We start from the raw sequence: 72,089 nt of genomic DNA on the forward strand, positions 1-72,089 counted from the left end.
ATACAAAATAACACGTGGCTAAACCCTCAATTCCTGTATAAAATTTGGGGGAAAAAATTCTTTAGACCTCCTAAATTGTAAAAGCTCACAAAAATTTTATGATTTCAGAGCTGGCAAGCCAATTTCATTGTAAACGATATGTACATAATTGCACACAGATTTCTTTTACGTAAATGCAAACTTTTATGTGAACTACCTACCCACAGTCTTTCTTCTGTAGCCAGTAATCATATTTTGTTTTTATGTGCATCAGAATTGTGCAGGAAATATTTATGCTATTTTCATTCATTTTTACCAAACTTTAATTTTTTCCTTATATATAACATGCTGTATATTATTAATCAAGTAATGGAACTAGTGTTAGTGCAGGAATATGCCAAAATCAGTAACGATGGGAGAATGTCAAATATGATAAAAGACCGTGAAGGAGGCCAATCAATTGTCATGACACCCTGTACTGGTAAAAACAGCTAGACTTATTCAGGCTTATCGAAAATTTAGTCCATAAGAGTTTTGAATTATGGGTGGCCTTCAGAAAACATTCCTTGCATAAAATGTAAATGCTAGTTCTTGAACTACTTATAACTGTGGCAATAAGTACTTCAGAGTTGGGAATTATTCTAATGACTGTTATTTTCCTCAAACTACTATCAAAATAATTCAAATCAGCACATCTTTTGCTCCATTCTTTTCAAAATTTTTTCCTGCCAACATGATTTATCAGGAGTTGGGAAAGTGATTGCAGCTATTTAATATGTCTATACATTGTTTTTTGAGATGCCTGTGATCTTTTTCTGGTACCATTTAGAAAGAGGATGCCTAAGAGCTTTGTGAAGTTGCTTTTCCCACTTGAAAATGTGTTAGGCACCTGTCAGTCACTGCCTTATTTTCTTTACAAATACTTACTGTTAGAGAATCTTTACCAGAACTTTATAAGTTAGACATTTCTATCAATCAAGGTCCAACTAGGAAAACAGAAACCTTTCTAAGCATTTAAAACAAAGATAATTTAATATGGGGATAAGGATCAGGAAGAGGAATTAGGGAAGCAGCCCAGAGGTTAGAAAGAACAGGTATGATAATCACTCTAGAGCTAGCAGGAACAGGCTGAGGAGTGGATTATGGAAGCCAAGGGTCTACGCTGGCAGAGCAGAACTCAGGACATGGTTGCCAAATGGTTATGGTGTCATAGAGAAGAAGCAAGCAGTGCCAGACATGCCGCCAAAGCAGAAAAGGAGGGGGAGAAATAGCCTGACATCTCCCTTCCTCCAGCGCACCAATCTCCCGCCAAGGTTTCCCATTGGCCTAGTCCAAGACAGAAGCCAGAAAGCACATCCTGTAGGGGTAGCTCCCCTGCCAAACCAAGCAGAGCAGGAGAAGGAAGGGCAGGGATCAAATCTTAGAGTAAGTCCAGGACAGCTCTACCTACCCCTTCTCTTCTGATGAGGAAACCATCCCTATTCTAGTCAAAAGCTTAGCTTTATGCTTGTGAGATAAAAAAATAAATCTGTGTTCTGTCCCTTCCATGACAATCATTACATATAATCTCAGAAGACAGCACTCTCAAAAAACTTAGAGTTGGAATCTCACCTATACCAATACCAGAAAATCACTCAAAAGATAAATGAAACAGATTTTAAATCTCTTTTACAGATATGTAAAGTTATTTTACCCTAAAGGACTCAGACCTAAAATGCTCTACAATGTAGTTTAAGATATCTAATATAGAAATATAATAAATTCACTATAATTGCTTCCTTTAAAAAAAAACCATCTACCACTTGGTCCTAAACTGCAGCAGGGACAATGAGCATAATAAATCTCAATCACATTAACCTTAGTCAGTTACACATAGGTGACTTTGGTCTCAAAATCTCTGAGTTGATTTCTGTGAGGTTTATAGATGTAATTCTAAAAGAACATACGATAATAGAAACACAGTCCCTGCTTTCAAATTATCAATATTTTAATTAAATATATTTTTCTTACTTTTCCTCTATGCCATTAATATAACCATACCTGCTGGAATTCAAGGAGCATGTAAATGACTTTCCCTAACTGACAATCTCAGCAAATGTACAAATCCAATTTGATGTACAAAATCCATTTCCCTAATCTTCAGCAACCTATAAGAAATGAGGCTGTGACAAGCTTATTGATTCCTTGCCAACAATTTTCTCTAATATGCTGCTTCTATTCCATAAATTAAGATGGTACTACTGAGCCCTCTAAAACTCACGTGAATTATTAACAGGCTACCCCACAACTTCAACTTCTTTACTAAATGTTGTCTGTCTCCTTTAGAGAAAACTAGCTCTTCTCTGAGGACTCTGCTTTCCTGCGGGTCTCTCAAGGGAAAGCCATTGATTTTCCAGCACCCCATGCACTTCGAGGTCCGAATCAGGGAACCCCTTGCTTTCACTGCTGCTCCAGGACCATTCAACTCCTCCTCTTTCTATTATCCTCTCTTCGTTTGTACCTCACTTATGCCATTGGCTAATTATCCTACTCTCCTCTTATCAATGAAGAAGACCAATCTCCTAGTTATTCTCCCTCATTCACAGAAGACTTTGACACAGAGCTCACTGCCACCACCTTAACTTCTTCCAACCATTCTAGCTATTAACATTTTCAACATTCATGGGAAGAACAATACCCTAAAATCTCAGTACCTTGACTCCTCATCTCTATGACCTTCTCTTTCACTTCAATAACCTGCTCTCATGGCCACCCTGGAATTCATCATTACCTGAAACTGACTTCATAAGCTTAAGATGTTTATTCTCTAACTAAAATATCTTACTGTTCTAGTTTGTCCCCAAAACATCAGTTTTTCTAATGTATTAGTATCTCTAGCTTTCAACCTTTTCTTTTTCAGGGTATTCCTTTCTTCTCCTTCATCCAGCTTACATTCAAGGCTTAATATTTCAGGGACTACCTCATCTCCTGTGGCTGACCAACAAGAAAAACACCAACACTGGGTGAACACAAATGTCTGCCTTCTTAGGACATACACTTGGGCAACTGAATTTACTAAAACGGATAGGTTTGTGTCACAATACATTTAAGAACGTCAACCTCATCTGAAAACCAGCAACATCCCCACATGCTGTTGTGCTTTCTTAATCAAATCTCTGCCCTGTTTAACACCGTCACTACTTAAATATACTTCATCTTCAGACATGTTGCTTTGTTGTCTCCACACCTCCTCTCAATAGATGACCTTTCCTTCAATTACATGAAACAAAGCAAAGCTAGATAGGATGAAGCCGCTCAGTGGCTGTTCTTCTCTCCTACCTCTCCTTACTGCAGGTTTTAGGCCAATGATTCTCAGATTAGTTTCCAACTCAGCCACATCAAGGAACTTGTCAGAAATTGAAATCCTCCAGCTCCACCTCAGGCCTACCAAATCAGATACTCTGGAAGTGGGATCCAGCGATCAGTGGTTTCAAACACCCTCTGGGTGATTCTGATGCATACTCAAATTTGAGAACAGTGATCTTAAGCTAATCCTTCTGTCTGTGCTGCAGATCCTGCCCAAGACCACATTCTCAGGGCTTTAGAGCAATGGCACCAACAGTAATACTGCGGCCACCACCTTATCTAACACCTATGTCAACACCTTCCCTAACTCATCCTTCTATGTCAGACTTGTTCTACAAACAGTTCTCCACACTGTGGCCAGTATGATTCTTTTGGAGCATAAATTTGTTAGTGTCATTTTATTTCCTAAAACCTGTCAAAGTCTCCCCTTTGCTGTTAGTCCACTATCCAATCTCTCAGTTGTCTTATAATACTTTTCAGGATATAGTGTCTCTCTCCCCAGCTTCATCCTGCATGGTCCATAGACTTGGATTTTAATATTTCAGGCATCCTGAAATTCTTTCATCCTGTAAGACCAGGCCCTTCCTAGACTCTGATGCTTTGTAGATGTTGATACCTCATTTTGGGACACTCTTCCTCCCTAGAGTTTCTTCTGGATAAGTCTATTTGTCCCTTGTGTCTCAGGCCAGAACATACTTCATCAAGGAACCTTGGCTTGGCCTTTAGACTAGATAGAATTTCACTTTTATATGCTTTTTTAGCTTCATGTTCATCTCCTATCGTAATTTTCACTTTTTTCTTATGCCTATTGTCTATGTTAGACTGAAAGCTATTTGGGGGCAGCAACCACGTCCACATCATTCACCACTGTATACTCTATCCCTAGCATAACACCTATGTCAGACATAAGACAGATGTTCAATAAATATCTTCTGAATGAATTAATAAATGAATTTCAAAATGTATGTTGTGGTTTTGGTCTTCATTTTCACTTCTCTTAAAAATATTCTTCCTATTAAATCCTTCTTTTTCCTCCACAACACCTTCCATTATTCTGTTATTATAAAAAGGCCTAGTAGACCTGAGGTTCTCAGTCCATGTGCCCAGAGGCCCCAGGGTACCTCAGCACACTCACAAGGATACCATGAGATATTTAATATTTTCAAGAGAAGCACAGCAATATCTGTCAGATATCATGCAAACTACTAGTTGGAAGGAGTTCAGAGTTTCAACATTAGATAATTACATTTCTTTTTAAAAATGTCATCTCTTTCTCAAGCTGGGTTTTCAGCAGTGGCTATGATAAAAAGGAAGTATCATTTGGAAATCAATATGGCACAGAAAGGTTTAGAAGCAGGGAAGAGGTGTCCAATTTGATTTAAAATTTGAAAAGATGTGCAGCACCGAATAAGCACTAAGTTATGTTAAATAACAAATACTTATATTATTTGGACCTAATGACTTAATAAGCAAAACTGTTAATTTTTTCTTTGGGCCTAGAGGCAGGAAAAATTACTGAGACACTAAAGAAACCGAGAAAGTTTGAGAAACTCTGTCTTTGCCAATTGTTCATTTTTCTTTTTTTATTTGATGACCCTTACAAGGTTTGAACTCATAACAAGATTTATTTATTTATCTATTTATTTTTATCTCCCTTATATTTTCAAATTTTTTAATAATTTCAACTTTTAGTTTCAGGGGTACATGTGGAGGTTTGTTACATGGGTGTATTGCATGATGCTGAGGTGTGACGTATGAATGATTCCATTACCCAGGTACTAAGCATAGTACCCAATAGGTAGTTCTTCAGTCTTTTCCCACTCTAGCTCTAGTAGTCTTTTCCCACTTTCTCCTTGCTCTAGTAGTTTTCAGTGTCTATTGTTCCCATCTTCATGTCCACGTGTACTCAATGTTAGTTTCTACTTATGTGAGAGCATGTAGTATTTGGTTTTCTGTTCCTGTGTGAAACTGCTTGTAAGTTTCCCGAGGATAATGGTCTTTAGCTGCATCCATGTTGCCAAAAAGGACATAATTTCATTCTTTTTTATAGCTGAATACTATTCCATGGTGTATATGTGCCATATTTTCTTAACACAATCCACCATTGATGGGAACCTAGGCTGATTTTTTAGAAGTGTCTGTTATGTCCTTTGCTCACTTTTTAATGGGGTTATTTATTCTTTGCTTGTTAAGTTCCTTATAGAGTATGAATATTAGACCTTTGTCAGATGCATCATTTGTGAGTATTTTCTCCCATTCTATAGTTTGTAAATTTACTCTGTTAGTTTATTTCATTGTGCAGAAACTCTTTTGTTTAATTAGATCCAATTTGTCCATTGCTTTTTTGTTGCAATTGCTTTTGAAGACTTAGTCATAAATTCTTTGCCAGGACCAGTCTCTAGAATGATGTTTCCTAGTTTTTCTTGTAGGATTCTTATAGTTTGAGGTCTTACATTTAAATCTTTAATTCATCTTGAGTTAATTTATATATATATGACAAAAGTTATGGGTCTAGTTTCATTCTTCTGCAAATGGCTAGCCAGCTATCCCAGAACCATTTATTAAATGGGGAGTCATTTTCTCATTGTTTATTTTTGTCAACTTTGTTGAAGCTCAGATGGCCATAGGTGTGAGGCTTTATTTCTGGGTTCTGTAAACTGTTCCATCTGTCTATGTGTCTGTTTGTGTACCAGTACCATGCTGTTTTGGTTACTGTAGCATTAGTTTTTATTTTAATGCCTCCCCCACAACCATCTGTTTTATTTTTGTTTATATTCCCACCCTGTTGTTGCTTATTAGGGTTTCTTTCAGTTTGTTTGGGTAATCATGATATATATCTTTACTTTCATTGGTTCTGATTCTTTTTGCCATAATTTACTTCTTCCTCTGTAATGATTTCTAAATCCCCCATTATTAATTATTATACTGAAATGCTATATTGTAAAGAAAAGAAAATTGGTTTCATGAAGGTCTGTGAACAAACATATAAATATTTATTTTACATGTTTGGGGTGTGTGTGTATGGGTGTGTCTGTGTGTGTGTGTGTGTGTGTAAAGCTAATTATGTGCCTCGTCTTCTCTCTAAATGGGAAGTGTTGCAATGAACTTGACCTTACACAATTGTGGAGGCTGGTTGAGCAGTCCCTGTGAGGCTGCTTCTTCACATCTGATGCTAGAGCTTGAAGGTGAATGTATGGTGGGAAAGAGCAAGATAAAGATGGAACTCCCAAGTACAAAATATAGTAAAACCTGTGTCAATCCTCTTGCTTCTGGCATCAGTGATACAGATGTTCTTCAAAAGTTAGGTCTCTTCACTATTTACCTGTACACACGCAACCCTGAAGAAGGATATGGGACATCGTAGCCCAGTCAGTGCCTCACAGCAACAAGATGAGTTAGCCAGTCATTCAGCCACAGACTGCATGAGCTACAAAACAACTGCTGCTTCCCTTCCTCCCTCCAAATCTCACACAAGCCTCTATCCTATGGCCCACTCTAACTGGAAACATGCAGGAGAGAGAATTATGGGAAATGTAGTTTGGCTGAGTCAAGTGGACATATTACAAAGCATCCAGAAGCACAGTACCTAGATCCTTTATCAAAGTAGCTTACAATTATAGTTACAGGCAAAATACGTGTTCATTGAAAGACAAGTATCAGAAGTTCAACATGTTATGAATATTAAATGAGTGGTTTCAAAAGAAGTAGGGAAAAGTGCAGGCAGTGTGGCTAATAAGGTTGACATATGGAAAGATTTCAAGTAGATAAATAAGTGCTGGAGTTTCTTAGCTCCTCTCCTGAGAAGCTTCTGGTACTAGGATAACCAGGTCCTTTTGTAGGCAATATCTTCCTCAATATCCCTGGGCAGCACTCCATTGAAGGAAAATGGCAGTCCCAGAGGCAGGAACAACCAGGCATTCCAAGACAATGGCAGGATCGATCTAACCAGACCAAAGGTCCTGTGAAGTGAGGAGTGGGTGGATGAGCCTGGAAACAAAGGCTGGGGACAGACAACAGTCTCTGATGCCAAACCCCAGCACCTGGCTTTATTCTACAGGCAGACAAAATGTCCTCATAATTTCTCTGACTCACTCCTATTGGTTTTGATTCTTATAGCCTGGTTTTAGATTAACATCATCTGTCAATTGTGCTGAATGTTATGTAGCAATGAAAGTTGGTTTAGGACTTAGAAAGCCCTAAAGCAAAGAGATAAAAGTGTGTGTACTTGGAAGTCCCATCAAGATACACTGAGAAAGTCAAGGCCAAGGGGGAGATATATACATACATACATACATACATACATACATATATATGTGTGTGTGTGTGCGTGAGTGTGCGTGCGCATATATACACATTAATATGTTAATACATTAATGTAATATAGTAAAATAATAAATATAATATAATATTACATATAATGTAAGGCAAATGGGGCATGGGATGTAAGAAAGGCTTTAAGACACTGAACCTGCAAAATACAATGACAGGGTGCAAAAGAGTCAGGCAAGAGGAAATTGAAGACAGCCTTTTCCCCACAGCATTCCTCACAAAGTAAAATTAGGGTCAGATTATAATTTGGGGTCTTTGGCTATATATACCTCAACCTTCTTCCCACATTTTATAGGACTCCAGCCAGCCCAATAAACTGATAAGCCATTTTTATTCTCTCTACCCAGCAGATAAACACCTTCTATTCCCATCTCCAGATATACTAACCATAAGGGATAACCCCAATAAGATTCAAGCTGGAACAGCAGGAAGCTTAATGGTCTCCAAGTAAGTGTTTCTTAGCTCCTCTCCTGAGAAGCTTCTGGTATTAGGATAACCAGGTCCTTTTGTAGGCAATATCTTCCTCAATATCCCTCGGCAGAAGCATCTCCAGGAAGCTGGGTTCACTAACTGCTTCTGCAGGGTTCAATCAGTAACTTAATTGTTTTTCAACTGACAAAATTGTACTCGCTTCCCACAATCTTGTGCTGATTCTTCCAGCTGGAGAATTGCAGCAGGGACCCCTACTAAGTCTGTTTCCATGGAAAGAGCCCTGGGATAAGATCCAGGAGAACTGGATCACAATCCCCGTTCTGCAGCTCACTAACTGTGCCATGGGCTTTGGAAAATGAGTTGGTTAAATTAGGTATCTCTAGGATTTCTTCCAAATTTAATTTTTTTTCAAATTTCAAGACATGCTCATTAAAATGAGATCCAAAACTTTACTTATCAAATTGGCAGAAATGAAAATAATACCACTGTTTGCTGTTGGCAAGTCCTCTTACCCTGCAGGTGAGAGATCATTTTAGTAAGAAAAACATGGTTAGCATCTGCCACTATACAGAATAGCTTTTAAAACGTACATGCTCCCAGGAACTCCTGTCCTCCACTACCAGAATTATCAGTTTCAAGGACCCATCCAGCATGTGTATATAGACATAACTATATCTCACAACATTGTTTACAATGATTAAAAACCTATAAATAATACAAATATTCACAAACAAGCAACTGATTAAAGAAATTACAGTAAATCCATGCAATACTAAGGCATAAAGCAACTTAAAATGATGGTTTAGAAAAATATGTAACAAAAATGAAATATTCTCTATATTAATACATAAAAGGAAATAATTCTCTTAATGTTTCATTAATAACCATCCAGTATAATATCAATTTGGTTATATATAGTAACCATATTTTTCCAGATCTGACTGGCCTATGACTGCTAAATAAAGCTACACTGTTTTAAACAGTCAGTTGATAACATATGTGATCCCTCATTCTGCAGAAGTCCATGCTTCCATCAGGTTCTCCATTCAGAAAAATCTAGGACTCTCCAAGGAATCCTTACTTCCTCCTCAAATCCTCTACTGGTCCAGTGTGCTAAAGGTGGATCTGCACCTCAGTTTGACTGATTTACAGGCCCCTCCACTCTCCCAATGCAATTGAACCCAAATGCAAAATCTATAAAAATCTGAAAAGAATTTTTGAAAACTCAAACCTAATCATCCCATCCCTCTTCTCCTTCTTAAAATTATGGCAAATCTACAACCAGCAGATCTTCAAAAAATCTGACAGAAACAAGCAACAGGGAAAAGATTTCCTATTCAATAAATGGTGCTGGGAAAACTGGCTAGCCATATGCAGAAAACTGAAACTGAACCCCTTCCTTACACCTTATACAAAAATTAACTCACAATGGATTAAAGACTTAAATATAAAACCTAAAACCATAAAAACTCTAGAAGAAAACCTAGGCAATACCATTCAGGACATAGGCATGGGCAAAAACTTCATGATGAAAATGCCAAAAGCAATGGCAACAAAAGCCAAAATAGACAAATGGGATCTAATTAAAGAGTTTCTGCACAGCAAAAGAAACTATCATCAGAGTGAACAGGCAACCTACAGAATGGCAGAAAATTTTTGCAATCTACCCATATGACAAAGATCTAACATCCAGAATCTACAAGGAACTTAAAAAATTTTACACAAGAAAAAAACAACCCCATCAAAAGTGGGCATAGCATATGAACAGATACTTCTCAAAAGTAGACATATACGCAGCCAACAAACATGAAAAAAGCCCAACATCACTAATCATTAGACATGCAAATCAAAACCACAATGAGATACCATCTCACACCAGTCAGAATGATATTATCAAAAGTCAGGAAACAATAGATGCTGGCGAGGTTGTGGAGAAACAGGAACATTTTTACACTGTTGGTGGGAGTGTAAATTAGTTCAACCACTGTGGAAGACAGTGTGGCAATTCCTCAAGTATTTAGAACCAGAAATACCATTTGACCCAGCAATTCCATTACTGGGTATATACCCCAAGGAATATAAATCATTCTAATATAAAGACACATGCACACATATATTTATTGTAGCACTATTTACAATAGCAAAGACATGAAACCAACCCAAATACCCCTCAATGGTAGACTGGATAAATAAAATGTGGTACATATAAACCATGGAATACTATGCTGCCATAAAAAGGAATGAGGTCATGTCCTTTGCAGGAACATGGATGAAGCTGGAAGCCATCATCCTCAGCAAACTAACACAGAAAAAAAAACCAAACACCACATGTTCTCACTCATAGATGGGAGTTGAACAATGAGAACATATGTGCACAGGGAGGGGCACAACACACACTTGGGCCTGTTGGGAGGTTGGGGGCAAGAGGAGAGAACCTAAACGACGGGTCGATAGGTGCAGCAAACTACCATGGCACACGTATATCTAAGAAACAAACCTGCACGTTATGCACATGTATCCCAGAACTTAAAAAACAAACAAGCAAAAAGAAACTATGGCTTGTAATTACTCTACTGGTAAAGATAAAACTCCTTAAGAAGCCTACAAACTCATAAAGAATTACCAGGTATGGCTCCCATACGCCTCACCAGCCTGAACACATACCATCCTCTCTCTCCATGCCAACCACATTAATCTTCTCTCAGTCTTTCATGTTCTTTATGCTCCCTCCTACCACAGGGATTTTGTACTTACTGTCTATTTCTCTCTTCCAGTAATGTTCTTGTGTCACTGCTTCATCTAGCTAATTATTTCTCATGCATTGGTTTTCAGCTTAATTCTCAGAAAAGGGTCCTTGAGGCTACCTGACTTGGCAAATTATCCAAATTCACATAGTGTCGTGTGGTAGCATGTGATCACATTAGAAAATTTACATTTTAATTATGCAATTTGATTAATAAAAAGGAGCTGTGTCCACTTCCTTGTCGTCTTTCTCCTCCTTCTCCTTCTTATTCTTCTTCATCAACATTTTACCTATACCTAGCATACTGTCTGGCACATATTTTTGGAATGAGTAAACAAGATTTTTCAGACTTCATCCTGGTGAATATGAGGGGTCAGAATGGCTCCCATAAATGAGAATCTCCAAGTATACCCCTATCTTGAGCCCAAACCCTTCTCCTTTAATCCTAAGAGGAAAAAAAAAAAGCTCTTCCTTTCACCAAGATCAAGGTTTGTTTGTACAGATGTTCAATTATTTGAAGAAAATCCTCACCCCTACCCACAACATGTAGCCTGCACTCTAGTTCTGCTAAAAATAATCTGAATTGATATTACTAAATAGATGATTTACCATTTCAAATTCAAGCATCAGTATGTGGACCAGTTCTCTAGGCTTACCTGAGAATATATCTAATATCTAGATGTATGGAATTGACCCAACTCATAGAAAAGTTTTCCATAAATACAAAGTTTCTATCATAGTTGGGAGAACTTGCTTATAACTCTCCAAAATGGTACTTTCCAACCTCCACAATTTAAGATTCATTCTCCCAAGGCATTCGTCTATGTACACAAATACATGCATGGACACATACTATCTTCATTTTCTGTTGCTGTAACAGAATACCACAGACTGGGTAATTTGTAAAGAAAAGAAATTTATTTAGCTCATGTTGCTGAAAAGTCCAAGAGCATGGCATTGACATCTGGTGAGGGTTTTCTTGCTATGTTACCACATGATGGAGGGCATCACATGATGAGGGGGTGTGTATGCTCAGGTCTTTCTTCCTTTTGTTTTTTGTTTATTTGTTTGTCTTGAGACAAAGTTTCACTCTTTTTGCCCAGGGTGGAGTGCAATGGCAAAATCTCAGCTCACTGCAATCTCCGCCTCCCGGGTTTTTCTCCTTCCTCAGCCTCCAAGTAGCTGGAATTACAGGTGCACACCACCACACCCAGCTAATTTTGTATTTTTAGTAGGGAAGGGGTTTCACCAATGTTGACCAGGCTGGTCTTCAACTCCTGACCTCCTGTGATCCGCCCACCTAGGCCTCCAAAAGTGCTGGGATTACAGGCATGAGCAACTGTGCCCATTCTCTTCCTCTTCTTATAAAACTACCAGTTCCATCATAGGGGCCCCAATCTTATGGCTTTATTTAATCCTAATTACCTCTCAAAGCTCCACCTCCAAATACCATCAAAATATGAATTTGGAGATCAAGTTTCCAAAACAAGAAATTTGGGGGACACATCCAAACCATAACATATACTCACAGAAAGTTGTTCCAAGGATGGCTTCTGCTCATAGTGGGTAGTTCCTAAGTGTTGTCTTAATCATAGCCCAAAAAACCAAACAGAATGGAGTGACAGTGAGGAGAACTTGGAGGGGTATCCTTCTTAACTGGTTTTCTCCAGTTTTCAGAGATCAGTACAGCATGCCTTCATTCCAGTTTGGCCACACAGTTGCATGAGTTTCCCAGACTCTTGGAGAGAGAAAATGACCGAGGCACCTGCTTCCCTGGCACATTCCACCAGATTGACTCAATAATGGTAACGTTTAGCTTCTCTAGGGTATCTATTTCAGTCCATTGTAGAAAAACTACCTTAAAAACTTTAGGGTTAGTTGTAGAAACCACATTCTTAATTTTTAAAGTTTTTAAGCAAAAGATAACATTTTCTTAAAGATAGGAGAGCAAGTGCATAACCCAAGGGGCTGTACTCTGGATGAGTAATTAAAAATCTCTCTTTTTAACTTTGATAGTTGTAATAGGTTAGTAGAATGTTGATAGATTTAAGTTATATTTTTAAAGAAAGGATCTTGATAAAAACTTAAATCTGTGCAATAAGTTTGCATTTCAATAACAACTTTAACTGTCATATTTCAAACGTAATAATAATACCATAATATTACAACTACAAGGATGTGGTGAAGAACTAGATACAATTATAAAGGATTACCTTTTACCTTGAAAGTCCACAGTTGGAAGAGGCTTCTTTTTCCAAGTCTAAAATTTTTCCTTTTTTCAGTATAAGACAAATTGTTTAATATGTTTCTAGAAAAACCTTTATTCACAAGACAAACTATGGCCACCGTGACCCTTACAAGGCAGTCTATCCAGAAATGTAACAGATATTCTTACTCACACAAAAACATCCCAAATGCATAGGTCACTATTGATTCTAGAGGTATTTGAAAATTTATATTAAAAATGTAAGCCTCTATTCTCAGAACGCGACTACTTTTCTCTAAGCAGAAATATTTCTAATTTTAATAGAAATGCTAAATAGTGAGAATAACAAAATTCAAACAGGTAATTGCCTAATGCAAATATAACCAAGAGAGACATTGCATAGAAAAATAACAATTGCCTAATAGAGATTCACTAAGAAAGAATGATGAAAATGAATGCTTACATCAACTTCAAAATGCAAAGCAGTAAATGCCTCTCACTGAAAATTCCTATCAGAATAATATATTACCAATATGGCATTAATATATAAAATGTATCCCAGTAGAAATACAGAATTTAATTGGTATTTTATACATTATATATACATATATTCTTCTCCATTAAAAACATTGGCAATTGCTTTAAACAATTGTATTCTCTCTCAAAAGTTTTTCAGAAACAAAATTATATGCTACCATAGTCTTAAGACTATCTTAGAAACTCATGCAGCAGCAACTATTTAGTACTTAGATATATGGGTGTCAAATCTATATATAGTTTCAACTATTCCCACCTCCATAGAATGTTCTCCTTTGCCATGTGGAATAGAGACTCAAATATATTCTTAGATTAAAAACTTGACAAACCCTTAGCTAGACTAAGAAAAAAAAAGAGAAAGAAGGCTCAAATAACTAAAATTAGAAATGACAGAAGGAACATTACAACTGATGTCCCAGAAATAAACAAGATTATAAGAGAGTACTATAAACTTATAACCTACCAAGACTGACTCATGAGAAAATAAAAAATAAAAAAATCTGAACAGATTTCTAACTGGTATGGAGATTTAAACTAAAATTAAAAGCCTCCTGACCAAAAAAAAAAAAAAAAAAAGCTAAGATAGCTTTACTAAAACCTTCCACCACACATTTAAAGAAGAATTAACATCAATTCTCATTAAACCTTCCCAAAGAATTGAAGAGGAGGAAACACTTCTAAACTTATTCTATGAAGCCAGCATTACTCTGATACCGAGACCAGACAAAAACAGTACATGAAAAGAAAAACACGGATGAATATCCCTTATAAATATTGATACACATCAATGACTGCTCAATGCAGTTCCAAAGGCCTGGCTTCCTTGAAAAAAATATATACATATATTGATACAAAAATTGTCAACAAAATACTAAAATACTGAGACAAAAATTCTCAACAAAATACTTTTCATATGCTGCCTAAACAGCCTATTAAAAAGATGACACACCAAAATCAAGTGAAATTTATGCCTAAAATACAAGGATGGTTCAACACAGTACAATCAGTTAGTTTAACACATCACATTAACAAAATGGAGTACAAAAAATAGATAATCATCTCAACTGATGCAGAAAAAGCATTTGACAAAATTCAATACACTTTGCTGATAAAAACACTCACCAAACTAGGAATAAAGGGAAACTACCTCAACACAATAAAAGATGTGCACAAAAGCCCACAGCTAACATCATACTTAATGGTGAAAGACTAAAAACCTTTCCTCTAAGATCAGGAACAAGAAAAGGATGCCCATTCTTATCTATTCAACATAGTACTAGAAGTTCTAGCTAGAACAATTAGGCAAGAAAAAGAAGTAAAAGGCATTCAAATTAGGAAAGAAAAAGTAAAATTATCCCTGTTTTCAGATAACATGATCTTATACAGTTGGCTCTCCATATCCATGAGGAATTGGTTTTAGGACCCCCCATGGATACCAAAATTCATAGGTACTCAAGTGCCTTATGTAAAATGGCATGGTACAATTGGCCCTCTGTATCCACAGGTTTCAATCTGTGTTTGGTTGAATTTGTGTATGCAAAGCCCACAATACAGAAGGCTAACATTTAGAAACCCCTAAAGATTATACATATACACACATACGCAAACTGTCATAACTAATAAATAATTTTATAAAAGTCCCAGGGTATGAAATAAATACATAAAAATCAGTTGCATATCCATACACTAATAGTAATTGTTCAAAAAGGAAACTATGAAAATGATTTTATTTATTATAGCATCAAGAATACAAATCTTAAGAATAAATTTGACCTAGGAAGTGAAAAACTTGTGCACTAAACACCACAAAACATCGCTAAAAGAAATCAAAGACGACAGAAATAAATGGAAAGATATCCCATGCTGTTCAATTGGAAGACATTACTTTTTAAATGTCCATACTACCCAAAGTGATCTATAGATTCAATTCATCCTTACCAACATCCCAATGGCATTTTTGCAAAAGTAGAAAAAAATCTAAAATTCACATAAATTTTGAAGGGACCTCAAATAGCCAAAACAAGAAAGAAGAATAAAGTTGGAAGCTTTCCAGTTTTTTAAACACACTGCAAGCAACAGCAATCAAAACAGTTGCTACTGACATAGATATATATAATAATGGATCAGAAATAAACTTTTGGGTAGATGGCCAAATGATTTTCAACAAAGAAGCCAGAGCTGCACAATGAGGAAAGGACACTCTCTTCAAAACGTTGTGAAAGGTGTTGGGAAAACCAGATATCCTTTTTTTATTTTATTTTTTATTTTTAATCTAAGTTACAAGCAGCAAAAGAATAAAGTTGGACCTCTAACTTTTAACTTACACAAAAATTAACTCAAAATGGATTAAATACCTACAGATAAGACCTAAAACTATAAACCTCCTAGAAGAAAACCCAGGGGGAAATAATCAGAACATTTGAATTTGGCAATGATTTCTTGAATATGACACCAAAAGCACAGGCAACAAAAGAAAACAACAGACAAACAGGACTGTATCAAACTGAAAACGTCAGTGCATCAAAGGAAACAGTCAACTGAGTGAAAAGGCAACCTATAAAATAGAAGAAGATACTTGCAAATTATTTATCTAGTAAGGGGTTAATACACATATAAAAATTGTTACAATTCAACCTTTACAGAACATACAGAAAACTTTTTCAAAGCAACAAGAACAAAATAAACATAATTTTTAAAAGGACAAAGGACTTGAATAGCCAATTCTTCAAATAAGATATACAAATGGCCAAGAAACATAAGAAAAGGTGTTTGACATCACTACTAATAGAAGAAATGCAAATCAAAACCACAATGAGATACAGCCTCACACTCATTAGGATGGCCACTGTTGAACAAAACACAAGTGTTGGCAAGAAAGTGGAGATATTGGGAGCCTTATGCTCTGTTGCTGAGATTGTAAAATAATATAACCATTGTGGGAAACAGTACGAGAGTTCCTCAAAAGAATTAAAAATAGAATTACTATATAATCCAGCAATCTCACTTCTGTACATACATTTAAAAGTATTCAGAGAAGGACCTCAAAGATATATTTGCACATCCATGTTCATCACAGCATTATTCATAATAGACAAAAGGTGGAAACAACCAGAATGTCCATGGACAGATGAACGAATTAAGAAAAAGTGACATATATACACAATGAAATATCATGCAACCTTAAACAATGAAATTCTGTTACATACTATAACATGGAAGAATCTCGAGGCCATTATGCTAAGCAAAATAAGCCAGTCACAAAATAAAAAATACTGTATAATTCCACAGATGTGAAATACCTAAATTAATCAAAATCATAGAAACAGAAAGTAGAAAGTTGGTTGCTAAGCTCTGGGGGAAGTAGGAGGGGAACTGCAGTTTAGTGAAGAAAGTTTCAGTGTTACAGGATTAAAAGGTTCTAGAGCTCAATTGCATAACACTGAATATGCTTGAGTTCTGACTTGTTCACTTGGTGGGGCGCAGTGGCTCATTCCTGTAACCCAGCACTTTCGGAGGCAAAAGCAGACAGATCACCTGAGTTTGGGAGTTTGAAACCAGCCTGACCAACATGGAGAAACCCTGTCTCTACTAAAAATACAAAATTAGCCAGATGTGGTTGTACATGCCTGCAATCTCAGCTACTCGGGAGGCTGAGGCAGGAGAACAGCTTGAACCAGGGAGGCGGAGGATGTGGTGAGCCAAGATTGTGCTATTGCACTCCAGCCTGGGTAACAAGAGCGAGACTCCGTCTCAAAAAAAAAAAAAAAAAATTGTTAATGGGGTAAATTTTATTTTACATGTTTGTTTACCACAATAAAAAAAAAATTCCCAAGTATTCTCTTATGGTTTTCAGGTATTCAAAGTAACTACATAGTTAGTAGGTTATAATGGTGATTCTGTATCTATCCTGTTTGAAGTAATTTTGAAAACTATTATGTTCAAGGCATCATTCCAAGAATATTGAGAAACAGGGCATAAATAAAAATCATTTATTGTCATACTTTCAATAAATACCCCTAACAGAGGAAAGATGTATAGGACAGTTCTCCGGATCATCTTGTACCAACCTAGATCTCCCAATTTCTTGCTTGTAGTTCAAAAATAACCATAGAATGTGCTGGAAATATAACATCCTGAAATCGGGAGGAACTGCCTCAAACAGCCTGTACATTTTCCTGTCCCTCCCAGAGAAGGTAACATCTTGAGTTAGGGAGTAAGTGCCAGGGACAGCCCAGACTTCAGTCCTCTCTCATATGGAACAGGATGTCCTTCAAAGCTTTGCCCAATGTGTCATGTGCCCCTGAGGAATATAACCAAGGCAAGGTGGTTTTCGGGATGCCTTAGCTGTGGTGCAAAGTCCAGCATATGCAGTTGAGATGTCATCTACCATGGCAGCTCACGATGAATAGGAGATTTTTTTTTTTTTTTTTTTTTTTTGGCCCTTGCTGCTGACCTCTAAGTAATTAACTTGCTTCACATAACCTGTGTGTGAGTATCTTCTGTCTCACTGGACTCAGACAAACTGATCATTAATGCCTGGTGGACTTAAACACTAGCACAGGACGCAGTGGGCATAAGTTATGCCTACTGGCGGTAGGCATAATAACCTTTGCTATTAGCAAACCTGCTTGGCACTAATAGCACAGAGCAGAGGAGGCACAAAGGAAGGACAAATTAATTCCTTTTGGCAAGTGGGAAAGGAGTAGATCAGGAAAAATGCCATAAGGAAGTTGCCCTTTGAATCAGATTTGGAAAGATAGAGTTTATACAGAGAGGAGGGAAAGGGCACTCCAGTCTGCGGGAATAATATGAAGATAAATGGCAGAAAGGCAGGAAGATACAGAACATACGAGGTGAAGGTAATTTCTTTGATTTGGTAGAAAATGAAAATGTGGAAGAAAAATAGAAAATAAGATTTTATTTTCCTTTCCTTTGAATAAATAACCAGGAGCAGGGTTGCTGGATTGTATGGTAGTCCCATTTTTAGTTTTTTGAGAAATCTTCATATGCTTTCCATAATGGCTCTACTAATTCACATTCCCACCAACAGTGTATGAAAGTCTCTTTTCTCTGTATCCTTGCCAACATGTTATTTTTTTGGTTTTTTTTTTTTCATTTTTTTTTCTTTATAATACCCATCCTAACTGGGGTGAGATGATTGTGCCTTTGATCTGCATTTTACTCATGGTTAGTAATAGTGAGCATTTTTTTCATGTAGCTCTTGATCATTTGTATGTACTCTTTTTTTTTTTTTTTTTTTTTTTTAGGGGGTAGGGGTGCTTTGAGGGAAGTTACGCTTATTTTTTTTTTTTGTCTTTTTGTTTTTTTCCTTTTTGTGGAGAATGGGGTCTCACTATATTGCCCAGGCAGGTCTTGAACTCCTAGGCTCAAGCTATCCTCCCGCCTCTGCCTCCCTAAGAGCTGGGATTACAGGCGTGAGCCACAGCGCCCGGCCTGTATGTACTCTTTTAAGAAAATATCTTCACATCCTTTGTCGACTGTTTTAGATAACTTTTATTTTACGTTCAGGAGTACATGTACATTGCTGCCTTTTGCTGTGGAGTTGAGTTCCTTGTGTATTGTGAATGTCAGTGACTTGTCAGATGGATAATTTGTAAATATTTTCTGTCATTCTACAGACTGCCTCTTCATTGTGTTGCTTATTTCCTTTGCTGTGCAGAAGCTTTTTAGTTTAATATAGCCCCATTAGGATATTTTTCTTTTCTCACTATACTTGTGAAGTCTTAGCCATAAAATCTTTGCCTAGATTAATGACCTAGGAGCATTTTCTCTATGTTTTCTTCTAGTAGTCTTATGTTTTGGGTCTTATGTGTAAATCTTTAATCCATTTTGATTTGATTTTTATATGATAATAAATAGGGGTCTAGTTGCATTTTTCTTCATGTAGATATCCAGTTTCTCTAGCACCATTTATTGAAATGGCTGTCTTTTCCTCAATGTGTATCTTTGGCACCTTGTCAAAAATCAGTTGGCTGCAAATATGCGAATTTCTTTCTGGGTTTTCTGTCCTGTTCCACTGGTCTATATGTAACTGTTTTTATACCAATATCATGTTTTTAGGGTTACTACAACTTTGCAGTGTATTTTGAAGTCAGGTAGTGTGGTATCTTCGGCTTTGGTTTGTTTTTTATTTTTTCCTCAGGATTGCTTTGGCTATTTGGGGTATTTTGTGGTTCCATACAAAATTTAAGGTTGTTCTTTTTACTTCTGTGAAAAATGTCATTGGTGTTTTGATGGGGATTGCATTTAATCTGTAGATTACTCTGGTAGTATTGTAATTTTAACAGTATTAATTCTTCGAATCCATAAGCATGGGATTTCTTTCCACTTGTTTGGGTCCTCTTTAATTTCTTCCATCATCGTTTTGCAGTTTATATTATAGAAGTGTTTCACCTCTTTGGTTAATTTTATTTTGCAATCTTTTATTATTTTTGTAGCTACTGCAAATGAAGTTGCTTTCTTGATTTCTTTTTCTGCTAGTTTATTATTGGTGTGTTAAATGCCACTAATTTTTGTATGCTGATTTTATCTGACAACTTTACTAAATTTATCAGTTTGAAAAGTTTTTTGGTGGAGGCTTTAAGCTTTTCTCAATATAATATCACATCATGTACGGAGACAATTTGACTTCTTTCTAATTTGTATGCCTTTTATTTCTAGCTCTTGTCTGACCGCTTTAACTAGGAGCTCCAATAATAATACGTTGAGTAAGAGTGGTAAAAGTGGTCATCTTTGTCTTATCCTAGTTTATAAAGGAAAGGTCTTTAGCTTTTCTCCATTCAGCATGATGTTAGCTGTGGATTTGTTTCACACGAACTTTATTAAGTTGCAGCATATTCCTTCAATGCATAAATTATTGAGTTTTCAACATGAAGAGATGTTATATTTTGTCAAATGCTTTTTTTCTGCATCTATTGAAATGATCGTATGTATTTCATCCTTCGTTCTGTTGATGTGATGTATCACATTTATTAGTTTGCATCTGTTGTACCATCCTTGCATTCCTAGGATAAATGTCACTTGATCACAGTGTATTATATTTCTGATGTGTTGTTGTATTTGGTTTGCTAATATTTTGTTGAGACTTTTGCTTCTATGTTCATCAGAAATATTGCCTATAGTTTTCTTTTCATCTTATGGCATTGTCTGGTTTTGCTACCACTGTAATGTTGGCCTCCTAGTATGAATTAGAAAGATTATCTCCTCTTCAATTTTTTGCCAGCAGGGCAGGCATTCTGATCTTTGGGCCTCCAGGGGGCATATAGGGATGCCAATAGCGGTGGATCTGAGCATGCTGGTCCTTGTGCCTTCAGGCAGCTTACTAGGGTGCCAATAATGACATTCCTAGGCCAGGCAAATGGGTCCTTGGGCCCCTGCTCAGCATATGTGGCATCACCAATGGCAATAGTGGCAACAGGCCAACCCTCAGGCCTCAAGTCTCATGCTAAGGCTGACAGCGGAGGCAGCAACGGGCTGGGCAGCTAGTCCCCTGACAAGCTGGGGAACACAAGTGGGTGTCAGTGGTGTCAGCAGCTGAAGGCTGGGCAAACCAGTTCCTGGGTCCCTTGGAGATACATGCAGGTGCCAGTGGCAGGTTGGGTGGCCCTGTCCTCAGGCCCCCAGAAAGCATATGTGGGCACCAGCAGTGGCAGGCAGTGTGGGCCTGTCCTGAGGCCCCAAGACTGTTCCAGTTCCCAGACCCCTTGAAGTTGTGTGCAGATGCACAGTGGTCCTGCTGCTAAATGGGGTGGGGTTTCTGTCAGTGGCAGCAGCTCCAGGCAGGCAGCTCTCTGGCTCTGAGCAGCACACACTTCAGCTCCCTCTGTCCCAGAGGCAGCCTCCCGGGTGCACTGCAATGCTTATTCCCTGAAATGTAGAACACTGAGTGGGCTAGAATGCTGGGGCCCTGCCCCCACTGCTGGGTCCAACTGGTGTCACAATACTGCAGCCTTCTGGGTCAGGGATGTCATCAGGGCTTCAGAAATGTGGATATTTAGGGATATTTCATCATTTTGAGAGCCCAGTCCCACCAGAGTAGCACAAAATTATACTGTGCTGTAGCTGCTTGAGTCTCAGGGGCTATTTGAGACCCAATACAAACTTCCTCTCTGGAACAATGCTGTCATGTGGACACCAGGCAGCTCCCTTATACTAACTCAGGGCCCTCAAGAGCCAAGGGGCTTACCAGTGGCCAGAATTGCAGGAGTGTGTGCTGGGAATGCAGATCACTGAGAATCTCTCACTTACATTTTCCTCATAATGGAGAATTTCTCCTGGCTCCAAGCCAATCCTGGTCAGTATAGCTGCCTCGCTTTCCTCTCCTTCTGCACCTCAGGGTTCCCTGTCACTTTCTTGCTGGATGCTAGTGTTTTCTCTTAGAAGCTTTGTTCAACATGTGGTTATCTACTTGCTGTTTTGGTCCTTGTTTGTGGAGGAGGTGAGGGCCCAGTGCCAAGTGCCTCTAGTCAGCCATCTTGGAGCGCCCCCTCCCCACCTGTATTCTGAGTTCATTCTTCCAGCACCATTGTTCACGATGTGTCATAAAAGATAAATAAAATATTTATTTCCTGTGCATCTGTAATGAGGGAAGTACAACTACATCAACTGGAAAAGAGGAAAGAAAATCAATGATGAAAACCATGTCAAAAGCTGTTACTGGTAAATGTCAAATTTCATGTGTCTTGATATTATAGCTCATGTTTTCAAAAAGAAGATAATTACATTCCACAAAGCCACCTGAGAAAAAGTAAGCTGTATCATAAACCTTCACAAATTCAGAATAAATATGCAAGACAGCTAAAAATCAGAAGAGCAAATTTACATTATATTCAAATTTGAAAGAAATTCAAAATATAAAATGCTATTTTCTTGAACTTGTCAGATTATAAATTAAGTTCATTTCCAACAAAACTCAATTGAGAAATAAATCCCCAACAAAAGAAATAATATGGTGGAAAGAGTGCTTAAAAGAAGTTTAGAACCAAGTTACACTGTTAGATGATCACCCTTTTTTCCAATTAATTTATTGTGGCAAAATACATTTGAATAAAATTTACCTTATCTATTTTAAGTGTAAAGTGCAGATAAGGTAAATGAACTTTACCTTATCCATTTTAAATATAGCATTATTGTGTAACCATCACTATGGTCTATCTCCAGAATTCTTCATTTTGTAAAACTCAAACTAAATAGCCTTTAAACAATATATTCTCTTTACCTTACCCTCTCCCCACTCCCCAGCAACCACTATTCAACTTTCTGTTTCTAAGATTTCTGACTCTATGATTTATACCCCATATAAATAGAATCATATAATATGTGTCTTTTTGTGACTGGCTTATTTTACTTAACATAATATTCTCAAGGTCCATCCATGTTACAGCACATGACAGAATGTCCTTCCTTTTTAAGGTTAAAATAATATTGCATTGCATATGTATACACTTTGCTTATCCATTCATTTCTTGATGGACACTTTTTGGGTTGCTTCCACAATTTAGCTATTATGAATAATGCTGCTATTAACATGGATGTACAAATACCTCAAAACCCTATTTTAATAATTTGGGGTATACTCTTATAAGTGGAATTGCTGGATCATATAATAAATCTATTTTTAGTTTTTTAAAAAAACTGACATACTGTTCTCTACAGTGACTGTAACATTGTAACATTTCATATGCCAATTAACAGTGCCCAAGGGCTCCAATTCTCCACATCCTCACTAATAATTATTTTCTCAGCTTTTGTTTGTTTGTTTGTTTGTTTGTTTTATTAATGGATGTGACGTGAAATCTTGGGTTTTTTTTTTTTTGAGACAGGATTTCACTCTATCACTCAGGCTAGAGTAAAGTGGTGTGATCATAGTTCACTATAATCTCCAAATTTTGCACTCAAGTGATCCTCCCACCTCAGTTTCCCAAGTAGCTAGGACTACCAGTATGTACCACTATGCCTGGCTAATTTTTTAGTGTTTTGTTTTGTTTTTTTAGTAGAGACTGAGTCTCACTATGTTACCCCTGCTGGTCTAAAATTCCTGTCTTCAAGCGATCCTCCTGCCTTGACCTCCCAAAGCGCTGGAATTATAGGCATGAGCCACCATGCCTGACCATCTTTTAATATGCTTATTGGCCATTTATATATCTTGTTTGGAGAAAAGTCTATGCAGGTCTTTAATCCTTTTAAATCATATTGCCATTATCATTGAATTATCCCTTAATATAACTTTTGCATTATTAGAAGATACAGATGTATAACCTGACTTAGAATTTAACATAAAAATATCACTGAGGGCATTGCCCATTAAATTACCTTAATATCAACTGAGTTTTTGTTTTTTCATTCTTAGTATTCCAAAGTGTTGCCCAATTTATTGCCCACAGAATACACTTAATAAATGTTCATAGTTACTAAGGACAATATGCTATTATACTTGTTAATTATATGCTCATTTACAGCAAATATATATGCTCTGAAATATTTTTTAAAAATTCTCCTGTGTAAAATAAGTATACATATTGAATTATTAATGGCTCTAATTTATTTAAATGAGTATAATACAAAGGTAAATGAAAATTCCAAATAGATTTTTAAAATTTAAAATTTGTATATTTTGTTCACATCATATTGCATGTGCACAAAGAAATTAATGGGCAGTTTCTTTTTTTGAAATATCAAAGTTACAAATTAAAATAAGAACAAGTAAATTATTTTCATGATTAGTTGATGCTATGGTTTGAATGTCCCCTCCAAAACTCGTGTTGAAATGTAATTGCCATTGTAACAGTATTAAGTTGTGAACCTTTAAGGAGTGTTTAGGTCATAAGGGATCTGCCCTTATGAGTGGATTAATCCTGTTACCCTGAGAGTGGGTTAGTTACCATAGTAGTGGGCTCTGATGAAAGGATAAGTTTGGGTCCCATTTTGTCTTTCTCTCTCTTGTGTGCTCACCTGACCTTTCACTATGCTATGATGCAACACAAAGCCTCTTGCCAGACCCCAGCACCATGCTCTTGGACTTCCGAGCCACTAAAACCATGGGCCACATAAATTTTTCTTTACCCAATCTGAGATTCTCTGTTATTCAGCAGCAGAAAATGATGTAAGATTGTTAGTATAAAATATAAATTAACCTACATATAAATAAAGAAAAACAGAATAAAACTACTAAAAATGATAAAACTGTAATGGATTCTTGGACAACATATAAAAGTTTTACATAATTATATTCTAAAATGTACATTTTACCCATTAAATATGTATCATGCTTCAAAATAAGGAATGATTCTGCATAATATCCACTAATGGCTTTTGGACCATTCAATTAAGATTATTTCTTCATTTCCCACCTGTAGTTCTCACAGAAGAGTTGACTGTAAAATATTCCCCTTCACACTGCAACCAGATGTCTAAAAAGACAGCTCCTGACCTCAGGCAGTGATCCCCTTAAGCAGGAAGTTAACACTAATAATTACTGAAATCAGATTTTCTGCATCTCTTAACAGATAAGTATTAACATAGCTGATATAAACTAACACTGACTAACCATTCATTGAGTACTAAGGCATATGTCAAGTCACTTGTGTGCATAATCTCACTGAATCCTCCCAGTGGTTTTATGAGGTTGGCTCTCTTTTATTATTTTACTTCTACATTGAAACTGGCCTAGGGTCACAGAACTAGCAACCGGCAAAAGTGTATCCAACATGAAATTTTTGGCTTAGTGCTATGCTGCATCAGTATTATCAAAAATTATTTCCCCAGCTCTTCAAAGAAACACTGCACAAACAGAAAAGCTAAAAAATTTTAAAGTTTGACTAAAAATGTCTAAATAACAGCTAATTAAAACCTGATTAGAATATAGCATTCAGTTTTGAAGTTTTGATTATATTTGAAGATTTAAATTAAAAACAATTTGGATGAGATAGAAAATATGAACCATGGGAAAGTGATTTTTAAAGATTTCATTTTTAAAAATTTAGTCTTCACAGTTCATTCTTGTCTTGTTGCCTGGTTACCACCAGACAGAGAAAATCAACTACACAAGAATTATCACAACCATACTAAAAATAATGAACACTTCTTATTTCCCTGTTCATGTCTAAAATAATTATTTACAAAATAGAGCAAATAAAAATATAAGCCTAGATGGGTAGGGTGGCTCATGCCTGCAACTCCAACATTTTGAGAGGCCAAGGCAGAAAGATGACTTGAGGCCAAGAGTTCAAAACCAGTCTGGACAATATAGCAAGACCTTTCTCTACCAAAAAAAAAAGTTAAAAAGTTAAAAAAAAAATTAGCCAGGCATGGTGGTGTATGGCTTGCAGTACTAGCTACTTGTGAGGCTAAAGCAGGAGGATCATTTCAATGCAGGAGCTCTTGATTGCAATGAGGTAGGATCATGCCAGTGCACTCCAGCCTGGGTGACAGAGTAAGACCATGTCTCTAAATAAAAAAAAAATAGTCCTAATAATAACTGCTTAATATATAAATGAATATTTTCTTCATTTTTTGTTAGGTCTTCAAGACATCTACATACATAACTGATTAATGTATTTTTAACTTTAGCACAAAACAACAACAAAAAAGAAAAAAAAAAAAAAACCTTATAGCATCCGACCAGTGAGTCACTCAAAGTGTTCTGTTGTTCAAAGTAAGAACCTGTTTTTGATCAGCACTCTGAAAACAGGGCATGAATAATACAAATTCCAGATACGTAATGTATAAATCCAACATCTGTTGGTTTTGCTGTCTAAACCTTCTCACACCCTCTTCTTAACAAAACTTCTCTTAACCGGGGTAATTAAATTCTTGTAGTACAAGTGATATTGAACTTCTTGCATCTGAGACTATAGAAATAGGCACAAGATTCCTAAACGAATAAACTTCTTCTCCTTGGCCACATTATCCAAGATGTACAATCACTTTTCAGTGAAATTTACTATATAGACACTAAAGAGTTTGGGGGTTTCTTTTTGGAATACAATCTATAAGTACACAAGTTTATGGCTACAAGCAGCTCTATTTCTCACCATTTGGGGAAATCCTGTTTGAGAATAAAGTCAAACAGGGCTGAGTAATTGAATAGCATCATTCAGAAAACGTTCCTTGCTTATCATTCACAGATACATAGCCAACATATTTCCTTTTTTGCCTAATGTAATTTGATTTGCATTTTCATTGCAAGCAAACAGTTTGACAAATATAATTCACTCAACCATGAAATTACTTGATTCCCTCTTGAATATATTTATAGTTAGGAACTTGAGATTTTAAGACAAGTTCTTTAAGATAACTACCAGCTGATAAAGTCATATTTCCTTTTTATTTATCTTTAAATTATCTCAAGTGTCAAGCAAATAGTGGTAGGAAATTAAATTCTGTGACTGAACACCTCATTCTATACATTACAGTCACCAACATTTGGGAGGAATAATTACAAAGAAAAATTCTTCCCAAAAATACCTCACTTCAATATCATGAGACCTTAAATTCTAACATCAGAAGTTTATTTCCTAATGTTAAACCCTGTGATTTCCCTTCAATCCTCTTTTGAAAAATAAATAAAATAAGGCACTTATATCTTAGTGTGAATTTCTCAGAAAATTTTCTTCTATAATAAGATAAATAACAGAAGGAGAATATTGCCAAAAAGTTTGAGAGAGAGGGTAAAATATAAAAGGATCAAGAGAATGAGAAAACAAGACACTGACTGGGAGAAAATATTTGCAAAAGACATACCTGATAAAGGACTGTTATTCAAAATATATACAGAACTCTTAAAACTTAAGAAGAAGAAAACAAACAACCTGATTTAAATACAGGCAAATAGCTGAATAGACACCTCACCAAACAAAATATACAAATGTCAAGTAAACATAGAGAAAGATTCCCAATATGATATGACATTATGGAATTGCAAACTAAAATGAGATACTATTGCATGTCCATTAGGATGGCTAAAATCCAAAACACTGGCAACGCCAAATGCTGGAAACAAAAGGAGCTCTCATTCACTGCTGGTAAGAATGCAAAATGGTACAGCCACGTTGGAGGAGAGTTTGGCAGATTCTTACAAAACTAAACATATTCATACCATATGATCCAGCAATCACACTCCTTGATATTTACCCACATTAGCTGAAAATTTATGTCCACATGAAAACCTACACACAAATGTTTATAGCAGTGTTATTCACAATTGCCCAAGCTTGGAAGCACCCAAGATGGCCTTCAGTAGGTGAATGGGTAAATAAACTGTGGTACATTCAGACAATGGAATATTATTCAGTACTAAAAATAAATGAGCTATCAAGCCACACTCAAAAACTGGAGGAACTTTAAATGCATATTGCTAAGTGAAAAGGGCCAATCTGAAAAGGCTAAACCCTGTATGATTCCAATGACATGACATTCTGGAAAAGGTAAAAGTATATAGAGAGAAGGAAGATAAGTGTTTCACAAGGGCTTAGGGGGAAGGAGGGATAAATAGGTAGCAGAGGGGATATTTAGGGCAGTGAAACTATTCTGTATAATACTATAATGGTGGCTAAATGTCATTATACATCTGTTAAAACCCACAAAATATACAGCACAGAGTGAACCCTAATGTAAAGTATGAATTTGGGTAGATAATAATGTGTCAGTGTTGGTTCATCGATTCTAACAAATACCATTCTGGTGTGATAGTGAGAGATGTTGATGATGGGGAGGCTGTATGTATGTATGTGGAAGGGGTTTCATGGAAACTCTGTATTTTCTGCTTAATCTCTTTTTAACTTAAAACTTCAGAAACAGATCCAAGACGGCTGAATAGGAACAGCTCTGGAGTGCAGTTCCCAGCAAGAATGCAGAGGGTGAGTGATCACTGCATCTCCAAACAAGTTTTTCCTACCCACAATCCAGGAGATTCCTGGGCTGAAAGCACCACGAGTCTCCAGCATGGCTGTTTCAGCTGGCGCTGCAGGTCTCCACACAAAAACTGACACAAATCTGGGTGGCCATTTTGACTGGCACCTGGAATACCTGGGAGACAGAGTCACCCATTCAACTGAAAAAAGGGGGCTGAAACGGAGCCAGGTGATCTGGCTCAGCTGGTCCCACTCCTACAAAGACCAGCAATCTAAAACCCTCTGGATTGAATTTCACAGCAAGCACAGCTGAACCCAGGATGGTCCAGCTCTGTGGGGAGAAGGGCATCTGCCATTACCAAGGCATTCTGCCACTACTGAGGCAGTCTACCATTACTGAGGCAGTCCGCCATTACAGAGACAGTCTGCCATTACTGAGGCAGACCACCATTACCAAGGCAGTTCTAAGTATACCTCTATAAACAAAACCACAAGGAAATTCACATAGCAGCTGGGCAGAGCCCATGGCAGCTCAGCAACACCTCTGCTGGCAGACTGTGACTAGGCTACCTTCTTGCTGGGCAGGGCATCTCTGAAAAAAGGCAGCAGGACATCAGAAACTTATAAATAAAGCCCCACTTTTCCAGGACAGAGCACCTGGGGAAAAAAAAAAAAGGTGGTTATGGATTGTGCTGCAGTAGACTTAAACATACCTGCTCAGCAGCTCTGAACAGAAAAAGAGAGCTCACAGCTCAGCACCTGAGCTCCTATAAGGGACAGACTGTCTCCTCAAGCAACTCCCTGACCCCCATATATCCAAAAAGACACCTCATAAAGGAGAGCTGAGGCTGACATCTAGAGGGTATCATTCTGGGACAAACATAACAGAAAAAGAAACTGGCAGCAACCCTTACTGTTCTGCAGCAACCACAGGTGATCCCCAGGCAAGCAGGGTCTGAAGTGGACCTCCAGCAGTCCTACAGCAGAGGGCCCTGATTTTAGACAGAAAACTAAAAAACAGAAAGAAATAACTTCAACATCAACAAAAAGGATGTTCACTCAGAGACCCCATCTGAAAGTCGCCAACTACAAAGACCACAGGTAGATAAATCCACAAAGATGGGAAGAAACCAGTGCAAAAAGGATGAAAATGCCCAAAACCAGAATGCCTCTCCTCCTGCAAGGGATCATAACTCCTCACCAGCAAGGGAACAGGCTGGATGGAGAATAAGTCTGATGAATTGAGAGAAATAGGCTTCAGAAAGTGAGTAATAACAAACTTCTCTGAGCTAAAAGTATATGTTCTAACCCAATGCAAAGTAACTAAGAACCTTGAAAAAAGGTTTCATGAAATGCTAACAAGAATAAACAGCTTAGAGAAGAACATAAATGAATTGATGGAGTTGAAAAACTCAACACGAGAACTTCATGAAGCATACATAAGTTTCAACAGTCAAATCAACCAAGCAGAAGAAAGGATATCAGAGATTGAAGATCAACTCAATGAAATAAAACGAGAAGACAAGATTAGAGAAAAAAGAGTGAAAAGGAATGAACAAAGCCTCCAAGACATATGGGATTATGTGAAAAGACCTAATCTATGTTTGACAGGTTTACCTGAATGTGGCAGAAAGAATGAATCCAAGCTGGAAAACACTCTTCAGGATATTTTCCAGGAAAATTTCCCCAACATAGCAAGGCAGGCCAATATTCAAGTCCAGGAAATACAGAGACCACCACAAAGATATTCCTCAAGGACAGCAACACCAAGGCACATAATTGTCAGATCCTCCAGGGTTGAAATGAAGGAGAAAATGCTAAGGGCAGCCAGAGAAAAAGATCAGGCTACCCACAAAGGGAAGCCCATCAGACTCACAGCGGTTGTCTCAGCAGAAACCCTATAAGCCAGAAGAGAATGGGGGCCAATATTCAACATCCTTAAGGAAAAGAACTTTCAACCTAGAATTTCATATCCAGCCAAACCAATATCATAAGTGAAGGAGAAATAAAATCCTTTACGAACAAGCACTTGCTGAGAGATTTCATCACCACCAGGCCTGCCTTACAAGAGTTCCTGAAAGAAGCACTAAACATGGAAAGGAACAATCAGTACCAGCCACTCCAAAAACGTGTCAAATGGTAAAGACCATTGACACGATGAAGAAACCGTGTCAACTAATGGGCAAAACAACCAGCTAGCATCAAAATGGCAGGATCAAATTCACACATAACAATATTAACCTTAAATGTAAATGGGCTAAATGCTCCTAATCAAAAGACACAGACTGGCAAATTGGATAAAAAGTCAAAACCCATCAGTGTGCTCTATCCAGGAAACCCATCTCACATGCAAGGATACATATAGCCTCAAAATAAAGGGATGGAGGAAGATTTACCAAGCAAATAGAGACGAGAAGAAAGCAGGAGTTGCAATTCTCATCTCTTATAAAATAGACTTTAAACCAACAAAGGTCAAAAGAGACAAAGAAGGATATTACATAATGGTAAAAGGATCAATGCAACAAGAAGAGCTAACGATCCTAAATATATATGCACCCAATACAGGAGCACCCAGACACAGAAAGCAAGTTCTTAAGGACCTACAAAGAGACTTAGACTCCCACACAATAATAGTGGGAGACTTCAACACTCCACTGTCAATATTAGATCAATGAGACAGAAAATTAACAAGGATATCCAGGACTTGAACTCAGATCTGGACCAAGCAAATCTAACAGACATCTACCCCAAATCCAAAGAATATACGTTCTTCTCAGTACCACAGCACACCTACTCTAAAATTGACCACATAATTGGAAGTAAATCACTCCTCAGCAAATGCAAAAGAATGGAAATCAAAACAAACAGTCTCTCAGACCACAGTGCAATCAAATTAGAACTCAGGATTAAGAAACTAACTCAGAACTGCACAACATCATGGAAACTGAACAACTGGCTCTTGAGTGTTGACTGGATAAACAATGAAATGAAGGCAGAAATAAAGATGTCTTCGAAAGCAATGAGAACGAAGACACAACGTACCAGAATCTCTGGGACACATTTAAAGCAGTGTCTAGAGGAAAATTTATAGCAATAAATGCCCAAATGAGAAGCAAGGAAAGATCCAAAATCGACACCCTATCATCAAAATTGAAAGAGCTAGAGCAGCAAGATCAAAAACACTCAAAACCTAGCAGAAGACAAGAAACAACTAGGATGAGAGCAGAACTGAAGGAGATAGAGACCAAAAAAAAAAAACCCTTCAAAAAATCCATAAATCCAGGAGCTGGGTTTTTTTTGAAAAGATCAACAAAGTGGATAGACCACTAGCCAGATTAATAAAAAAGAAAAGAGAGAAGAATCAAATAGATGCAATATAAAATGATAAAGGGGATATTACCACAGATTCCACAGAAATGCAAACTACCAACAGAGATTACTATAAACAACTCTATGCACATAAACCAGTAAACCTGGATGAAATGGATAAATTCCTGGACACTTGCACCCTCCCAAGGCTAAACCAGGAAGAAGTTGAAACCTTGAATAGAACAATAACAAAGGCTGAAGTGGAGGCAACCATTTATAGCCTACCCACCAAAAAAAGCCCAGGTCCAGATGGGTTCACAGCTGAATTCTACCAGACATACAAAGAGGAGCTGGTACCATTCCTTCTGAAACTATTCCAAACAATCCAAAAAGGAAGAATCCTTCCCAAATCATTTTATGAGACCAAAGTCATCCTGATACCAACACCTGGCAGAGACTCAACAAGAAAAGAAAACTTCAGGCCAATATCCATGATGAACATAGATGCAAAAATCTTCAATAAAATACTGGCAAACCAATTGCAACAGCACATCAAAAAGCTTATCCATCATAATCAAGTAGGGTTCATCCTGGGGATGCATACGCTGGTTCAACATATGCATGTCTGTAAATGTAATTCACCACATAAACAGAACCAAAGACAAAACCACATGATTATCTCAATAGATGCAGAGAAGGCCTTTGACAAAATTCAACAGCTCTTTATGCTAAAAACCCTCAATAAACTAGGTATTGACAGAATGTATCTCAAAATAATAAAAGATATTTATGACACACCCACAGCCAATATCATACTGAATGGACAAAAACTGGAAGCATTCCCTTTGAAATCTGGCACTAGACAAGGATGCCCTCTCTCACCACTCCTATTCAATATAGTATTGGAAATTCTAGCCAGAGCAATCAGGCAAGAAAAAGAAATAAAGGGTATTCAATTAGGAAAGGAGGAAGTCAAATGGTCTCTATTTGCAGACGACATGATTGTATATTTAGAAGACCCCATCATCTCAGCCCAAAATCTCCTGAAACTGATAAGCAACTTCAGCAAAGTCTCAGGATACAAAAATCAATGTGCAGAAATCACAAGCATTCCTATACACCAATACAGACTTAAAGTGAGCCAAATCAAGAACAAATTGCCATTCACAATTGCTACAAAGAGAATAAAATACCTAGGAATACAACTAAAAAAGGATGTAAAGGACCTCTTCAAGGAGAACTACAAACCACTGCTCAACAAAATAAGAGAGGACACAAACAGATGGAAAAACATTCCATTCTCATGGATAGGAGAATCAATATTGTGAAAATGGCCATACTGCCCAAAGTAATTTATAGATTCAACACTATCCCCATCAAGTCACCTATGACCCTCATCACAGAACTGGGACAAAACCACCTTAAACTTCATATGGAACCAAAAGAGAGCTTGCATAGCCAAGTCAATTCTAAGCCATAAAAACAAAGCTTGAGGTATCACACTATCTGACTTCAAACTATACTACAAGGCTACAGTAATCAAAACAGCATGGTACTGGTACCAAAACAGAGGTACAGACCAATGGAACAGAACAGAGGCCTTAGAGGCAATGCCACACATCTACAACCATCTGATCTTTGACAACGCTGACAAAAACAAGCAATGGGGAAAGGATTCCCTGTTTAACAAATGGTGTTGGGAAAACTGGCTAGCCATGTGCAGTAAGAAGAAACTGGACCCCTTCCTGACACCTTACACTAAAATTAACTCCAGATGAATTAAAGACTTAAACATAAGACCTAACATAATAAAAATCCTAGAAGAAAACCTAGGCAAAACCATTCAAGCATAGGCAAGGACTTCATGACTAAAACATCAAAAGCATTGGCAACAAAAGCCAAAATAGACAAATGGGATCTAATTAAACTCCAGAGTTTCTGCACAGCAAAAGAAATAATCATTAGCGTGAACCAGCAACCAACAGAATGGGAAAAAATTTTTGCAATCTACCCATCTGACAAAGGGCTAATATCCAGAATCTACAAAGAACTAAAACAGATTTACAAGAAAAAAACAAACAAGCCCATTCAAAAGTGGGTGAAAGATATGAATAGACACTTTTCAAAAGCAGACATTTATGAAGCCAACAAACAATGAAAAAATGCTCATCATCACTGGTCACTAGAGAAATGCAAATCAAAATCACATTGAGATACCATCTCATGCCAGTTAGAATGGCGATCATTAAAAAATCTGGAGACAACAGATGCTGGAGAGAATGTGGAGAAATAGGAACACTTTTACACTGTTGATGGGAGCATAAATTGATTCAACCATTGTGGAAGACAGGATGGTGATTACTCAAGGACCTAGAAATAGAAATTCCATTTGACCCAGCAATCCCATTACTGGGTATATATTCAAAGGATTATAAATTATTCTATTATAAAGACACATGCACATGTATGTTCATTGTGGCACTGTTTACAATAGCAAAGACCTGGAACCAACCCAAATGCCCATCGACGATAGACTGGACAAGGAAAATGTGGCACATATACAGCATGAAATACTATGCAGCCATAAAAAATGGTGAGTTTGTGTCCTTTGTAGGGACATGGATGAATCTGGAAACCATCATTCTCAGCAAACTGACACAAGAACAGAAAATCAAACACCGCATGTTCTCATTCATAGGCGGGTGTTGAACAATGAGAACACATGGACATGGGGAGGGGGGCATCACACACTGGGGTCTGTTCGGGAGAAACAGCGGAGGGAAAGCAGGGAGTTGGGCATTGGGGAGGGAAAATATGGGGAGAAATTCCAGATACAGGTGACGGGGATGGAGGCAGCAAACTACATTGCCATGTATGTACCTATGCAACAATCCTGCATGTTCTGCACATGTACCCCAGAACCTGAAGTGCAACAAAATATATTTTTAAAAAAACTTCTCTAAAATATGAAGGTTTTATAATTAAAACCAATGAAACAGATGATGACAAGTCAACAAATGGTTTGCATCACTATTCCCCCATCCCCATCACTCTTTTGTGGGAAGAACACTGGATTTAGAGTGTTCTATTCACATAACAAATATTTATCAAAATAAATATTTTGTGTATTGTGTGACTGTGCTAGGTGTTGTGTGACTGTGCTACATGTTGAAATACTAATAATCATTGCTTGCATGCAGCTTGTAGTCTAATAGAGAAATACAATAAACAAATAAATATATAATTACAGATGATGATAAGTGCTATAAAAGAAATATATAGGAACCCAAAATGTCATGATAGTGGGGACAATTTTTTCAAGAAAGGGGAGAAGCAACGTACACCAGCAGATATAGAGCGATGTGGGGTCAAGGAAACCTGTTTGTAACATGGCAATACTAGATATTTGAATATTGATGAGAATGGTCCAGTAGAAAAAGAGAAGTCATAAACATAGGAGAGAGAGGTAGGTGGTAAATTATGAAACAAGGACCTGAAAATAAGGGTTGGAACCCAGAATACACACAAAGGGCTTCCTCTTTGATGGGAGGAATTCCTACGTTACAGCAGAAGGAGGAAAGTAGAAAAAGAAGAGTATTTGCAGGAACTGTAGTAAGAGGGCAAAGGCCTTTCCATCAGATGAACAGAAATCTCCTTTTGGGGTTGTGCCACAGATGATAGAGATAGAAAGCACCGAAGTAATTTTTATGAAATCTAATAGACATTGGCACCACCTTTCTTGGCTTGAAAAAAAAAGTTTTTTCTTTCAATTATTGTGATGGCCCTTGCAATGTTAATCACATCCAGGACACAATTGTCAGAGTTTCTTTTTTGCAGGGGGCAGGATTAAAGCTATGCTGAGGGGAGGAAAATCCCTCTTTGTAGGAACTAGACCGTACGCTCTCTGGGTTCTTCAAAAGCTTGTGTTGGTAACATACACTTGTTATTTGAGTAAACAATGAGAAAATCAGCCACTGTGGCTAGTGGGAAGACTAACCTGGAACTCGAGTAGCCACACTGGTCTGCACTCACAGGACATCCTCCACGGCCCGAGTTAGCAACAACTGTGCAGACTAAGAAGTTCATTACATCTGGCCAAGACCTGAAACGTTCTAGTGTATAAGACAAGAGGCAAGAAAGAGGGGAGTAGCTCTTGTGGTGACAAATGAAGTTTTCTGGGACAGAGTATGTAGACCTGAGTAGGATTTAAAAGAAAGGGGTCCAAAATCGAGAGAAATGGGTAGTGATGGGAACTAGAGAGAGAAAGAGAGAGACTTGAGAGACCGAATGTCCACTTGATACAGCTTCTTTTAGAAGGTCTGAGTGTCCCTGGCCCTTCCTTTGGTGGCTCAAAAACATGACTAAGTCATATAAAATGATTTCTGTACTCCAGCCTATTATGGCCTTTTTGAAACCATTCCAGCATATTTGATCTGAAGAAGACAGGAGAAGGAGGAAATTTAGGGGAGTGACTAGAACTGGCTCACCTTAGTCTGTGGCTTTAGGTCAGATGACATTGGTTACTGGGACGGGGGAAGAGAGCCACAGGCGCTGGGGTAAAAACAGAATGACTGAGAGAAGTTTTGTTTCAACTGGGTCACAGATGTATGAGACAAGATTTTCAATGAGAGTTTTAGAGAGCGAGGACATAAAATAGTATTTGTGACAAGTGGAAGAGTGATGATCTTGAACAACATCAATTCTTGGGAAGAATCAATGGCCCATTTAAGACAGGTATTGTGTTTAAGCATTGCCTCTGCCGTTTATTGGCTAAATGATTCTTTTACAATACACTTACCCTCTTTGAATCTGAGTTCCCTTGGTGGTAGAATGGGGATAGTAACACCTCTGATACAAGCCTGTAGAAAGAATTAAGATTATATATATAAATTCTTTATGCATAGTAAATTCTCAAAACAATACTAGTTTCTTTTCTGCTTTCATGACACATAAGTCTTACTAAATGGTAGGGTCTTTTATTTTTAGGTCATTATTCATCTGAAAGTTTTTTCCTAAGGTGTTAGCATTAGGAATATCACTTCCTAAATCATTTCAGGGATTTTAAACATGGAAAACTGTTCAGAATAGATATAATTCCTGAATCAATTGGCTAACCACTGTATCTAGATGTTTTTATTCAAATCAGTCTTAGGACCTAAACTATCAAATCAATCTCATTCAGATTTATTTCTACCTAGAAGATAATCTTTATAGAATAAAAATAAAACCTTTTTAAATATTCTTATTAACATGTTATCTTTATGTTTTTACTATGTTCTTGGTAAACTGATAATGAGAAAGCAATGTGAATCAACTTCTCTTATTTGAAGAAAATGGGTTTTGGATTTCCAGTGGGATTTTGTGTTTCTTTGTCTTCTGAGTGATCTGAAATTCCAGAATGCTGCACCAGGTACTCATACTTTAATGCTCATCAGAATCACCTCAAAGTCATTTTAATGATTCAAGTTTGAAATACCTTCACCCTGGAGCATGTGTTTCTTTAGGTCTGAGGTGGAACCAAGAATTATGTATTTTCACCAGCATTCCAGGTAACATTAACACAGGTGATCCTTAAACCATTTTGAGAAACACTTGCAGACTGACAAAATGTGTATTCCCTTTGGGAAAATTATTTGTTTTCATCATGTAGAGAATCTAAAGAAACTCATTTTTTATTTTCATATACAGACCATACTTGATTTGCTCTTGCAAAAAAGAAAACATTCCCTCCTTACATTGAATTTATGCTCATTTTGAGATTTGTAGTTTATTAATACATACATTTTAAAGAGTTTTAAATGTTAATCCTATAATATTTTTATAATGAAGGTCTACATGATTTGTATCTTTTTTTATTAGAGGCTTTCATGGCTGCCTATCACTTGATAGTACAATAACAATACTTTTACATTTTTCTTTATCTATGAAATCTATCTTCATTTACTTTGAAACCCCAAGAATTATCCATTTTTTCCAGTTTAAAGTCCTACCTTTAGGAATTTTTCTTTATCTGTGAAATCTATTGTCATTTACTTTAAACCCTAAGAATTATCTATTTTTTCCAGTTTAAATTTCTACCTTTAGGAATTTTACGTGAAAGAGAAGAGATAACTTGAAGTTTTCTTGGGAATTTTCTCCCAAGGATATTTACTATTTCTTGTCTATCCTGTCTTTTGCTCTAATAACAAGTCATATTTCTTTACACATAGTAACTGATTATATTACAAACACAAACTTGCAAGCTTATGTAGAATTGAAGCCAGGAAGAAACTTGAAAAACAACTATATGTCTTTTAGAGAATTGCTTTTCAGTAGCATATAAAATACATAGTTCAGATACCAAATAACAAGTAAATGCAATGCTTTCCAAGATGGAACATGAGGTCTCAGTCTATTTTAAGAGGGAGAAAAGATTGGAAAATATCCCAGAAATGTCATTGTGTGAGCAGTTTGAACAATACACTAGTATAAAAAGAATTTTTTTAAAAAGCAGTCACATTACACATTTATTACATTTAGGAAAGATGGTAGAATAAAAAGTGTCCGATTTCCTTAGGGAAAACATTCAAATGAAACTACTGAACTATAACTGAATATTAGTTTCATCCATTCTGTTCAGAATCATAGGACCAGAAGGGATGTCAGGCACTCATTTGGCCATTTTCCTACCTTTAGTTAATTCCTACCACTAAAGTCACCTAAGATTAGTAAATAATCAATCTCAGTTAAAATGTCTGCAGAGAAAGAAATTTTAAAAATTCCTTATTTGCCAGTTCAACAACCAATGTGCAAGCTGAATCCATTATATTCCTTCTTTTATTCAATCTAAAAATATTAAGATACTACTTCGTACAAGGTACAACATTGCCAAAATCTCCAGGCAAAAACTCCATAAAAATTAGTCAATTATTGAAGCATCTTTAATACAGAAAATCAAACATTAGATTTGTTCCAGTGAGGTAGACACTATGCAAAATTGTAAATTTTAACTTTTTTTGCACTGTTCCTTTTCATTTCATTACCCACTCATAGCTCTATCCCCAAATCACACTCTAGAGAAGATTTAAGGAAACTTAAAATGTTCAGTTTAAGAATTCTTGAATATTTGCTTCATTTACAGGTATATGAATGTTTAATGTCGATATTTGATAAGCTAATGATGTGCATAAATGTTTAGTGTTGATATTTGATAAAGTAATGATATGAACAAATTTGTAATCTGTAGAAGCTATTGGCATGTATTTTTGTTCAATCAGAAATGGCTTATCTATTGTTAGAGGGCAGGAAAGAATTCAAACTACAGATGCTCCTTGGCTTACAATGGAGTTATATAACCATTGTAAGCTGAAAATATGATTCATCGAAAATGCATTTAATACACCTAACCAACCAAACAACATAGCTTAGCCTACCCTGCCTTAAACATGCCCAGAACAGTTATGTCAGCTTACAGCTAGACAAAAGTCATCTAACACAAGGACTATTTTATAATAAGGTGTTGAGTACTATACACAGATGGGTGTTTTGTAGACATGATGCTATGAGATGACACAAAACACAATATTCCAAAACCGTTGGTAACAGTACACTATAGAATATTGGTTGTCTAGCCTTGTTGTCACATAGCTGACTAGGAACTCCAACTCGCTGCTACTGCCCGGCATCTTAAGAGAGTTTCCTACCACATATCTCTAGCATGAGAAAAGATCAAAATTCAAAATATGAAGTACGATTTTTACTAAATGCATATTGCTTTCACACCATTGTAAAGCTGAAATATTGTTAGGTCAAACCATTGTAAGTTTGGGACCATTTGTACTTGGAGCTCCCCCAACCCCTTATTTAGGTGGGAGAAAATAACAGGCAATGGATGGGTTATAAAATGAATACTTTATACTTACTAGAAGTTCTGAATTTTTAGAGACATAAGACTCTGATGGAAAGAAATGAGGAAGGGTTAGGCACTCTAGCTGTTGTCAGGCTAAACTCTTGTAGATGGAATATGTTTCCCCTAGATAGCAATATACTCCAATATAACAAGTTCGTGTATGACAGATGGGCATTTGGAGCTCCTCCCTTGCTTACCCACAGGATACAGACCCCTATACCTACCTCCAACTCTGCCTTCTCTAATGTTTCTACAATAGAAACATCTAGAATAGATGACGTTCTCCAAACACATAATATGTGTACCTGACCTTGTGCTTTCATTCTATCACATGCTTTTAAATAATTGTCCTTGTCATGTTTCCCAATGACAAAATGTTTCACCATGTATATTCTTCATTCAGAATCTTACCTGAGTGTCCAAGGTAGCAAATTGTTATATGATTATTTCACAATATAATAAGAAAATTAACTAAACCACACAAAACTCACTTTTTAAAATATCTGATACATTCTTACAACTGTTCTTGGTTTCACCTGTCCCTCATTCTAGTTACCACTGCAACAAATACTTAATGAGCTCTTCCCAGTTTCAGAGTGTCTTACCTCCATCCCACTCTACATGCCTCTTTCTCTAGTTCTAACCTTCTCAATGGAAATATAGATACCCATATTTTACACAGACACAGCCATCACTATAATTTATCATGACACAAAGTTGGCCAAAGGAGAACAGAATCCAACACATGAATATTTCTCCCATTCTCCCTCCATCTCCTCACCCTTAGCCTACAAGCATTTAGTCTGGAATACATTTTGCATGGCTTATCAGCTGCACACTTAGCCTCTCATTGCAGTAAGCAACTCCTAGGCTTATATTGTTCTCTTTTCTTTCTGCTTCATTCCTCTATCCTTCACTCCTACTCCCTGGAATTATTATCCAAGAAAATACTTATACATAGACTTTCGACTTAGGCTCTGCTCTCTGAAGGAACCCAGATAAGGCAATGCTTTTCATTTTTATACTGGCTTCCTGGAAAAATTCTTCCCAATTTGTATTTATTATAGGTCAGTTAGGAGAAGAGAGTAGTAACAGTAGCAAATGTATTTCACAGAATTCTCCTCAACTAACTTGCCAGATATATATAAACTGCATATATTAGATTAGTTCTGGATACCATTTAATATGATTACATTACTTCTTGGAGTCATAATTTGTTGTTGAAGAAATATATCTCTTTTAGAAAACAAATTTCTTAGAAAACAGTAACATGTCAAAATGTTCACATAACTCACTTTTTCAAAAGCATGTTTAATGTTTAAGTAATATGTGCTTTACAAAAAAAATTCTCTACTATCATGTCTGGAAACCCCATTCATACCTCACACTCCCCCAATATAAGCTATAATATTCTACTTTTTAAAGAAATTTAAATATTTCATAAGCAATAGAAACTTGGTTATTTTTTCTTTTAAAGTGCATTACTGATCAACAAAAAAAAAGCCACCTTTAAGCCTACTTAACATTGCATAACAAAGTTGTGTTTTTTTACATTTTAATATTCTAAATAGTTCAGGGGAAAAATAATACTCTATAAACAACCTGCTGATCTAAACCCCCATTTCACCATAAAAATATAGATAATCGATAAAGTATAAATCTCATTTTTTATATATAAAGATGGACAGAAAATGGTCTTTTTTAATCCCAGGTATAAGAAAAGAGGTTAGAAAACTCATAGCCATAGTGTTTGATATAATTTGGCCCTGTGTCCCCACCCAAATCTCATCTTGTATCTCCCATAATCCCCACATGTTGTGGGAAGAACCTAGGGGGAGATTATTGAATCATGGGTGTGGGTCTTTCCCATGCTGTTCTCATGATAGTGACTGAATCTCACAAGATCTCTTGGTTTTAAAAATGAGAGTCTCCCTGTACAAGCTCTCTCTCTTGTCTACCATCATGTGAGATATGCCTTTCACCTTCCATCATGATTGTGAGCCTCCTTAGCCACATGGAACTGTAAGTTCAGTAAACCTCTTTCGTAAAATGCCCAGTCTCAGGTATGTCTTTATCAGCAGCACAAAAACAGACTAATACAGTAAATTGGTACCAGTAGAGTGGAGCACTGCTGAAGACATACCCAAAAATATGGAAACGACTTTGGAACTGGGTAACAGGCAAAGATTGGAACAGTTTGGAGGACTAAGAAGAAGACAGGAAAATGTGGGAAAGTTTGGAACTTCCTAGAGACTTGTTGAATGACTGACAAAAAGGCTGATAGTGTTAAGAACAGTAAGGGCCAGGCTGAGGTGGTCTCAGATAGAGATGAGGAACTTGTTGGGAACTGGAGCAAAGGTGACCCTTATTACATTTTAGCAAAGAGACTGTGGCATTTTGCCCCTGCCCTAGAGATCTGTGGAACTTTGCACTTAAAAGAGATGATATAAGGTATCTGATGGGAGAAATTTCTAAGCAGCAAAGCATTTGAGAAGTGACTTGGGTGATCTTAAAGACTCAGTTTCAAAAAAGAAACAAAGCATAAAAGTTTGGAAAATTTGCACCCTGATATTGCAATAGAAAAGAAAACCCCATCTTTTGAGGAGAAATGCAAGCTGGCTACAGAAATTTGCATAAGTAATGAGGAACTGAATGTTAATCACCAAGAAAATGGGTAAAAGATCTCCAGGGCATATCAGAGACCTTTGCAGCAGCCCCTCCCATCACAGGACCAGAGACCTAGGAGGAAAAAGTGGTTTTGTGGGCCAGGCCCGGGGGCGCTGTGCTGTGTACAGCCTAGGGACTCGGCGCCCTGCATCCCAGCCACTCCAGCTGTGGCTGAAAGGGACCAACATAGAGCTCAGGCCATGGCTTCAGAGAGTGCAAGCCTCAAGCTTTGGCAACTTCCACATGGTGTTGAGCCTGCAAATGCACAGAAGTCAAGAATTGAGGTTTGGAAATCTCCATCTAGATTTCAGAAGATGTATGAAAATGTGTGTATGCCCAGGCAGAAGTTTACCATAGAAGCAGGGTTCTCATGGAGAATCTCTGCTAGGGCAGTGCAGAAGAGAAACGTGGGGTGGGAGCCTTCAAACAGAGTCCATACTGGGGCACCATCTGGTAGAACAAAGAGAAGAGGGCCACTATCCTCCAGATCTGAGAAGGGTAGATCCACTAATAGCTTGCACAGTGCACCTGGAAAAGCCACAGACACTCAACACCAGCCCATGAAGGCAGCCAGGCAGAAGGCTGTATGCTGCAAAACCACAAGGGTGGAGCTGCCCAAGACTATGGGAATCTGCCTCTTGCATCAGCACGACCTGGATGTGAGTCATGGAGTCAAAGGAGATCATTTTGGAGCTTTAAAATTTGACTGCCTTGCTGGATTTTGGATTTTTATGGGGCCTATAGCCCCTTTGTTTTGGCCAATTTCTCTCATTTGAAATGTCTATATTTACCCAATGCCTGTGCCACCATCATATCTAGGAAGTAACTAATTTGCTTTTGATTTTACAGGTTTGTAGGTAGAGGAATTTGCCTTGTCTTGGATGAGACTTTGGACTGTGGACATTGAGTTAATGCTGAAATGAGTCGAGACTTTGTGGGACTGTTGGGAAGGCATGACTGGTTTTGAAATGTCAAGATATGAGATTTGGGAGGGACCAGGGGTGGAATGATATCTTTTGGCTCTGTGTCCTCACCCAAATCTCATCTTCTATCTCCCGTAATTCCTATGTGTTGTGAGAGGGACCCACAGGGAGATGATTGAATCATGGGGCCAGGTCTTTCCTATGCTGTTCTCATGATAGTGAATGAGTCTAATGAGATCTGATGGTTTTAAAAATGAAAGTTTTGGGCTGGGCGTGGTGACTCATGCCTGTAATTTCAGCACTTTGAGAGGCAGAGGCAGGTGAATCACAAAGTCAGGAGTTCGAGGCTAGCCTGGCCAAGATGGTGAAACCCCAACTCTACTAAAATACAAAAGTTAGCCAGGTGCAGTGGTAGGCACCTGTAATCCCAGCTACTCAGAGGCTGAGGCAGAGAATCACTTGAACCTGAGAGGCAGAGGTTACAGTGAGCCAAGATTGCACCACTACACTGTAGCCTGGGTGACAGAGCAAGACTCTGTCTCAAAAAAAAAAAAAAGGAGTTTCTCTGCACAAGCTGTCTCTTTTTGCCTGCTACCATCCACATGACTTGCTTCTCCTTGCCTTTGACCATGATTGTGAGGCCTCCCCAGTCATGTGGAACTGTTAAGTCAAATAAACCTCTTTCTTTTGTAAATTCCTCAGTCTCAGGTATGTCTTCATCAGCAGGATGAAAATGGACTAATACCGTGTTAAATGCAAGAGCCAATGGATAAATGTCAAGTGTCCCAATACAGTTCCTAGATATAAGCCCTAGGGATTCAGGGATAGGGCTTCAAATAACAAATGTGGTTAAAAGATGTGCCTTGGTCCTACATAAGACAAAAAGTTGAAACTGAATTTTTTGCAAAGCAGGAAACTGTGAATTGAAACCACTCCATGAAAATAACAGTAGAATCATTTTACCTATCAACCCAGAAAGCAGCAAAAAACCTTACTGTGTGCCTACAACTCAGTGGCAATAAAAAGAGTCCCATGGAAGGTAAAGCCCCATGGTTACACCTGTACTTGAGTAAGAAGCCCAAATTTATACCATCCATGTTGTGTTAAAATCCAAAACCCAGGACTTAACATAAAAGCTGATGAATCTAGACTTTGGCAAAAACAAATGCAAAATTACTCTGCAGACACATTATTTCTATTCAGGCTGTAGGAAGTGCTCACAGAATGAGCACATACACTGAAAATGAACTTATAATCAAAATTTATGAACTATTCAAAGGAATAAGCCACCTTAATAAAGAGTAATCAATCAAAACAAACAGGACAAATAGGGATTGAAGAACCTGAGATACTAGATAAATCCAAAGATAAAATTTTTTTAAAGCATTTAAATGGAATGAAAAATGCAATAAGAGAACAAGGCACCAGAATAAAAAACATAGATTTTAAAATATAATATTGAGGTTAAAATTGTGACAAGTTAAGCAATGGTTAGAGACAGCTAGAGGAAGAAATGGTAAACTGGAAGAAATAACTGAGGAAATTAGAATATAGCACTAATAAAAAGGAGATAAAAAACACAGAAAAGAGGTTAAGAGACACAGAGTTCAGAATGCAAAGGTTCAACATACAGTCAATATGAATTCCAGTGAAAAATAATAAAGATTATTGGGGAAAAGCAAGAGTAAATGAATTTAAAAAAAACTGAAAAAAGTGGAAGACACAGAGACAGAATAAATCTCTAGCTAAACACATCAAAGTAAAATTTAAAATTATCTAAGGAAAAAAGAAAAATATTGAAAGAAACTAAAGAAAGGAAAAAATCCTCAAAGTAATAATAATTAGGCTAACCAGAAATAAATAGTAAGAACCCAAATAGATTATCCATTCAAAGTACTGAAGGAAAACAGTCCATCAAAATTAGAAACCCAGCTAAAACAGCATAGAGGACTAAAGTAAAAAATAAATATATTTTCAGAAAAACAAAGAATAATATAGTTTACCACCTGTGATTCTTATTGATAAAACAATGTAAAGTTATCTGTCATGAAGAAAAAAAATAACCACAGAAGAGAAGAGTAGTTAGTGTGCAAGATGCAATAGCTGGCAAAAAAAAAAAAAAAAAAAAGAAAATATTTTGGTAAATCTAAATAAGCATTGAACTATAAAGACAATGGCTATGTTCAGTGGCTTATACCTGTAATTCCAGCACTTTGGGAGGCTGAGGTAAGAGTATCACTTGACCCCAGGAGTTCAAGCTGGCCTGGGCAACATAGTGACCTCATCTCTATAAAAAAAATTTTTTTAAATTAACGTGGCATGGTGATACATGCATGTAGTCCCAGCTACTCCAGAGGCTGAAGTGAGAGGATCACTTGAGCCTAGGAGGTCGAGCCTGGCATGAGGTATGATTATACCACTACTCCAGCATAGGCAACAGAGAAAGATCCTCTCTCAAAAATAAGAGAAAGAAATATAAAGACAATAACAAAATAATAATATCCCCACGCATGAGATTTTTTTGGTCTTGAGCAAACTTGTTATTTCTCTTATGTGTATGGAAACTCCCAATTTAAGTGAATTCAAATTTCATCACCTTCTCTGCTTGTTAGTATTGTTTCATGTTTGGCTCCTGAACACTTATTCTTTGCATAAGCTGAATCAAAATAGTAACACTTGTACCAGTCTCTTTTGTCTACTATTTCACCTATCCCTTACTAACATGAGACTGCCCTGAGTGAAAGATGAAGAGGGGATCATTAATACTTATCCCCAGTTTTACTTGCTTCTGTGAGCAGGCCCAACAACCTAGGAATGATGGTAATGCTTAAGAAAACAAGCTAGGCTACATTCTCTAAAGGAAGGACTAAAAGAGTTCTCTTATATTCAACATTGTACCAGCAGCCTAGCTAAAATAATGAGATAATGAGAAAGAAAAGAGGTATAAAAACAAAAACGAAGAAAAAAAATTTCATAACTTTTCATGTAGAAAATCTACAGAATATTAAAATGAGACCAGTAAATTTTTAAAAAATAAGATTAACATATAAAAATGAATGTTTACTTATTAGCAACAGAATACTTTAAAATATGATTTTCAAAATTTCTCCCTTTTTCTGAGACAGGTTCTCTGTCTCCCAAGCTGGAGGGCAATGGCACAATCTTGGCTCACTGCAGCCTCAAATTCCTGGGCTCGAGCAATCCTCCCACCTCAGCTTCCCAAGTAGCTGGGACAACAGGTGTGAGCCACCACACCTGGTTAATTTTTTTATTTTTTGTAGAAACAGGGTCTCGCTATGTTTCCCAAGTTGGTCTCAAACTTCTGGATTAAAGAGATCCCCCTGACCTCAGACTCCCAAAGTGCTGGGATTACGAGCATGAGTCACCACACCAACCCCAAAAGTTACCATTTTTATTAGCTATAAAAACTATAAAGTGCCTAGTACTAAATTAACAAGGATGTGCAAGAACTCTGATGGCAATATTCAAATTTTGTCAGACATAAAACAGACATAAATGAATAGGAGATAAATCACATCTAATACCAGTTTTCTGTGGACCTTAACAAGTGGATATTAAAAGTTAAAGAAAAAATAAAGGCCAAGAATAGCCAAGATATTTTTGAAAGTGAAAATGGATGACTAGTTGCATAAGCATTCAAGACTTATTATAAAACTATAACAATTAAAACTGTGTGATATTCATGCAGAGAAAGACAAATATCTTTGATGAACAGAAGAGAGAACTCAGAAACAGGCCCACCCATCCTTTGGGTCATTTGGTATATGACAGACACAGCATTTCAAATCAGTAGGTAAATAATAGAACATTCAGTAAATGGTACTGGAGAAATATGCTCCTGATATGAATAAAAATAAAATCAATTTTTACTTATATGACATTTAAACATTTGCAAGTGAACTAAAGACCTAAGTGTCAAAAAAAAAAAAGCTTTAAAACTTTTAGAAATAAATATAGGAAATCTTTTTAATAAATTCAGTGTGAGGAATAATTTCCTAGACAAGATGTGTAAGCACAAACTATAAAAAAGGATAAATACATTTGACTTAAAATTAGTCAAATGTATTCTATCAAATACAAAACTTGTCTTTTAAGTGATAATACAAGCAAGTCTGGTAGAAGATACATAAAATATGTATATTATAATATATTCATACTATATATCTTATATAATATGTATATAAATCACTATGGATTACCATTCAAATTCCAGAAAGAATTCCTATGGATCAATTAAAAATGAAACAAAAACAACAAAATATAAAAATGGCAAAACATATAAACATTTTAGAGACTAAAATATCCAAATGTTCAATGAATGTATTAAATGCTTACTGTTCTAACTGGTAATTGGTGATATAAAAATATTTTAAAATTCAAATTTTTCACAAACATGGGAAAACAGGAATTCTCAGTATTCTCAGTGTAGAAGTACAAATCAGTACAATCCCTTTAGAATAAAATTTGCTTATATCTAGGATATTTTTAAATGTGCTTAGCCTACCATCCAGCAATTTCCCGCACAAGTATTTCACTAGAGAAACTCTCTTATGTATGCACAGAAAAGCACATACAAAGAATGTTTATAGCAGCAGAAGACTAAAAGCAATCTAAAATTAGATGAATAAATTGTGGGATGTTATAAATACTATATGACAGTAAACATGAATGAATTATAGCTACCTATATTCTCTAGGTCCATCCCAAAAAACTAATGTTAAGTGAAAAAACAAATTAAAGAATATTAAGTATGTCACAACACTGTCTAGGTAAAGTTCATATACTTGAAACATTAAATAGCATACTTTATATACAAATTTATGATAACATTGTCAATCAACAAGCTAAAAAACTAGTTTTCCATTTTATTACTGATTTATTTTTGGTAAATACAATTTCTGTTTCATGGAGAGTAGAGGGGTTTGAGTTTATTACTGATTTATGAAGATTTCATACCAAATTCTTACTACCAAGTTGGTTTAAGCAAATGAATCATTAAAAAGCATGTTATTTTTAAAGATGATAGTGAACCAGAAATTGGTATTATCACTTACCTTCATTTTAAATGATTTTTAAAATCTTTCAAATAGTTTTAACATCCCAAATTAAAGTTTCCAATTTATCCAATGATTTCTACATTTTGTATAACTCTAAATCAACTCTATGAAAGAAAACTAATTATTTGCAATTGTAACATTGTAATAGCATAACTTTGATAGAATCAGATATTCTTTAACAATTTTTAGTATTTATTCCATGAATGAACATGCCAGCATTTCCACTGAACTGAGAAAACTTTATTTCCAAAGCCATAAATAAACCCAAAGCTTACAGCTAATTGATGAGAAAAATAACAGTTCATAGCTTTAAAAAAAATGTCTGAAATGTAAGCTTTACTAATTGTAGTTTCCTTGGAAGCATAGATGTCTATATTAAATCTCATCACATTTTAATCTACATTTAATTATCATAGATCAGTCTTTAAATGCCTACTGATGAGAAAGAAAATCACACAGCATATGGTAACCAAAAGCACAGAAAACATTTCAAGGCATCTCTTCTTTTGCCTCCATGGTAAAACTAATCAATATTCTCATGCAGTCTTCTGAAATAGATAAACTCATGACATGATAAAACCATCCCTTCACTAATCGTTAACAGTTACAGTTTGCATAAAGCTATTGTTTTCTTTGGGCATCACATTCCAGCAGCAAAACTCTTGAGATGCTTCTATTGCTGTGTGAGAATCTCATGAGACTACTGCCTACCATAACATAGAGTGATGGTTCAGCTCCTCCTCACAAATCATTAGAGTCTGTAGTTTAGTGCTGCACCAGACACATCAATCATTGTGCCTACTACACCTTCCAAGGAAACTGCTCTGTGCACAGCTCCAAATAAAGAAATTAACCACAGATTCTCCTTCTGCAAGGAAAGCTGTATTCTGCATCATGCAACCCACCTCCCCTATGAATCCCATGGGCCACACCTGATTGGAAATGGATAGATACCTGATCCATATTAGACTGTCTTTCAGCTTTCCAGTGAACCATAAGTTGACTTGTGAAAAGCGTAGCTGAGCTCATTCAAATCCAGTACTGAGAAACATAATAAGAACTGGATGTCAGCAGTGGAAACTGAAAGCAAAGGAATGTTCAAATAGAAGCCATGAGTTGAAGAAGAGGACATGATGGACCAAATCAGGTTATGAAAAGGAAATCAGGAGTAGTCATAAGATGTTAAAGGAAAGAAGCATAGTAAAGAAACCACTCTGTAGTTGCAGGAGCAGTAAAAACAGAGAGGCTGAATGACATTCACTGCCCGGCACTGGAGCAGAGCTTCCCACCCAACTGCTGTGCCAGCCTTGCCAGTTCCATTCCGTTCAAGGCCCCACCTTCCCACGCTGTATATCACACACTAGGCCTCCATCCTTCTTACAGATATCCTTTAAAATAGTCCCCTCTTACTTGAGCTAGACTGAGTTAGGAATGGAGGTGATTGTCATTGTTACTACATTTTAAAGAGCAACAAGCATGGCAAAATTAATGAAAACTGCATTACAGTTTCGCAGTTACCTTCTGTTTAAACTAATTTTGCTTACAGGATCTCCAATGATCTTTATAATAAATGTTCATATTTATCATTACTTTTCTGAATAAACCACTCGCTTACACTAAGTGGAAAATACAAAAGTAAGCAAGGAATTTGAGGAGTATTTTAGTGTAATATTTATAATATTCTCATTCCTACCTCATCATTGATACACGATTTGGATTTTCATCTTGGTAGACTATTTTAAAGGAAAGCAGACAATAGATAGTAAGAATGCAACACTATTTTTTTTTTTAGTACAAGACAGTTGAGCCATGCCAATCATAAATTTTAAGAGAGAAGCACTCAGGTCTTTTTTTTTAACTCATTAAATATTTTCAATTTATTATATCTGAACCACTCATGAGTTTAACATAGTAATGCCAAACAGGGGAAAAAAACTCAGAATGTTTTAAAAGTCTAACTGCACTTAGAGAAAACATAACAAAAAGGAAATTGAATACAAATTTCTCCACAAGTGGTACTGAATTCCCCAAGGAAATTATTTATAGTTGGGTTCAGAATCACGTATTTGATTTTTATAGTTAAAAAAAGAACTAATACCTAGTTTTCACCAGGAACTGCTGGTTTTTTTGCTTCAAATAGTCAATGACCCTGAGTGAAAAGAAAAACATCATTTTTCCGAGGTACACGCAATAGTCATTTTGGGGTATTATTTCAAAGTCTATAGTACCTGATATGTTTTATATATAAAACTTCAATTCCTTATGTTTTCACAGTCCTTATGATTACTCACAAAACTCTTAATTGGCTCTAAATGAAAGCTTGCATTATATACTGTTTTTTCTCTTATCTTACTCTTAAAAACAGCTTTGAGAAGAATTTTTCATGATTTTCTCTATTAACTCACAACATTAGCTTAAGCAATGATAACAACTAATGAGGTCTTTGTAATCACAAAACCACAGTAAATTAGACTTAAACAACAACAGAATGTTGTAATTTTAAAATAATGTTGTTCTCCTGTCACTCAAACTTCTGTACGCTTTATATTCTTGACATTCAGCTTTTTATTTACTACATGAAAATCAAGCATATGCAAGACTTTATTTAGAAGTGTCACTTTTTGGCCAAAATATAAACAAGAAATTGACAAGAGTGTTCAAATTTTTTTCAGTTCATTCATCCATTTATGCTATATGTTTAAGTTTTGGGTATGTCTTTTTAAATTAATAAATAATAGATGTACATATTTTCAGGGGACGTGATAATTTTATACATTCATATATTCAAATTAGGATAATCAGATTTACCCATCACCTTAAATATTTATCTTTTTTAATGCTAAGAACATTTAAATTACTCTAGTCTCACTATGTTTAGATGTATAACAGACCAATGTTAGCTATAGTCATCCTACAGGTCTATCGAGCATCAGGTCTTCTTTCTTCTATCCAATTGTATATTTGTATTCATTAGTCAACTTCTCTTCATCCCTCCCTCCCCTCTACCCTTCCCAGCCTCTGATAACCACCACTCTACTCTCTATCTTCATGTATCTACTTATTTAACTCCCACATATGAGTGAACACATACAATACTTAACTTTCTGTGACTGATTGTTTCACTCACTGTAATGACCTTCAATTCCATCCACATTGCTGCAAATGACAAGATTTTATTCTTTATATGGCTAAATAATATTCATTTTGTATCTATATCAGACTTTTTCTCCAACTTTTAAGTTCAGGGATACATGTGCGGGATGTGAGGTTGCTTACATAGGTAAATGTGTGCCATGGTGGTTTACGGCACAGATCATCTCAACACCCAGGTATTAAGCCAGCATCCACTAGCTATTCTTCCTGATTCTCTCCCTCCTCCCACACCCTGCCCTCCAACAGGCCTCTGTATGTGTTGTTCCCCCAATGTGTCCGTGTGTTCTCATCATTTAGCTCCCACTTATAAGGGAGAACATGCAGTATACACCATGTTTTTTTATCTGTGTATCCATTGATGGCCATTTAGGTTAATTCCATATTTTGGCTATTGTGAAGTGTTGCAATAAACATGGGAGTGCAGGTATCTCTCTGATATGTTGATTTCCTTTTTTTTCTTTTTAAGATATATAACCAGTAGTGAGATTGCTAAATCATATGGTAGTTCTATTTTTAGTTTTTGAGGAAACTTCATACTGTTTTCTAGAGTGGCTGTACTACTTTACATTTTCAACAGCATATGAGAGTGAAGTATTTGTAATCATAGAACCAACAATATATGTGATCAAGTATTTGTAATCATAAAACGAAAGTAAATTAGACTTAAACACATCCTCACCACTATCCCTTCTTCCCTGTCTTTTTTGATAAAATCTATTCTAACTGGGTTGAGATGATATTTCATTGCGGTTTTTACTTGTATTTATCTCTTTAGCAAAGAGCTTGGCTGTAATGTGATGTTTATCACTTATTGATTTTCATATGTTCAAACATCCTTGCTTCTTGGGGATGAATTCCACTTGATCATGGTGAAAGATGTTTTTAACGTGTCATTCAATTAGGTTTACTTGTATTTTGTTGAAGATTTTTACATCTATGTTCATTAGAGACACTGGCTTGAAGTTTTCTTTTGTTGTTGTGACCTCATCTGGTTTTGGTATCAGAGTAATGCTGGCCTCATAGAAGAAGCTTGGAAGTTTTCTCTTGGGTAGAATAGACATGGTTATTGTTTTCATCAGCTTGGACTGTCATAAAGTTTCATAGATGGGGTGGCTTAAACAATAGAGACTTATTTTCTCAAAGTTCTGAAAACTCGAAGTCCAAGAGCAGAGTGCCAGAATAGTGGATTTCTACTTGAGCAGAATTGGAATTAGTTCTTTAAATGTTTTGTAGAATTCAGCAGTAAAGCCATTAGGTCCAGAGCTTTTCCTTGATGGGAAACTTTTCACTACAGTTTAAATCTCATTACTCATTATTGGTCTGTTTAGTTTTTCTATGTCTTCATGGTTTACCCTTAGTGGATTGTTTGAGTCCAGGAATTTACCCATTTCCTCTAGGTTTTCTAATTTATTGGTGCATGGTTATTCACAATAGTCTCTGGTGATTCTTTGTATTTCTGAGCTCTCAGTTGTTATGTCTTCTTCTTCATTTCTAATTTTATTTGGGTATTCTCTTTTATTTCTTGGTCCGGCTAACAGCTTGCTGATTTTATCATTTTCATAAAACCAACTTTTCATTTTGTTGATCTTCTGTATATTTTTAGTCTTGATTTTATTTCTTTGTGCTCTGATCTTTATTGCTTCTTTCCTCTACTAATTTGGTGCTTGGTTTATTACATTTTCATGTTAGTTCTATTTGATTTATAGTGACCCAGATAAATTACTGCTATGGACTGAGTTGTGTACCCCAAAATTCTTACGTTGATGCCATAACTCTCAATGCAATTATATTTGGAGATCCTATGAGGAGGTAATTAAGGTTCAATAAAGTCACATGGGTGGACCCTAATATGATAGAATTATCATATCATATCATCTTGCCTGTTTTTATAAGAAGAAATACCAATGAGCTTACTATGTCCTTCCACCTCTTTCTCTTTCACACCATGCTCCATCCACATGCTCACCATGAAGAGCTCATGTGAGCATAGAGTGAGACGACAGAAATCTACAAGGCGGAAATAGAAGCCTCACCAGAAATCCACTGTTCTGGCCCCCCTGCTCTTGGACTTCGAGTTTCCAAAATTGTGAGAAAATAAATGTCTGTTGTTTAAGCCACCTAGTCTATGAAATTTTGTTATGATAGACCAAGCAGATGAAAACAACAACCATGTCAACATTAGAGTCTTTAAACCAGCATGCTTGAGAACAAAAGTAGGTAGCAAATTAAACCTCTATTAATCTGAAATGGCTGACCTTATAAAGATGTGGTTTGGTTGTCTGACTGCAGAACCCAGCATGATTTGCACCAAAAAGTCCTGAAGAGTTGCTCTGAAGATGTTCTCAATAATGCCAGAAATTACTTGATAAACTTTAATAGTAATTTATGATTTTAAAACATAGTAGCAAGTATTAGGAATAGAATAAAGCTCCCTAAACATGATAAATAATTACACATACTGGAGAAAAGTTTAGACATATACCCTTCAAATTCCAGGAAAAGGCAAGAGTAACTGTTATCATTGCTACTGTTCAACGAAGTACAGGATGCCATAAAGGAACTCTCTCCTCCTCAGCTTGTGTGTCAAACTTTGTCATTTGGACACTGAGCCAAATCTGCTTGTTTTCCAATCTTTCAAAGTCTTCAAGTCATTATCATCAGCAGAGAATCTCACAATGTCCCCATAGAAACAATTCTATAAATTCTAGTTTTTATTTCTCTACGCATGAGTTCAAGTTAGATTTTTCCAGAAGAGAGACAGAGAGCATACTATTGTCATCTAGTGGTTCTCAATGCCTCTTTTTATATATGAAATAAAATGTATAGATAAAATCACCTATATAAATGTGTATTTTAAAATTACAAAACTACAAATTCAAATTGCTATTTGACATATAAAGTTTTAACTATATTTTTAAAAGGAAGCAATTTATAATATTATGTATTTTAATATGAAAATCCTTGGACAAAACTGCATTATAAGATATAACGAAGTACAGTCCATACACCACACACACACACACACACACACACACCCCTCCAGCAGATACCAAAATCTAAGGATGCTCAAGTTCCATATATAAAATGGCATAGTATTTGCATATAGCTATGCATATCCTCCCATATACTTCAAATAATCTCTATATTATTTATAATACCTAATAAATACAATGTGAATGCTACATAAATAGTTGTTATACTGCATTTTTTAACTTGTGTTACTTTTTATTGTTGTATTGTTATTTTTTTATTTTTTTTCCAAATATTTTCTATTGAATCCGTGGATGCAGAGCCCATAAGTAGGGAAGGCCGATAATAAGTAGATATTTATATTTGCCTCTATGTACAGAATCACAGCAAATGACAGTGCCCAAAAGAAAGTCTGATATTGGTATTTGGCATTATCATTTCTTTCAATCATATGATTTACCAAAATAATAAACAATTCTTGATAAGGTGAAGCTTCAAAGTGTAAACTTTCCTTGATTTATTCAGCAGGTTTATCTCTGGAAAACTCAATCGATATAATAGTATGAAAAAAACATACTGATATGTAAAATGTTTTTTGCATTTAGACTCAGTTATATACAGGTTTCTCTATAGACATCAATATCTGGTCAGAAAATCAAAATTCATAGGAGTCTCAGGACAAGTCTTCATTGTGTGGAAATATCTCATGCATTGTAGATAATATAGCACACTCAATAGCTGCCAGTAGTATTACACACACACACACACACACACAATCACTGTCAGAACCCAGAAATGCCTCACAAATTTTTTTAATGCCCTCATGAATTACTAAACACTCCCTTAAGAGTGGTAGCATACCTTTTCAGAAACCACTGATCAACACCACCATTTCTCCATCCTCTGGACTCACTCCAAGAAACCCAACCCAAACCTCTTTGCTCTCCTATTTACAAAACAAAAACTCCCATACAGCAATGGCATTAAATAGATGCTTTTAGAAAAGGGAGAGAATGTAATGTTTCTGTTAATGTCACTGAGTCTGATTTAGCCAAACAAATATGCTTTGTTACAATAATACAAATGCAGAACACTATTCAGTAATCAAAAGAGAAAATTGAGATTTTTTTTTTTTGGATTCTCATTTCAGAGTCTTTGTCATCTTAAATCTTTCACACTAAGCAAAGTGCACATAGCAGGTATGTTATATGTTATTATGTTACTGTCTTTTGTCAACATACACTTTCACAGGGTTTCTTTCCTGTCCTGTTTTCCGTTTTTCTAAGCAGATATAATATAAAGCAGTTCTATAATAAAGCTTCCCTTTTTTATGTTGTGGGCATTCCACTTTTTATATTCATATTTCTCCTTTTGTTGAAGTTCATATAAAAACACTCCTCCTGTGTTGCATGGAAGTAATCATCTTTATCAACTCTTCCAATGAGTTAACATTTCATGATATGTTTAATTCACAGTACCACTTCAATATTAAATTGTACTTTATGTTCATATCTTTGAGTGTCAATAGATCACTGGTTAAATGGAGTGTAATAAATGAGTTCTTAATTGATTATTGTTCTCATTAATCACTGTAGTTCCACAAAGAAGATCACTGAAGTACACAGATATAACGTGGTGCCCTAGAGCACAGAGTAAAGTGTGGATGCCAAGCACAGAAAATATAATTCTTAAAACTCAGGAAATATAAGCCCTAGAGCATCACATATTAGAATCATATTGACATTTGGAATTTTGTTAACCCAGTCTGTACCACAAAGTGTAATTTGGTTTTAAAAAATGCCTATAATAAAAATTAGTTATTCTGTAATCCCAGCACTTTGGGAGGCCAAGGCAGGTGGATCACGAGGTCAAGAGATCGAGACCATCCTGGTCAACATGGTGAAACCCCGTCTCTACTAAAAATACAAAAAATTAGCTGGGCATGGTGGCACGTGCCTGTAATCCAAGCTACTCAGGAGGCTAAGGCAGGAGAATTGCCTGAACCCAGGAGGCGGAGGTTGTGGTGAGCCAAGATCGCGCCATTGCACTTCAGCCTGGGTAACAAGAGCGAAACTCTGTCTCAAAAAAAAAAAAAATTAGTTCTTCAAGGTGTAATTTCATGATCAAAATAGATTATTGCCCCCACACAGCAGTGTTTCAAGACATTCCAGGTGCTTTCACTGACAGCCATTGATGTTTCAAACTGTGACCCTGCACTGCACTGCTTTTTCTACAAGAGATAGTGATGGTTACTTTTATTTGTATAACGCAAGCCTAAAATACCCTCAAAATACAAAGGAATAGCTTTTGGAAAAAGTCATCTATATGTTCTACTGTCACTGCTAAATAACCAGTGACAAAGATTTTCATCTACCTTTCTAAAATGTATTTTATTTAAAAGTTCTTGTAGGAGAGCAAAATGCAAGTTCTTTTACTCCAAGCAGTCGACAAGAACACCAGAAATATTAATTGTACTTGGGTCTTCTGAATAGCAAATTAATTGCTTCATCTTATCTTTTTCTATAATTATAATATTCACAATGCTATTTTGGTGTCTATTTAAAAAAGATCATTATTAATCTTTTCTATTCCTGAGAAAACCAAACATTAGAAAGTTATTATTTAACTAGAACCAAAAGGCTAGAACAAGGTAAAAACAGGACATAATTTCTGATGTTTGGACTCCTACTTAAATGCTCTTCACATTATACCTTCACAGATTGTTTACTAAGAGTACAAAGTATAATGTGATTCCCCTCCTGCAACTGTGATTCTCTTTTTGTCTCAAAACTTGAAACCCTGGCAGTGTATGTGGGCAGAGTCCATGGCTGAGGCTACAGGGAATCATTACAGTTCCTTTTTTGACCCCTATCTTTAGGACCTTTAGAAAATTCTTTATAAAAATACTTTGTCATTACTTCACATAAATTCTTTAATGGCATAGCAGGAAAGTTCATATAGTATACAATACATGACAGATAGACAAAGCACTCACTCTTTGTTGGTGGCCAGGTCCCAACTTGTTCCTTGTGAGTGCTTTGTTGTCCTGGGACTGGGCAGTTCAGTTCCAAAAAACCTGTCAATGGGATTTGTCCACTGATGAATCAGGCTTCACTTAAATAGACCCACTGCCCCAGCACTAACAAATGAAGTTATGTAGGGCTTAGATCTTGGATACGTCCAATAGTAGCCCTGCTGATGTGACACTACAAATAAAGCAATGGCAAAATGGATGGCCAGATGTCTCTCCTCTCTCTGCTCCTCATTCCCCACCTCTCTGACTCTCCATCTTAGCTACGGAGGTACAGAATAAAGGCCAAGATAAAGTGAATATCCCTTGAAGTGTCATTATACATGAGAAATAAAACCTGGCTAAAAAATAAATTCTAAAAGAAAAATGAATTCAATAAATTACTCATTAGTCTTCTGGTTAATTGACCTTTAATAAATTGATCTAGAAGCCCCTGCTCCCAAAACCACAGTAATACACCCCACCTCAGATGTATGTAGGTCACATAGACGTGGTTGATCACTATTCCACGCCTTAGCTATGTTCAACATATGTGACCCAAGCCAGTGTGCTCTGGGAAAATTGCACTGTCACCCAGGCTGTAGTGCAGTGGCACCATCTTGGCTCACTGCAATCTCCACCTCCTGGGTTTAAAGCACTGAGAATATTTTTAAATGCTATAGAAATGTAAGAAACTTTTATTCTTGCTAAATAAATGCAAAACTTTCCTCCAAAATATATTTGATCTGATTTGAGTCCAGTGACTCCTTCAATTTTTATATATCTTTAATTCATTTCTCACAGTCCTATATTTGATAAGTCAGCATGACTATTATACAAGATTAAAAGAAAATTTAAAGGAAAACAACAAAGATTTATTCAAACTTAACTGCAAAGCCCATGGAAAAAATTAAAAGGTGTTATGAAAGTAGTGTATTTGCGACACCAAGAAACACTATTCTGACTCCCAAATGAAAAAACATTAAATATATTATGAAAATTGGGCCGGGCGTGGTGGCTCACGCCTGTAATCCCAGCACTTTGGGAGGCCGAGGTGGGCGGATCACGAGGTCAAGAGATTGAGACCATCCTGGCCATGGTGAAACCCCGTCTCTACTAAAAATACAAAAAATTAGCCAGGCGTGGTGGCACACGCCTGTGGTCCCAGGTACTCAGGAGGCTGAGGCAGAAGAATTGCTTGAACCCAGGAGGTGGAGGTTGTAGTGAGCCGAGATTGCGCCACTGCACTCCAGCCTGGTGACAGAGCAAGACTCCATCTCAAAAAAAAAAAAAAAAAATTATTCCATTTATTGTGCCTAATAAGTACTGCTGTGTATGTCCATGAATAGAGTTTGATTTCAGAGATTTTGTGTCAATCAGCATACAAATTTAAGGATGACTAGTCTTTAATAACAAAAAAGACATTTACCTCAAGGAATAAGAAATATTATTTAATAGCTTTTTCTCTGAAAATGCTTGTATTCATAGTCCCCAAAAAACTATTCTTTTACATATAACTCATCAATCAGAAACCATGCCATCATCCCAAATCATATTAAAATATTATTTTCACAGGAAAACTCAATATCATGAATTTCATTCCTTTGAATAACCTTTTTATATTCTAACTGTACTTTAAAAGCTTTGATCCATAAGAAAGTTTTTTTCAGGTTATGTTCATCTTATTTAAGATGAATGACAGTATTTATTTAAGTTTCTCATTGTGTATTCTAGTCTTTATTAAACAGGGGAAATAAAGATTCTCTTTTTGCTTAGATCAATTTATTTGGTCCTAGCATTAAGAGGCTTATTTACATGAGAGAAAGCAATTTCTAAACATTACAAATATTGAATCTGATTTTCCTTCCTTCTCCATCATTAGAGATAGTAGGCTGGCAAAGATACCAGGGAGATGCTACTGGCTGCAGATCCCCATGAGGAGGAGTGCAGTTACAGAAGGGTGTCTTGGCAGAGTTTCCACTGGTGAACACAATACACACACAGAGGGTGGTACATGGAGTACTTTGGCCAAAACTTCTCTAATCTGGGATGAGGCTATGGAATACTGCCTCCCTGCCTGAACACACTGGAATCCCAAATCTGAAAATTCAGCTAGGAAAGCAGCTCCTCAAAACCTGCGACCCAATCCCTTAGAACACTCAGACTAAATATTGGCCAGAGGAGAGTAAAGAAGTGGGAAGGCAGGAGGAAAACTTGTAACAGAGAATGAGTATTTTTTTCTCAAAACCCTGGAACATCAATTAATTGCCACTCCAAGGGCAGAACTCAGACTTCAAGAGTGAACTTGTAGCACATTTTACAAATTGCAACTGTGGCTGAGTTTTAGCAATGTTTCCCTCCTAGAATGTACTTGGCTATGTATATTTGAATCCTATCAGTCCTGGCCCAGTTCCAATTCCACCTCCTCCAGTGAGATTCCTCTAACTTCTCCATCTTGAAGTCAGCAATTCTCTTCTGAAATGAGATAGTTCTTAACCTGTTTCCTCTCTCCCATGAATCCTTTTTACTCAAACTTATGTTACTGCTATTTATGTTCATGTCTTATCTTCCCTTAAAACTTATGAACTCCAAAAAAGATTCTCTGCCTAATTTAACTTTTTATCTTAGCATGGTACCTTGCATAATATAAAGCATTCAATAAACATTTGTTACACGGATGCTGTAGAGGAACAGATGGAGAACATGTTAAAGACCAAGAGTCGGTCAACTTTTTCTTAAACAACCAGAGAATAAATATTTTAGACTTTATGGGTCAAGAGACAAAATTGAGAATATTATACAGGCATTTCTGTAGCCTCTTAATATGTAACCATTTTAAAAACTAAAAGCCATTACTAACTTTCATGTTGTTTGCACAAAAAAGGGCAGCAGGTAGGATTTGACCAACAGGCTGTAACTTGCAAAGCCCAGGGTTATGCCATTTTTTTAAATGCATTCATTAGGAAGGCTTGTCTTCAATAGATTATTTTTAATTAATTTACCCTTGAAATAATGTATGGCATTTAATTGGGGCACGTAATTGTGTTTGACTACCAAGAGCCAAACCTGATTGTTCTACTCATTTCTGAGGCCCACTTAAAACACCTTGAGCTTAATGCTTCTCTCCATATGTTCCTTATTTTACTGTTTATTACAATGCTTTGTAAAGTATCAGAGGCCTAAGGATAAAAATTGTGCAATCTCTGAGAATCCCCAATAATGGAGAGAAAGTCATATTCAGTGATAGAGAAGTGGTAAAGGGAAGGTAGATTCAGGAAGCAGCATGTAACCAAGTTTTCACCACCACAGGTAGTTATATGGTTTCCGATAAGGCTAACCAGTAGGGAGAGCCAGGCTATACACTAGAATACATTACCCAATTGTCAGAGAAATTTATCACTAAAAATATAACTTAAAAAGGATAACTGTAGACTCTCGATTCTGGCCATGATGGAGTAATTGCTGGCAGACTTGTCCTCCAGTCACAACTAGAAAACTTGGCAGAATATATGAAGTTACCATTTTTAGGCATTGGATGGTAGGCAAAGGAAGACTATGGCTCCTGGGGGAATATAGGCCTTGCAATCACCTCAGTTTCACTGGAAACACTTTAAGGACTATAGTGGAGTGAGGAGGAACCCAGGCTAAAGGCGAAAATATTTTGAATTAAGGAAACAAAGATGAGAACTCAGGAAGACTATGGGAGATAAAACGTGTGAGGCAGAAACCAGAGAGAAGAAATAAAAAGAACTCCAAAAATCTACATGGGAATACTCTTGAATGTCCTCCCAGATACTAATGGGCACATTCATAAGGTGAAAACTCCATAAGGCTGAGCAAATAACAACTGAGGCACTATAAGCTTAGAAATTCCCAGCGCTTACATAGGGTTGGGAGGTAGTACCAGAAAAAGCAGCCATCCTTAAAGAGCTTCCTGGTGTGGCAGCTGGTACAGCAACAGGAGATGGCTCCATGGGGTATGCAGGAGACAGTCTGAGATGGCCTTACTGAGCTTTCCCCAGAGCTCCCAGAGGCAAGAGGGTCGCCAGATGATTTTCTGTGTCCATAGGTGGTGGAGGGATTTCATACATAGATACAAGAGCAAAAACTGAAGAAGTTTTAGGAGCAAAGGATAGATGAGAATAAGCATACCAAGAAGATGCCCAAGGGCCAGATGATGATACTGTGAACCAGGTCCATCACACCCCTCCACACATATCCTGGTACCTATGCTCTAAAACAGAAATCTGGGAAAGGTGAGAAACTGATTCCAAAAAATGATTAATTGATCAAGATTTTGTTTTTAGGTTGTAATCATGGGAATTAGTTATGGGGAAAAAGACATTTCTTACTAATCCATATTTCACTAATTATTATTATATTACTGGTATCTCCTAAACAAAACTTCTGTTACCCTGCTTAATATTTGGCTCTTCCCAATCTCAGTTTTTATATTTGACTCCATCAATTCTCACTGATGTGCTTTAGCTTTGTAAATCCCATTTCCAGCTTCCACATCTGGCTTTCCCTCCATAAAATTTCCTATGCTTGAAACCTTCCTCCTCTATCAAAATATGCCTCTCCTCTGCTCTCTAGGGAGTGTATTCTCTGCTTCACAATTTTTTAATTCTTCCAAAGGAATCTATTGAAAGGGATACACACCTGCCAACACATTAATGTCGTATCTCTCATGGGTAAGGTATTAGCACAAACACTTCTTAAAGAATATGAATGACAGTCAACTGTTGCAAAAATTTAGAAAAAGATACAGTTTATCATCCAATCCAGGACACTTTTTAGAGGGTGCTATGGTTTGAATGTGTTCCCTCCAAAATTGATGTTGCCAATGTGACAGTATTAAAAGGTGGGCCTTTAATGGCTGATTGGGTCATGAGGGCTTTTCCTTTGTTCATGGGATTAAGGTCCTTATAAATAAGGCTTCACATCACTTTAGGCTAGCTGGCAAGTTTGCTCTTCAGCTTTTCTACTATGTGAGGATTCAGGAGAGCATCCCTCACCAAACAACCGAACCTGCCAGCATCTTGCCTTGAACTTTCCAGCCTCCAGAGCTGTAAAAACACAATTTCAGTTCTTTATCAGTTACCTGGCCTCAGGTATGATTGTAATAGCAGCACAAATTGACCAAAACAGAGGGAAAGTGGTGTTAATAATTCCTCTGGGACAAAAGTCATAAATTGGGTCTGATCCAGATGAACCTGGGTGTATGATTACACATAAAATATTCCACTACTAAAATAAAATAGAACAAATATCAATTTTCCAAAATATATTAAGTATGCTTTTATTGTATAAAATGCCTAGTTAATGGAAAGTAATCCAAGAGAGAAAGAGGTAGATGAAGGGACTGAGAGGAGAACCATAAGGCAGAGCTGTACAAAAACATGAACACTTCAAAAGGGAGATCGCCAGGTTGAGAAGAGAATTGAAAAAGGCCATCTCCTGCTTATATAGCCCTTTTCCATTTTCAGAAAACGATCTCTGAAATGACCTCTGCTACAAAATGATCTTTTCTATAGATGTGTGCATTACTGATTTCCACCTCAGATCCAGTTTCTTACAGATCAACATAGCCTCAGTTCCTTGAAATTCATTCATGACCCAATTGTTTCCCTTCACTTGCCTATATATTTTTAATGTCATATTATAGCTATTTTGAACATACTCACCCACCCAAATTATCTCTCCAATTTGACTTTTTTTTAAATGTCCACATCACATTATGTCATTTTTTCTGTAATTATTTTAGTTTGAAAGCCTAAGGTCTATTTTTTATAATGTAACAATAATAACATTACACCACACAAAAATGGCAACCTTTCAGACTGCCTTAATGGTATCAAATATCCAAACTGTAGTCAAATATGCCACATAGATTGCTTTGGGTTTTCTTTTGTTGGTGTTTGTTATCAATGGTTGCTTTGTTCAAGTAAGTTCCACATATTGCATTCCACTGATGTGCTTAATTTTATTTTAATATTTACAATGTATTGGTTGAGGACATGGACTTACTTGACCTGTAGATTTTCCTACTTTTTATATTTTGCTGGTTGTACCCTCATATTGTAATCTAACCTGTTTCTCTATCCTTTATATTTCTCATAAGCTGACAGAATTAGAGGATTGTTCAGATTGACATTGATTTTTTCAGAAATGTCTCTCTTTTGTGATATTTAGATTCTTGAGTGAATTCACATATTGCTAAGCCTAATGCATCCATTATAATGTTTCCCAACAGTTTCTCACCTAATAATTGTATTATCTGTTGATAATCATTGCCTAGATCCATTACTTCATAAGTAGTGGCAAAATGATAATATTTTAAGTCTATCACTCTTTCTACATTTATTAGCTAGGATTATTCTATTAAAAAAAGAATTTTCCCTTGGGTAGTTTGTCCAGGAAAGCTATACAATTTTCTGGTTTTTAGAATAATTTATTGGTTCCCTAGCATCCTCCAAAAGTGACCAACTATTTTTGGTATACATATTCATGTATTTTAATGTATTTGCAGAGTTTCAATTTATTGAAGTTCTTATTCTTTTTGATGATAAAATTCTCTAGCCCATAAAGGCCCATCATGTTATATCCTAATACTTTTGACCCAAGCCTAGTGGTTTTTGAAAAGTTTCTTGAATTCTTATATAAGATTTTTCAGGCTCATCTCATACGTTCTCTGTTCCCAATCTGTAATCATCTATTTCTCCAGAGACTCATAGTTTCTTTCAGTGGAAATGGTGTTGAGGGATTACCAGTGGCCCCAAGGAGTACTCACTGCCACTGTGTCTAAGTTTTTCAGTCTAAAACCACATGAAGCTGAATTTTTTAAGTGAAAATGCATCATGAGTTTATATTGATATTTCCAATCCAAATTTGTAATTACAGAATTTTTCTACTTAATTTTTTACTTGTTTCTCTTCTTTTTAATGAAAATTTTGGTTACAATGATGATAAGATTACTTTTTTGCATTAGCTTATTATTATAATTACAAAGTAACAATAGCAATATTTTTACTAAAAATATGATAAAACAGGCAAAGATGTATTTACTATTTACAGTGATTTTTGCTCTTGGCATATATACTACAACAGATGTATAGACATATTACTTTGTTTTAAAAGTATTTGAGGTAATTTCTTTCTTCTGACTAAATTATCAAGTCGATACATAGTTACATTCAATTATTTATTTGCTTTCTATTTTCAGACTTTTTAAAATTCTGTTTTAATTTTATATTATTATTATAACAAAACTTTTTCAGGATTCTGGAGTCAAATCTATTTATATCATCATTCATTTGCAATACCTTTGTTTTATATTCCTTTTTTATTTACATTTTTTATTTATTTGATAAATAAATTTAAAGATAACAATACACATTCACACCAAAACCAACGTGTTCCCAATCCAGTATTCTCTTAGCCAGGTCTCTCCAACCTCCCCATATACATATTTTTTCATTTTTTGGTACATATTTTCTGACATAAGCAACAGACACATGAGCATGCACACACACACATGCACACATACACGTACATTCATACTTTTCCCATTTTAAGTAAAAGGTATTTTGAACACACTGTTCTGATCATTACTTCTGTATATTTAGCGGTTCCCTTCAGATTCATTCCATGTTGACATAGACATACAATTGACATTTTTTATAGCTTCAAAATATTAAAATATTAAAAGGCTGCAATGAAGAGAATTGGGTTTGCTTTCTCTGCCATTGCTAATTTGTCTCTAATGTTCTTTTCAATGTAACAACCAATTAAAGTTTCCTCAGTAACCAAAACCTAATACTTAACATATCTGACACTCCTAGTAAGTCTCCCAGCCCTTTGAACACCTCATTTTGTTTATATGACAACATTATATGCCACAAACACCCATCCTCTATCACAACTATTATCCTAGAACTTATTCCTAAATAAACTTTAGAGATTATTTAGTTCAACTAGTTTATTTTCCAGATGAAGAGACCAGTCCTAGAGAGAGCATCTGATTGCAATCAAGGTCACAGAGCAGGGATGGCTCATCTAAGACCAGGTGACTTACCATGAAGTTAAGAAAGCGCAAGCTTTAACCTCATTTGCAAGGGCCACTTCCAACCCAGGAAAAAACTCCTAGCAGTATGTTTATGTTATGATAAGTCCTTGTGAAATTTTTAGAAAAAACTAATTTTAACTAAAATCAATTAGGACCACTGTATCTGTTCACTCTGATTTCCTTCCATCATGTTTGGGTCAGGTGGCATTGGAATGACAGTGGGCATCTTTGAAATCTAGCTAAGAGAATATTTATCAGGCTAGGAATATACTGCTCCTAATATAAATAGATATGAAGCATGCATTTCCTGTCATATTTAAATTTATTCATTAAATGAGATAAAACTTAAGCTAAAAATTAAAGGAATATGAAATATAAAACTGATACAAATGAATGATTGAATCAATAGAAATTATTCAGACATTAAGATGGAAATTATTACCAAAAAATTTCAGGTTCTATCAAAAGCAGTAATTCATTAAAAAGAAGAGATAATCCTTAAATTAATTTAAAATGATTCCAGTAATTGATAAATCAATTAATGAAGAAGAATGTATCTCATGAATACATTAGGAAAATACATTTCTTGCTGATTGAACATGAAATACTGACATTGACCAAGGTAACATAAAACAATAAAACACTGTTACAAGGACATTGATGAAAAACCTGCTCTAATGGGTGTCATCAATTCAAAAAGTATTTAAAATTAGTCACTGCTGAAAATCTTTAAACATCCTAAAATGTTGCAACTCATATGAAAGAAATTTGATCATACTTCTCCAACTTGAAAATTTTTTTACATTACATGATCTTAACAATAATGCATTAACAGGCTGAAAGAAAATTGTCTAACTCTAATTTAAAAAACAATTTTGATCTATTGTAGGAGTTCTTCTCATAACAGATTACATGATTAATGTTTCTTTAAAATGAGACAAAAGGAAAAGTTTAATAACAAATTAGAGTAGTTCTTGTCCTTTTAGAAGGTAATCCTTATAACAATAATAGAAGTAAGTAGAAGTACTCTGTGCTAGACACCGTGGGATATACAAGGATGAATAAGGCAAGTTTCTGCTGCTGATTTAGGAGAATGTACTATGACAACAGAAGTTTGTTGAAAACAAATATACTGAAAGAAAAATGAGCAATTCACATCTATTCAGAAAGGCAAAAATTTTTTTAATATTTAATGCAGGTGCTGGTTCTTGAAGGATGAAAATGATTTCAATAGATAAGCATGAAAGACAGGGCACTCTAAGTAGAACTAATAAGATGACAACAAAAATGGAAGCAAAAAATTATGGACTGTGCCAAGAAATTCTGTGTGTCCAGTCTATAAACTGTGCATTGGAAAGACACATTAGAGAAAGAGTAGGTCAGGATCACATGGGACATGAAAATCTGAACTTTATTTGGCATTTCTGTGAGCAGAAATGTACATGGTATATTTTTGAGGATGAAGAGTGCAGCATGGAGAATACATTTGGGGAGAAAGACACTTGGGGCAGAAAAGGAGTTAGAAGGGCTTTACAATATTTCTAACCAGGGCTGATAAAGTTTAACCTATGGATACAGATCAAAGCATAAATTTATGATGCACGGTGAGGTAGAAGCCAATAGAACTTTGAGAAAGAAAAAGCCTTTTATCTGACAATTGCAAGCCCCTTTAAAATATCAGGCCCAGGAAGACGTTTAAAATGTAGGTAATCACATCTTATTCCCCCTTAAGCTAAATAATAACCTCTTGAAGCCACTTGCTGTGGACTCTAGACTAACCAATGCCAAGTACACATAAAATGCCATGGATCCTCTAGTTCAACAATGTATAGCCAGTCACTAACCAATGTTATTTCTGTAAACCAATGAGAATTCTTGACAAACAACTTTCGTAATCGCCCCTCTCTTGATTTGTCCCTTTTTCTTTTAAAACGAGCCTTTCTTTCCCAAAGCCCCTTGGAATTGTGTCCCAGGTTGCAGCTGTCAACCTTTGCACTTGAATAAACTTTATTTAAGCTACATTCTGACTCATTTATTTTAGGTTGACAACTTGACAATGGATTGGGTATTGGAGGTGTACTAGGAGTAAATAGTCCAGGTTTTGAAACCTAGATGCAGATTTCCAGGGGCAAAATAAAAAGTTTAAGCATTCCCTGTGTTATTTTTCCCTTTTAAAGTAATATAATAGCAAATTTTATGTTTCTTCCTCCAACTGTCTTTTTCAAAATTCTACTATTCACGCCCTACATTATCTTGTGGAAATAAAAAATTGTAAGAAAAATGAAGTGTTTTCTATTATTGATTGCATCAAAAAGCTACTTAGAACATAGTCTTATTTGCTGATTTTCACAGGACCTATATGCTCATTTCATCTTAAATCTCTTGAACTGAAACTTTGCTGTCTTTTCTCAATCTTTATGTCCTTGTTTTTCAATGCACATAGTATATTACTTGATTGCAAGAACTCTCATCTGATTATAACAACACATAGTTGTATGCAACATATAAAAAACTGCAGAGTAGCCCTGGTCATAACTTTACTCTAGACTTCTCCTAATTTGGGGATGTTCAAACACTGTTTTAAAGCAGCCAGGATAACGTGGGATGAAGTCACAGGCCTAGTAGACTGCCGGGATTCAGATAACAATAACAATGATGTACATAGAGCTTATATCATACTTCATTTAATCAGTCAATCCATTACTATGCTAGTTCTCATAATCAATAAGAGATTGAAAAATAATTTGTACCTTCCAGGAACTTTCTGTCCTTTTGAGATGAGAAGAGAAACAGTCTTACCGTTTCAGATAAGCATTTGATTAAACAGCACAGTTAAGTGGTTCAAATGTAGTTAAATAGTTAATCATTCAGAAAAAAAAAATAATGTACACTGATTGGAGGAAAGGGAGCAATCTTCATGTAGAAGGAAAGACTTAGTTGGTTCTTGAAAGATCAGTCTGCTGAGGACCAGCAGAGAAGAGAGAAAAAAGCACAAGAGGATTGGAAGGACACAAACTCACAGCTCTGGCTTAAGCCCAGTATACACATTAAACAGAACCAATGCTGATTTGGGTGAAAAAGAAGGCAAATGTTAATACAGTGTGGTGATTCCTCAAGGATCTAGAAACAGAAATATCATTTGACCCAGCAATCCCATTACTGGGTATATACTCAAAGGATTATAAATCGTTCTATTATAAAGACACACACATGCACATGTATGTTCCTTGTGGTGCTGTTTACAACAGCAAAGACCTGGAACCAACCCAAATGCCCATCAATGATAGACTGGATAAAGAAAATGTGGTACATATACACCATGGAATACTACACAGCCATTAAAAAGGATGAATTCATGTCCTTTGCAGAGATATAGATGAATCTGGAAACCATCATTCTCAGCAAACTGACACAAGAACAGAAAACCAACCACCACATGTTCTCACTCATAGGCAGGTGTTGAACAATGAAAACACATGGACACAGAGAGGGGAATATCATGCACTGTGGTCTGTTGGGAGGTGGGGGGCTAGGGGGCTAGGGGGCTAGGGGAGGGATAGAAGGGGGTAGGGAGACTGGGGAGGGATAACATTGGGAGAAATACCTAATGTAGGTGACAGGGGGATGGAGGCAGCAAACCACCATGGCATGTGTATACCTATGTAACAATCCTGCAAGATATGCGCATGTACCCCAGAACTTAAAATACAATAAAAAATAATAAATTTATACAAAAAAAAGAAAAAGAATGACAAAATAGAAGGACTTTATCATGTTAGTCTTGTTAGACACAATTCTATAGGAAAGGAAAGTTATCGAAATTCATGACTAAGAAAGAAAGATAATCCAAGTGGAATTTTTAGGAAGATGAGCTGACAGGTGTGTTGACAATCACTTGGATACTAGAGAGATACTAGAAGCAGGAAGGCAATTAGGAAGCTACTCTACTAAGAGGTAGGGACAGCAAAATGATTGGAATAAATGTGAAATGCTAATGAAAAAAAGGGAAAACTAAGTCCCCCAAGAAAGATTCTGTGTGTCTATGAGCTGTTAAGACTGCTATGACTATTCGAAAATAGGGAATAAAAAAAAATTTTAAGGCAAATGTTTGGCTGCAGCTAAATGCTAAATTAAAATAGGTTATTTTCTTCTCTCTTGAAGTACTGTTTTATCCATTTTTTACATTTGATTTGACCATACCTTCTTGGTAGCCATACCAAACAAGAGACACTAAGGCCTACAATTTAAATGCAAAGTTTCAGGGCAAAAAGAAGAAAAAAATTTTCCAGGATTAGAGGAGAAGAGTTAATAAAGTTAATAAAATAGAATTATAGGAAAAGAAAATACGGTAAATTGTAAGCTTCTCTAAAAGAGAAAAGAAAGAAGATTAATATTATATTTTGGGGCACCTATGTAGACTACCTCTTCTTATTTAATTCACTATGACTCAAGGAACTAGTTTTCAAATTAAAGACTGAAATGTTGAAAATTTATCCAGATTTACACTTTAAATACAGGAGAGAGAGGGTTGAAATTAAACCCAGATCTATTTAGTTGCAGAACCTTCTATGGAATGCAGCCTCGACAACCTAAGTCCTCCATGAAGGAATTAGGTTCCTTTCCCGCTTGCAGCCTCCTTCTTGGGAACTTAGCTGAATGGAAGCCTTTCCAGATATTACAGGGGGAGAGTCCTATGGTTCAGGTTATTTCAAGAAGTGCTGACTAGGAACTATGTTCAGGTTATTTAAAAAAATAAGGCTGTAATATGCTCCTCTCATTGACTAACTAAAACAGAGATACTCCATATAACATGGTCCAAAATAATTTATCTACAGAAACTTTAAGGTGCATCTTATGGAATTAGTGTTCTCCAATACAATCTGGTACTTCTAAGAGGAAAAAGGCTTAAAGGGTAGAAAATAGGAAGGCTAGTGGTACAAATCCATTTAAAAGTAGAAATAGAAGTGATTAGTATACACTCTGTTGAATTTTACTCTGTAGGAAAGCAGATAGCATGCTTGGGGATAGTTGTAAAAGAGATACTTTCCAATATTGCATGGCCTCAGATTCATGGACAGGAAACCCATTGGGGCTTTTAATATGCAAACTCTTCCTATGACACCATATCAGGGACTTCACCAAACACAATCTCTGACTCATTATCACTGCTCCTGTTTCAGATGACTTCATTTTTGGCAAAGTGAAAGAGGCTAGCATTTGGAAACACACACATCAAAAAACAAACATAAGTCAAAAGAAAACAATAGCACACAAAATTACAGAGGAGCTTTCCTCCAATTAGTTAAGATTTATAATAAAAGACATTTAATTATTTTTCTTTCACTTCTCTCATTGCATATTTTAACTATAAAAGTAATGCATGTTTTTTTAGAAGAAATCATGCACAAGTATTGCATAATTGTATCCACAGAGCTGAAAAAGAAAATAAAACCTCCTGTGAGGAGTAAAAAAAGGAGTAAGGACAGAGTAGAAATAGGTTGTGGTTGTTGTCTTTTAAAAAACTTTTTATCCTTTTATACAGACAAAATATTATATAGCAGGTATACGTGACTCTTAATTTTTAAAGAAAAAATTAATTAGATGTCTTTGTCCAGAAAAATACATGACCTTCCTCTCTACCATGAATATAGCTATAAAAATTCACTTCTTTTTTTTAACAAAACTGTGATAATTTTGTTCTGAAACTTGATGTTTTTATTTCTTTTTAAAATGTTTTTATGGATACGTAATAATTGTGGGGTACATGTGATATTCTGATACATGCATACAATATGTGTTGATTAAATTAGGGTATTTAGAATATCCATCACCTCAAACATGATAAATTTCAAAATTTGATTTTTTTTCATTTAAAGTACTCTGTCTCCCTATGCCCATGTACATATTGGTATACCTCACTATTATTAATAACTGCAAAGTATATGACAATACAATTATACAATAACTTACTTGACTATTACATTTTGAAAGATACCAGTTGTTTTCAGCTTTCTACTACAAGAAACACTTCCATGAACATCAATCTGGCACCTCTGTGTATTTGTAAGATGAATTTCTAGTAGAGTTGCTGAGTCAAAGGGCATGTAACTGTCTGTTAAATGAGCTGAATTCAGTGAAGTATGAGCACAACACTTTCATTGTCTCATGATGGTCTTCCCTCCTTACCCTTCAAGCAGATTGTGTAATTTTCTAGTCATCCTTACTTTCTGATATTAAAAAATCTGGGCTGGTCATACTCTCTTCCAATTTAAATCTTCTGTCTCCCAACTCAGGCCTGATCTTGTTTCAATATTCTCCAGTGGAGAAGAAAAACAAAGACTATTCTTGCAGTATTTATATCCTTCTACCTGAGATTTAGGCAGTTCTTTTGACATTTCTCTACTGGGCTTGTGGTAAGGGAAAAGGGAGGGAATCCATCTTAGCTTCAGTCTCTTTTCCTGATAATTTTTGCCATTTAGATGATACAGTAAGGATTTCAGAGTCAGTTTGCATCCACTTTTGCGATTCTTTCATAGGTTACCTAAAACCTCTCTTTGGAATAAAGAAAAGTTATTACCTATT

The sequence above is a fragment of the Aotus nancymaae genome, unplaced genomic scaffold (genome assembly GCF_030222135.1).
Source record: "Aotus nancymaae isolate 86718 unplaced genomic scaffold, 86718_ANA_hifiasm-v0.15.2.pri h1tg000029l, whole genome shotgun sequence".
Lineage (NCBI taxonomy): Eukaryota > Metazoa > Chordata > Mammalia > Primates > Aotidae > Aotus > Aotus nancymaae.